The following is a 72,089-nucleotide window of genomic DNA, read 5'->3' on the forward strand; positions in this document are numbered from 1 at the left end:
AAATCCTTTAAGCTAAGCTTCAACAGTATGTTAACCGAGAACTTCCAGATATACAAGCTGAATTTAGAAAAGGCAGGAGAACCACAAATCAAACTGCCAACATCCACTGGATCACAGAAGAAGAAAGGGAATTCCAGAAAAAATATCTACTTCTGTTTCATTGAATACACTAAAGTCTTTGACTGTGTGGATCACAGCAAACTGTGGAAAATTCTTAAAGAGATGGGAATACCAGACCTCCTTACCTGCCTCCTAAGAAACCTGTGTGCAAGTCAAAAAGTAACAGCTAGAATTGGACATGGAACAACAAACTGGTTCAAAACTGGGAAAGGAGTACATCAAAGTTACATATTGTCACCTTGCTTATTTAACTTATATGCAGAGTACTAATGCAAAATGCCAGGCTGGATAAAGCACAAGCTGGAATCAGGACTATGGAGAAAAATATCAATAACTTCAGATATGTGGATGACACCACCCTAAGGGCAGAAAGCAAAATGAACTGAAGAGACTCTTGATGAAGGTGAAAAGGGAGAGTAAAAAAGCTGGCTTAAAACTCAACATTCAACAAACTAAGATCATGGCATCTGGTCCCATCACTTCATGGCAAATAGAAGGGGAAACAATGGAAACAGTAATAGACTTTATTTTCTTGGGCTCCAAAATCACTGCAGATGGTGACTACAGCCATGAAATTAAAAGACACGTGTCCCTTGGAAGAAAAGCTATGACAAACCTAAACAGTGTATTACTTTAGCAACAGATGTCCATATAGTCAAAGCCATGGTTTTTCCAGGAGTCACGTGCAGATGTGACAGTTGGACCATAAAGAAGGCAGAGTACTGAAGAACTGATGCTTTTGAACTGTGGTGCTGGAGAAGACTCTTGAGAGTCCCTTGGAAAGCAAGGAGATCAAACGAGTCAATCCTAAAGGAAATCAACTCTGAATATTCATTGAAGGACTGATACTGAAGCTCTAATCCCGTGGTCACCTGAGGTGAAGAGCTGACTCATTAGAAAAGACCCTGATTCTGGGAAAGATTGAGGGCAGGAGGCGAAGGGGGCAATAAAGGAAATAGTTGGATAGCATCACTGACTCAATGGACATGAGTTTGAACAAACTCCGGGAGACAGTGAAGGACAGGGAAGACTGGTGTACTACAGTCCATGGGGTTGCAAAGAGTCTGACACTAATGAGCAACTGAACAACAATACACACACACATACACACACCTGATCCTTGAACAATGTGGGGCCTGGGGGTGCCAGTACACCCCTCCTTCCACACAATCAAAAATCAACATGCAACTTGTTCTCCATATCCAAGGTTCCATATCAAAAGATTCAATTAACTGCCAATCATGCTGTACTGTAATACGCACTTATTGAAAACAATCTGAGTGTAAGTGTACTCTTGCAGTTCAAACCCATGTTGTTCAAATGTCAAGTATATATATCGTATTGGTACCATTTCTCTGGAAATCTTAATATAGCCCCCAATAAGATAAGCAACTAATCTATGAAAGATCTGATATTTAGTTCATTTTAACGGTGTTCAGGTGCTTGGAGAATGGTGGGTGTCCAAACCTTAAGAGTCCCTACATAATAAATGTATACCATTATACAAAGATAGTGAAGACTACTAGTGCCATCACAACACTAGATTTATATATAATAATATTTCAATATTAACATGAACAAGAAGACCCTGTTCTGTACCAAGGGAGGAAGGAGAATAAATATTTCATTTTTATCCAACAAAGAGGAAGATTCATTCATAAATCATATTTAAAACATAAAATTAATGTTATACTACCAAACTAGGACATCATCTTTGTTAAGTGGAGTTGGAGTGTACTTGAGAAACAAGCAAGACATGAAATTTACAGACTGAAGTAACAGTTGAAAAAGCCAACATGAAAAAACCACGTACTGTATGATTCCAACAATATTATACTTTGAAGAAGGCAAAACTATGGAGACAGTAAAAAGTTCACTGGATGCCAAGGGTTCAGGGAGAGGTAGAAAGGGATGAACGGATGGAACACAATGGACTATGAGGGCAGTAAAACTAGTCTGTAAAATATTATATTGGTAGACCCATATCATTATCCAGAATATAACCTCTTTCTACACTCTCCAGTATAACCAACCTTGGGAAGTATGTGTGTACTCACAACACTCAAAGTATGAGCATTCTCAAATGCTCAGTCATGTCTGACTCTTTGCAACGCTATGGACTGTAGCCCACCAGGCTCCTCTGTCCATTGGATTTTCCAGGCAAGAATATGGAAAAGGAGTGGGTTGCCATTTCCTCCTCTATGGGATTTCCCCCACTCAGGGATCAAACTCATATCTCCCGTATCATCTCCTGCTTTGGCAGGTGGATTCTTTATCACTGAGCCACCTTGGAAGCCAAAAATGAAATCAAGATTGCCAGGAGAAATAGCTACAACCTCAGATATGCAGATGATACCATTCAAACGGAGGAAAGTGAAGAGAAACTAAAGAACCTCTTGATGAAGGTGAAAGAGAGGGGTGCAAAAGCTGACTTCAAACTCAACATTAAAAAACCAAGATCAATAAGAGATTACTACCAGCAGCTCTATGCCAATAAAATGGACAACTTGGAAGAAATGGACAAATTCCTAGATAAGTATAACTTTCCAAAACTGAACCAGGAAGAAACAGAAGATCTTAACAGACCAATCACAAGCAGGGAAATCGAAACTCGAATCAGATCTTCCAGCAAACAAAAGCCCAGGACCAGATGGCTTCACAGCTGAATTCTACCAAAAATTCAGAGAAGAGCTAACACCTATCTTACTCAAACTCTTCCAGAATATTGCAAAAGAAGGTAAACTTCCAAACTCATTCTATGAGGCCTCCATCACCCTAATTCCAAAACCAGACAACGATGCCACAAAAAAAGAAAACTACTCCTTCAACAAAGGAGGCAAGAATATACAATGGAAAAAAGACAACCTCTTTAACAAGTAGTGCTAGGAAAACTGGTCAGCCACTTGTAAAAGAATGAAACTAGAACACTTTCTAACACCATACACAAAAATAAACTCAAAATGGATTGATGCACTGGGAAGACCCAGAGGAATCGGGTGGAGTGAGAGGTGGGAGGGGGGATCAGGATGGGGAATACATGTAACTCCATGGCTGATTCATGTCAATGTATGACAAAACCCACTGCAATGTTGTGAAGTAATTAGTCTCCAACTAATAAAAATAAATGAAAAAAAAAAAAAAAAAGATCTATATGTAAGACCAGAAACTATAAAACTCCTACAGGAAAACATAGGCAAAACACTCTCCAACATAAATCACAGCAGGATCCTCTATGACCCATCTCCCAGAATATTGGGAATAAAAGCAAAAATAAACAAATGGGACCTAATGAAACTTAAAAGCTTTTGCACAACAAAGGAAACTATAAGCAAGGTGAAAAGACAGCCTTCAGAATGGGAGAAAATAATAGCAAATGAAGAAACAAAGGATTAATCTCAAAAATATACAAGCAACTCCTGAAGCTCAATTCCAGAAAAATAAATGACCCAATCAAAAAGTGGGCCAAAAAACTAAACATACATTTCTCCAAAGACATACAGATGGCTATCAAACACATGAAAAGATGCTCAATATCACTCATTATCAGAGAAATGCAAATCAAAACCTCAATGAGGTACCATTACACGCCAGTCAGAATGGCTGCTATCCAAAAGTCTACAAGCAATAAATGCTGGAGAGGGTGTGGAGAAAAGGGAACCCTCTTACACTGTTGGTGGGAATGCAAACTAGTACAGCCACTATGGAGAACAGTGTGGAGATTTCTTAAAAAACTGGAACTAGAACTGCCATATGACCCAGCAATCCCACTCCTGGGCATACACACCGAGGAAACCAGATCTGAAAGAGACACGTGTACCCCAATGTTCAACGCGGCACTGTTTATAATAGCCAGGACATGGAAGCAACCTAGATGCCCATCAGCAGACGAATGGATAAGAAAGCTGTGGTACATATACACTATGGAATATTACTCAGCCATTAAAAAGAATTCATTTGAATCAGTTCTCATGAGATGGATGAAACTGGAGCCCATTATACAAAATGAAGTAAGCCAGAAAGATAAACACCAATACAGTATACTAACACATATATATGGAATTTAGAAAGATGGTAATGATAACCCTATATGCAAAACAGAAAGAGACACAGATGTACAGAACAGACTTTTAGACTCTGTGGGAGAAGGTGAGGGTGGGATGTTCAGAGAGAACAGCATTGAAACAAGTATACTATCAAGGGTGAAACAGATCACCAGCCCAGGTTGGATGCATGAGACGGGTGATCAGGGCTGGTGCACTGGGAAGACCCAGAGGGATGGGATGGAGAGGGAGGCAGGAGGGGGGATCGGGATGGGAAACACATGTAAATCCATGGCTGATTCATGTCAATGTATGGCAAAAATCACTACAATATTGTAAAGTAATTAGCCTCCAATAAATAAAAATAAATGGAAAAAAATAAATAAATAAAAAACCAAGATCATGTCATCCGGTCTCATCACTTCATGGCAAATAGAAGGGGGAAAAGTAGAGGCATTGACAAATTTTATTTTCTTGGTCTCCAAAATCACTGCAGACAGTGACTGCAGCCATGAAATTAAAATATGCATGCTCCTTGGACAAAAAGTTCTTACAAATATAGACAGCATACTAAAAAGCAGAGACATCACTTTGCCAACAAAGGTCTATAAAGTCAAAGCTATGGCTTTTATTTATGTTTGTTTAATTTAAATGCAGAGCACATCACATGAAATGCTGGGCTGGATGAAGCACAAGCTGGAATCAAGATGGCCGGGAGAAATATCAATAAGCTCAGATATACAGATGACACCACCCTTATGGCAGAAAGCAAAGAGGAACTAAAGAGCCTCTTGATGGAAGTGAAAGAGAGAGTGAAAAAGCTGGTTTAAAACTCAACATTCAAAAAACTAAGAAAATGGTATCCAGTCCCATCACTTCGAGGCAAACAGATGAGGAAACAATGGAAACAGTGACAGACTATTTTCTTGAGCTCGAAAATCACTTCAGATGGTGACTGCAGCCATGAAATTAAAAGACACTTGTTCTTTGGAAGAAAAGCTATGACAAACATAGTTCTTAAAAAGCAGAGACATTACTTTGCCAACAAAGGTCTGTATAGTCAAAGCTATAGTTTTTCCCAGACTTAGACCATAAAGAAGGCTGAGTGCCAAAGAATTGATGCTTTTGAACTGTGGTGCTGGAGGAGACTCTTGAGAGTCCCTTGGACTGCAAGGACATCAAACCAGTCAATCCTAAAGGAAATCAGTCCTGAATATTCATTGGAGAACTTATGCTAAAGCTGAAGCTCCAATATTTTGTCCACCTGATGTGAAGAGCCTCCTCATTAGAAAAGACCCTGATGCTGGGAAAGACTGAAAGCAAGAGGAAGGAGATGACAGAGAATGAGATGGTTGGATGGCATCACTGACTCAATGGACATGAGTGAGCAAATTCCTGGAGATACTGGAGGACAGAGGAGCCTGGTGTGCTGCATGCAGTCCATGGGGTTGTGAAGCATCAGACACAATTTAGCAACTGAACAACAACAAAGGTGTATATCATTATACATTTGTCAAAACCCATACAAGGCAAAAAGTGAACCCTAACACAAACTATAGGACTTTAGTTAAGAATAATTTATCAATACTGGTTCATCAATTGTAACAAATGAACCACACTACTGCAAGATGTTTACAACAGGGGAAACTGGATGAGGGACTAACATGTGAGGGTATATAGGAACTCTGTGTATTTTCTGCTCAGTTTTTCTGTAAATATAAAACTGCTCTTTAAAAAGTCTATTAATTAAAAGAAATAAAAATAACAATTAGATGGCTTTTGGTAAGAACAAGGCAGAGCATTTAAAACCTGGCAGCATATAGCAGCATACATTTCAGGCTACCAACTTGAGCGTCTTTGTTTCTATCAGTTACAGAGTTAGTTTTTAAGCACTGTGACTGCTGTTACAGAAGCAGATCAGCTGAGGCCTCAGGAGCTGCTACATGGATTCCCACTTCAGTACATGGAATCTTGTCCATACTTAGTGGCTAGCTGTTCATCAAACCAGCACCATGTGGTTAAGTGACTCTGAACAGACAGGTTACACACCAGTGGCAGGGACTCTGAGAATCTAAGCATCTCAGTTTGATCCCAAACTACACAGGCATAGTTTGAATATGCTGGAGTGGGATAAAAACTGAAAAATTAGGATATGAAACAGTATATGCTGCTTTTAACCACAAGAGTTCTATTATAGACCACTAGTGAAGGTCTAGCTGTTACTATAAAAGCAAATATCTAAACTAGGTATGTAACCAACACCAACATGAACCTGACCAGCAGACCACCCCTAACAGTCAGATTTCACAGCCCTAAACACAAGACTGGCACCAAACTGAAAATGCCTCCTTTAGGCACCATGGAAGCTCTGTCATTCAACAGAGCCTACAGAAGATGTCAGAACATGGAGCTCAAAGGGGACATGGAATTTCAGAGGTTCTGACAGTACATTATGGGGTTTTGATGAGTTGGGGGGAAAACTATCTCAGGCGAGACTTGGTGGTCAGGGCTGCCAGCACTGCAATTTTTAAAATGAGCAAGAAAACAAAGTCTCTACAGCCACTTTCTGAAGGTGAGAAAGTATGCATAGGTTTTTTTTTTTTCTCCAGATATAGTAAATCCATGTTGTCAAAATTATTCTGTTCTTAAGGGGTTTCTCCCAATCAAGTTTAAATTCACTGGTCACAGATACTGGATGTCTGGCTCCACTGGCATCCAGGTGAAAGTGAAACAAGATTTTCTTTTTCCCTTCATTTTGCAGTTACTATGCCAGATATCTTCAGTTTGTGCTTCCACTGAAGGGCTCCTGTACCCTCTGGCTTCTGACTGGTTCAGTCACGTGGATGCCAACAGCTGCAGACTGGAGGAAGAGAAGACAGTAAGGTTGGCAAATATACTCCCCAAGCTCACTCTCTGCCACTACTGGGATGTCCTCTCCCACAATCCTTTCACTTTCAGGGTCCCAATGACTCTCTCCCCTCCCTCTTCAGGCTTAGGAGTGCTAACAGCCTCCTAATAAGTAGCCACAGGATGTACAGTATTCCCTGTGGATTCTGACCACCCACAATCTTATTAAATTCCCCTCAGATTATCCCAACTAGAAGTGTGCTATCTATTCCCTACAGGGTCCTTGGCTGATAAAGATGCCACTGAGTTTCTAGGATGGACCTTCAGAAACCGCTAAATATAAGATTTTAAGGAACATAACTTCTCCTGGGACAGCTGTTCTCAGTACTTGGGACCTACCTGAGTGCTGTCATAATGTTAGATGGCCTATTGGTCCTTTAGAATATTCCTTAAAAATAAGGTTTATCAGAAATTTGACTCAATCAATAAAACTCCTGAGACTTTGAAGAAACTTCACCAATTCCAGTGAGAAACAGTATAAGCCACACCCACACACACAAAAAAAATTCTACATCAAGCACCTTCTGGTTGAGACTTAGCATGAGAATTTAACGTAAATACAAAACTTCAATTTATTTAACTATAATTCACAAGTGCAAAAATCTTTTTGATATTTTATCTTAATTCCTCTTATTCTTTACAGAGGGTGAATCTCTGAACATCCATTTTCTCCCCAAAATATTTATAATGGGAGGGTGCTTATCTTCAAATTTAAGCATAGTTTTTGACATTCTGTTCTAGGAACATCTTAACATAGTTCCACTTTATTTTACAACATGATTTCATTTTACAGTTTCTAAACTATGTTGGACAACACCGCAGATCATTTTTTATAGGAACTAGACTAGGGTGATATTTACACCTGTGTACAAGGAAGCTTTCAAATCTATTTAAACAATGTGTGGTTCTGACCCATTTCAGGGCCTGCTAGGAGAAAAATCTATATTGCCATCAGCTGCTCAAAGAGGATCCACAAAGAAGAAATGAGTTGCAATGAAGGGGCCGCTCAGGAAAATGTAGCAAGAATACTCTTGACAGAGTGCTGTTCTCACCCTCACCCCACAGAGGATCACTTCAGGGAGTCTCTAGGGAGCGTTATTGTGATGTTCTGCGCAATGCAGGGTTATCTTGCATCCTTGACCCCCTCCCCCACACCCACCTAGTATACACCCTTAGTATTTTGTGATCATTGTTACAACAAAAAAACTTCCCTAGGGGAAGATAACAATCCTGCTTTAGAACCTCTGGGTTAAAAACAAAAATCTCAAAAATCACTTCTCTCCTGCTCTTGATGTTTCCTTCCAATGTGAAGGGAACCCCATGAAAATAACATTCTTGGGCTTTTGCCAAAACTTTACTCCCTCTTCACCAAGGGAGGCACACAGACTTACTGATTGAAAATGTTAAGAAAAAGAAAATGGCATGTTCAACTCATTTCCTCTTCCCTTTCCCTTGGAAACAAGATGACTGCAGAAAAGAAAACACTGCTCCTTCCCCACACTGAAGGTTGCATGGGGCAGCTCTGACCCTGCCAGGCAGTGCCTGCCCAATCCTGTGCCGTTTGGGACTCGGTGGGGAAAGCTGCCTGGCTCTCTTTAGAGGAAGCCCACTGCCCCTACAGTTAAACTACAATTTTCAACATTAACTGTATGAAACATAAAGATGGTATTTTGATCTCCCATCACCTCTATTTCATTTCTCAGTTCACGCAAAACATTAAAACAGGAACAGTATTTACTGACCCTCCTCAAATCCAAACTTCTGCCTCTCTACGAACAAAGTTTCTATTAATCTAGATTTCTTTCCCCGTCTTTCTTTAACAATACTTTTCACCATCTAAATCAAGTCCACATTTTCGAAAACTTTTTCTCTTCGAAAGAAGTCTTCTCAACCTCTCCCATTCATAGGCAAAGTCTACGGTGGCTAAGAAAATACAGACACTTAGAAATAGCTTGGCTTTAAAAAGCTTTTGGAAACATAAACAGCAAGTGCCATCCAGGAAAACCCTAATTCACAACGATTTTCCCCAAATATTTTCTTTTCTCTCTATTCTTAAGTCAGATCAGCCTTTCTCTGAAGAATCTTCAATAAAATAATTTTATCACTAAGATGAATCTTTAGAAAACACAGAGATTCAAAATTCACTGTTAAAGAGTTTATTATCTCTCATTCTTTTATTAACAGTACTTTAATTGCCAGAAATATTTTCCACAAAGATATCCCAATTCAAATCTTTTGAGCTACTCTACTGTTCAACTATTTGGGGTTTTGAAGGAAAATAACAGACAGCATTTTTTCAGCCACTTTTTCCTCTTAATCACTAAACACATATACTTAAAGAGAAATTTAATCCAGCTTCTTCTGGTTTGCTTCCATTTAAATCATTAAAATGTTGTTTCTTAAAAGTTATTTGCTGTCCAAGAGATTTTTTTAAGCTAGCTTCTTTTCTTAAAAATCCAAATTGGCCATAAGAATATGAGCTCTGATGCCAAAAGGTTCAGGGTTGGAATAAAAGTGTGAGCCCCAAGTTGAAAATCAGTTTTAAATGCCGGCTATGACCTAAAGGGACCATGTGGACTCCTTCCCTAACTTGAGCCTTCTGGAAGCAAACATTACAGCTGAGGTTACCAGAAGGTCTTCAAAAGAAATCCTGCATTCATTAATCAGCCAGAGCTTCTGGAAATTCTAATTTATGCCCTTAACAGTCTTATGTTTGTCCTAATCATGTGTGATTTGTCCTCTATAATGTTTAAGAGGGAAAATGCTTCAACTAATGTTTAATTCATAAAATGATGAAATGAATTAACTTCTTTTTTTTAATGTTTACTCTTTTCATCCTTCAAATCTAAGAAAAATCCCTTCAATTTGAAGAGAATATGTCCCCTTTAAGTAGCACCATTATTTGAGGTCATCTTACCTCCTACCATCTACTAGCAAAAAAACAATCTCTTATTTCCTCAAAAGTACCATTACCAGTGGTAGGAGATTTTTGAATGCTTTTGTTGTTGCATCATAAACTAGAAGCAGCACCTACTTTCAAAGAAAAAAAAGCACCAAACTACCATGTAACATTGACGAAGGTGAAAGAAACTCTTGGAAAAAAAATTTTCTTCTTTGCTTCTTGGTTAGAAAAAATAAAAAAGAAGTTTAACTTCCTTTCAGCAGAAGTTTCTCAGTCTTCCTAGTTAGAAGAGTAAAACCAACTTATTTATTACTGACTTTATTGTTTAAAAATATATATAACTCACATTTGCCTACCTTCTTCAAAGCAGTCAATCTGGAAATATATATATTTCTATGAACTGTGAAGATCAGAGAAATGAAAGCAACAGTTTTCAAAGATACCAAAACTATTTCCTATACAGTTTGACTAAGGGACATTGTCAGTTTTCAGAAGGCTGGTTTTTGATGAATAAAAAAGAAGCATTCAAGAACACATCTGGTTTTCCACACTGATTAGCATTTAACAATCCTAGTTCTAGGTTCTCAATTTAAAACATGATGTCAAAACGTCCTTAAGTAATATTAAATGACTTTTAATGGATCCCTATCTATTTACTTCCTGAGGAATTAATAGTCCAAAAGTCTATTAGACTGCAATCTAAAATACTACAATTTTCTATCACACTGTAGTAACTTAACAGTACACTAAATTAACACATTACACTGCCAACCTGTAAAAAATTACTTACAAAATGATAATTTGTATGTCAATTATACACTGGAGGTTTATTTATAATGTATCTTAATGAATTATGGCCAGTAGTGGTTACAAAAATAAAAGATGTATCAGTTCAGTTGCTCAGTCGTGTCCTACTCTTTGTGACCCCATGAATCGCAGCATGCCAGGCCTCCCTGTCCATCACAAACTCCTGGAGTTTACTCAAACTCATGCCCATCAAGTCGGTGATGCCATCCAGCCAACTCATCCTCTGTCGTCCCCTTCTCCTCCTGCCCCCAATTCCTCCCAGCATCAGGGTCTTTTCCAGTGAGTCAACTCTTTGCATGAGGTGGCCAAAGTACTGGAGTTTCAGCTTCAGCATCAGTCCTTCCAATGAACACCAGGACTGATCTCCTTTAGGGTGGACTGGTTGGATCTCCTTGCAGTCCAAGGGACTCTCAAGAGTCTTCTCCAACACCACAGTTCAAAAGCATCAATTTTTCGGCCAATTTGCCTTGATTCATGGACATAACATTCCAGGTTCCTATGCAATATTGCTCTTTACAGCATCAGACCTTGCTATAAGATGTATACACATGCCTAATTGAAAATTCTACAGTAGCTTTACTTTGCAACTTTCATAACTCACTATTAATTAAATTTTTAATTAGTACAAAGTTACCCTTATTCATTGCTACAGCTGTGCTTTTAAATTGATCCTTTGTTGTTTTTCTCTTTATTTCTCTACCCAAGACTCCATGATCCTAACTATAAACAACACAAGATATAAGACAATTATTGACTAATAATAGCAAAAAGTAACCATTTTCAGGGTTCCTCAAGTATTTACTGGGCTTCCCTAGTGGCTCAGACAGTGAAGAATCCGTCTACAATGCAAGAGACCTGGATTCAATCCCTGGGTTGGGAAGATCCCCTGGAGGAGGGCATGGCAACCCACTCCAGTATTCTTGCCTGGAGAATCCCCATGGACAGAAGAGCCTGGTGGGCTATAGTCCATGGGGTCACACAAGAGTCAGACATGACCCAGCAACTAAGCACAGTACAAGTGCTTATGACGCGATCTGCACAGCTCAATGCTGACATCTGTAGAAAGGTAATACATTTTTCAGTTAAAAAAAAAACTAAGATTTTTCTTCTTTTACATGAGGCTTACATAAAGGTTGGCACACTATTTTAAAAAGTTTTCTTTGTGAATGTGCTACAAGGAACAAAATTTGACAATTCCAAACAAGGGTCAATATATATCATGAAAAAAATAAATCACAAAAAACTGAACTATTTTAGACATCACTCATACAATGAAAAATAAATCTTAAGGTTAATATTTTAACATCATGGCCCACATTTAAAAGGTATCATTTTAATCTTAGAAGGCAATGCTTTAAACACTGAAATTTTAGAGAAGATAAATATAATTGTACATTCATAACACATTCTCACAAGCCAAGTAAAAGGAAACAAAACCACTGGTAAACAGCCAGATAGATCATAAGTATCATGTCTCAGCTACTGTTTACTGTAAAGCATGAATAATATTACCTACCTGCCTCAGTTAGATTAACATTTCCCTGACAGTAAATTCTATTTCGTTTTTAGGAATTTTCCACTCCTTTTAGACTTTATCCGTTTGCTTCATGGATGGACGCAAGAAATGATTATTATTTTTCTATCTGTATTTTTGTTTTGTTTTCTCATAACCAAAATGCACAGAAATCTTGCACTGTTTGTATTCAATAAATCTCACTCAACATTTGGCATAGCTCACTCCAACCTATCTTTAATATGCAGCAATCCCTTTCCTCAGAGGTGCTGTATCATTCTGACAATCAAGGCACTGGTGTAATTTCCTTTGCCAACATGATAAGATAGGGAACATTCTACACCGTTTCACAAGCACCAGCCCAATGAGACCATGAGTTCAGCTCTCTCATGGTACAATACTACTGTGATAAAATTAAAAGGTCCATGTAATAATTTTTAGTTTTACATATTCTCTACAAATTTTAATACTAAGAATCTCATTTGTTGTTGAGACTTAGTCTCTAAGTCTTGTCCAACTCTTTTACAACCCCATGGACTGCAGCTCACCAGGCTCCTCTGTCCATGGGCTTTCCCCACAAGAACACTGGAGTGGGCTGCCATTCCCTTTTCAAAGGAATCTTCCCGATCAAGGGATTGAACTCACATCTCCTGCATTGGCAGGCAGATTCTTTACCACCAAGGCACCTGGGAAGCCCAAGAATTTCATTCAGAAGAAAATAAAAATTAATGCAAAGGAACAGTTACACTTTCCTATTAGACTCTTGATTTCATAATAGCCTGCTCTAGAAAGTCTTCCTGATTGATTCTCCAAATCAGGATAAAGTGACATCCACTAGCGAGTCAAAACAAAATTCCTGTTTCCAATAAGCCAGATAAGAAAAACACACGAGAGAGCTCACTTTTTCGTTGGCTGTAACTACAAGACAGACTGGCTGAGCAACATTAAACTTGGCTCAGTCATGTAATAGCCTCAGTCTGGGATATAACTGAATTTATAACAGCAGAAGCAAAGTTGTAATGTACAATTATATAATTTACTTGAACATTTGCTTTCCATACAGGAAGTAACAGATTGACCAGTTGCATTTTGGCTAAGATGAATTCTACCATTATCCAGGGTAAAACAAATTTGCTGACATCTGGAAATCCTTCAGAAATCATCTCTAAATCTCTCTGATGACTCTTGACATTGTTTCTTTTTCCCTTGGAATAGTATACAACTATGTCCTCCTTTGTAAAGGCTCTGGACCTACACTCAAGCATAGTAACTGTTTGGGAAGCCATAAATGTATCTCACATATTTTACAGAAGAGATAACCACTCAGGTGATTCAGTCAGATCTCAATGATTGAAACAAAAAATAAAATTCAGGGATGAAGAAGAGAGAGAAAAAAAAGCAAAAAATCCTTGTTGGCATATTCCTTTCTAAACATTTAATATTGTAAGGAAAACACACTGTGTAGGATATGGATTTTTCTTTCTCATTTTATATCTCAGTTGACAACCAAGTAGAACTCCTACATATTTAATAATATTCCCTCCCAGTTAAGTTATACTCCAGGAAAGGTATTTTATGGGCTGTGGAACATTCTTATTCATGACCTTAACATCTTAGAATAGGCTGATGGATAAGCAATGCATATTCTATATTGATGAATAAATGATCTGGATCCCAGGATATATATCTTCAAAGTTTGAAAACTTATATTGTCCAGTAAAAATCTCTCATTATCACCCTTTGAAAAGGTCTTGAAATTGCAACCATCTATGGCCAAATATTATTTTCTGAAATCTGTCCCCCATACATGGATTTATGAGTCCCATGGTTAGACAAAGGGAAATTATCCAAGGCAAAGTTGTCCAAACAGGCAGTTATCCAGCAGACTGGAGCCAAGACAGTTCTCTGGAGGTAACTACAGGTTCAACCGCAGCTGTGTGGGAACTACGAACACCAATCAGTTCTATGAAGAGTTTGGGTGACTCCAGGAAGAACAAACTGGTAAGACAGTTTTTGTGTCCTAGTCTATTGGCATGTATTTTTTAAGTGGGGAGGAGGCTTAAAACATTCATCTATCTGTAGTGTTTCTACCTCTAAATAGTTATATTACATCATGTTATGCAAATTACCATTATAATATCATAAACTTTTTTGCACCCCAAGTGTATTCAAGCAGGAAGCCAAGCAGAAACATAAGACTGAAAACACAATGAAAAATATCAGACACTACAAAGAATACCATGGTGCCTACAAAGAATAACAGTCTTCCACACGCAAACTAGCTGTACATATGTAAATCTCATTTGATCCCCTGGATAACCCAAGAGGTAAGTAGTAAAGTTATTATGATCCTTTCACAGATGAGGAAATTAAAACTCAGAAAGGTTGGGAAATAGTCAATGTTGCCCAGACAGTAAGCGAGAAGTAAGGATTCACACCAGGTAATTCTTTTTTGAGAACCAGCACTCAATCCACACATGCCTTTTAGGGCAAGCTCTACATAAGAAAATGGTAGTAGTGTCACTGCTCCTGCACTGGAGTTGACACATTACAACTACAAAATCTGTGTTCTGTTAGCAGAAAATGTGAGGAAGAAGAGGAGTGAGGAGAGTGAGGTGAATATTGGGTAGAACTGACAGTATTTGCAACATCTTATCTGAGCCTTCTGGTGTTCACAATTATTTTTCTTTTTCATTATGCAAAATTTCAAACACACACAAAGTAAAAAGAATAGTGTAATGAATTTCCATGTACCCACCATCCAGCTTCAACAGTTATAAACATTTTGCTATTTGTTTCATCTTTCCTAATTTTTTTATTTTAGTTTCTGACTGGGCCAGATTTCTAAGTAAACTAAAATATAAAAGAAAGCTTGACTAGATAACCAGGACAAATAGTGTCACTATATATCTAAATTAAATCTAACTGCTTTTACATGCTCTACTACTAGCAAAACAAATTTGATTAAAGGAATCACTTTAGTTAGAGGTATACAGAATTCAAGTGAAATATCTGATGAATCCAATTGTATATGAAAGGGAAAATGCCTTTATTATTCGCAATGCTCCTGATTTCTAAGAATAAGGGAGTCCTTTGTTGGCTGATTAGATTGTTGAGAGAAAAGGTAAAATACAGAAAATTTTTAAAAACTATCATTATAATCCTCTCAGAAAAGGTTGGAGAGAAAAATCTATGAGAAAGAAGCAGCTAAGACTCAGTATAGCTGAGAAGCTGTTGGGACGAAGTTGGAGAGTAGAGAAGAAATGTGATATGGGTTGCACCAGAAAAAGAATTCTGGAAAATTAACAAGGAGTTATATATTAAGTTTTGCATACAGTATGTAATGTACATTGTTCTCTCTCCATACAATGTTCAGAAAAATTTCTATTTTTTACTAATGCACTGAAAAATTGAATATATTTGGGGGAAGTCTTGAAGTGCTGAGTCCTGCTTTAAAATAGTCTTCTCAGAAGGATACTACCATGTTAAAATAATGTGTTACAGGATGTGTTAGAATATGTGTTAGAGGATCTTTTTTAAAGTATACCTGACTTTTCCCTTTATTATTTTTATCACACAAATAATAAATATATATATATATATATATATATATATATAACATATAATAGATCATATAGGAAATAAAGTGCACTGAAGCATACTGTGACCCTAAGGGGATCCCAAGGCCACCATTAACTATGCAAAAGTCTGGGAAGCTGAGGGCAGGAATGCCATGCTTAGCTCTGACCAGTAGCTTTCAGTGGTTTTCCTCCAACCCCTAGAGAACGTTTTATTATGCATCAGGGCATCTTGATTATCATGGTGATGACAAGGAGGCCTATTACTGATTGGCACCTAGTGCCTTAGAGGTAAGAGACACCAGTAATGAGCCACATGAGCATTTCATTTATTTTTTTCATGCAGATATACACTCTTTAAATGTTTACCAAAAATGGGAGCATGCTAATACATATAGTTCATAATCTGTGAAAAAGCATATCTTACTGGAGTGTTCCATTCATATAAAAGATAAGAATTGGTACCCATGTTTAAAATTTTTGAAATTTCTCCTAATTCTAGCTTGAAATTTCTCTACTGCCATGCAGAAAAGAGTGCCTTTGTATTATTAAATAACAGTTCATTGAAGAAAATCTACTAATTTATAATTAATGTGCATTCCTAAAATAATACCAAGAATGAAACTGGCCCCTTAAATAACTGTCATTAGAACTGATGGAATGTTCAGAGACACATCAAAACAAATCAATCTGTATCTGTTGGTGTTTTTGTTTTGCTTTATTTCAGCAGTTAGTATATGTTAGGTTGCTTCTTTAAAAATATATTCATTTTTGCATTTTTTAAGACCCACAATGTCACAGAATCCTGATATTCCCATCTATACATCTGAACTATAAAAAGAAAAAAAAAAGAGTGGAGGAAGTGGAGGAAAGTATTCTTATTGGGGAATCACAAATGAAATGATATGTATGAATGGAGGTAAAGAAGATGCATGGTTAGAGACAAGTGAGAACCAAGTATAAAAATGAAGTTTATATTTTCTGAAATGAGGGATGGGGATATGCTATTCAAATACCATTACCTAGTCAACAAAGACTAATTCTAGGCCAGTCGTGATCTTCTCACATCTCCTTAATGTTGAAATTATAAATAATAAAATAACCCATAGTTATTTGTGACCCTTAGTAAACTACTACAAATTCTGCAGTTTACCTCGGCTATACATAAGGGATTTTCAGCCATCATTTGTGGTATGCCAGATACTGTCCTAAATACAATTACCTGAAAATGGTTTTCTGCCTCAAGGAATTCAGACTCTAAAGGAGAGGACCAACATGTAAACAATTAAGTAAATAAACTTTTATACTTGAAATACTAGAAGTATACAAAGGATCAAGTATACCAAGAGACCAAGAAACAGTTTCATAAATGAAATGAGTCTTAAATGGAGGACATGGGCCAGGGAAAACTGGCATTCCAAATAAAGAGACTAAATAAAAAGCAAAGAAGTATGATACTTTACAAGATCTTCAAGTAATCCCATATGACTAAAGCATAGAATGCAAGGAACAGTATGGTAAGAGATGACATGAGAGAGCAAGATGCAAGCTCATTGAGGACCACACTGAAAAATTGTACCGTATCATATAGCTAGAGAAGCCACAGAAGTGCTTTTAACTGACAAGCAACATAATCAGATCTTAGAGATATTTATCTATCAGTATTGAAGATGAAATGAACAAATATGAACCAAGATAAAAGAAAACTAAAGTAGTCCAGGCCAAGTGATGATGCGTTGAACTACACTTTGAAGCAGTGAGAATGGAAAAGAACTAGCTTTACGTCAGTGATGTTAACAGCGGAGAATCAGATGAATTTTGTTACTATATATGACTTTAGTTCAGACCTAGTCCTGTCACCTACTAGCTGTACAACCTTAAATAATTTACATAATTTTCCAATCAAATTTCCCCTTGACGTGAAAATAAAAATAATAATCATTCCTAACTCACAGAGAATGGTTGTGAGAATTCAGTGAGTTACTGAAATATCTTAAATGCCTATCATAGTATTAAATTGGTTGTTTTTATCATCATCATCAAAGGAATGAATGGAAAATTAGTCCCCAGGTTTATATATTTGTTAAGTGGAGATGAGAATTTACTTATGGAGAGAAAATATAAATGACAAATTTTGGACATGTTAAGTGTCTAACATAAAGTAAGTAAGTAAGTGAAGTCACTCAGTTGTGTCCGACTCTTTGCGACCCCGTGGACTGTAGCCTACCAGGCTCCTCCGTCCATGGGCAAGAATACTGGAGTGGGTTGCCATTTCCTTCCCCAGGGGATCTTGCTGACCCAGAGATTGAACCCAGGTCTCCCGCATTGCGGGCAGATGCTTTAACCTCTGAGCCACCAGGGAAGCCCCTAACATAAAGTAGGACCTCAGTAAAAATGCACTGAGTTAGTGAATAAATGAATGCTTGAAATGTCTATGGGAGAACTGGAAGATTTCTATTGTATGTATCAGATATTTATAATGCAGCCCTATATTACAAATATAGATCTGGGAGCTGTTAGTGTACAAGTATTCTTTAAATCCATGCATGACTGATTTCAATCAAGCAACCCCTATACTACAAAAGACAGACGAAGGGCAAACACAGAACAAGAAATACCAACATTTTTCAGACCAAGCAGAGAAGTAGACAAAAAAGCATTCTGAGAAGATATTTACCACTTGCCACATGTGGCAAAGGAAATTTGTTTGTAATTTATGATACTATCTCAAATCACAAGACTTTTGTGAACATAATCATATCCTTCACATAACAGTATGTACTGAGATTATATAGGGGGAAAAGACAATATAACCTATAAAATATGAGGAAGTCTCTTTTCTCATCCCTTTATTAGAATTTTCATGAAAATAATTCCTACTGAAGAAGCTCTGACAGAATACACACAAGAAACTTAAATATAATTGACAGTTGAAGCAGGAAGGACAGTATTTTTCCTATAATTAAAAGGCAGAGTATACAGTATATATGTTGAACTATATATAACACTGCACCCAAAACTTATATGATTTTTTAAAAACTACAAATACTTGGTCTCTGCTTATAGTTCCTTAAACAGAACTCCTAAAACCCTTGTAATTTCCTGGATAACAGGAGTCATAGGAGCATTTATTCTAATAGTTGGTCTTTATCTTTGGTTCCTCACACAGAGCTACCATGTCTCAAATTTTCCTGGGTACTAGAAGCATCTTTTGTCCTAATGATGCCACTTCTGGTGAGTCCTTACATAGCTGGTCACCAGAAAGACCAAGGCATGATCAAAGGGTTGGAATTTTCAGCCCTCCCCTTCACCTCTGGGGAGGTGGCAGGCACTGGAGATTGCGATCACCAATTGCGATTGGTGATAACCAATGGTGAATGACTTACTCAATCAATGAAACCTCCATTAAAAACTCCAAATGATGGGGTTCAGAGAACTTTTGGGTGGGTGAATGCATCAAGGTGCTGGGAAGGTGATATGCCCACAGAGGGCATGGAAACCTCATGCACCCCTCTCCATATTTTGCCCTGTGCACATGTTCTACTTGGCTGTTCCTTGTTGTATCCTTTAATACTATACCAGTGATAGAAAGGGTTTCCTGATTTCTGCAAGAGAGTCTACCAAACTATCCCACTTTAGGAGGGAGTCTCAGGGAACCCTGCTATATAGATGGCTGTTCAGAAGTATAGATAGCCACCTAGGACTTGCTACTGGCATCTGAAGTGGGTGCAGTCATACAGAACTGAGACCTTAACCTATAGGGTCTGTGCTAACTCTGGGTAGTGTCAGAACTGAATTAAACTGTAGGAAACCTAGTTGATGTCAGAGAACTGGAGAACTGGTTGTTGGGTGGAGGAAAAAGTTACTCAGAAGTGTTAGTAAAAGCAAACTGAAAGAGAGGATAGCTAATGCAAATGCTGAGTACCAAACAGAAGTTTCAAGGACTTCAGGATATTTTCTACTTTCATGGCTAATCTCTAGTAGCTATATGATCTTAAATAATATATTTCACAAATACAACTCCTCTCACTTATTTTTTCAATCTTAACAGTATAAATAATAAGGAGAAAATGTGTATTGGCTAGCCCTTGGTCTGGCAAACAGACTTTCAGTCTGCTAATGAGGTAAACGACTTGAACAAAATTAAAGCTACCCTAAAGAATTTAAAAAATAATAAAAACTTGCAAATTTTTTCCTCAGGAAAAACTTATACAGGACTGAATAAACCTCATTATTATTTCCTTTTCTTCATAATTGCATCAAACTTATGTTTAATGGAGGTTCTGCCTACAGCATGGTCAGCCTGGAAAAACTGCACTAGTTGAAACCTGGTTCCAGATGGCAGAGTTTTTAAGAACAATTCTTTTTACTGAGAAGCTGACAGGAAATCTCCGAAGATGCACCACAACGTTCTTCTGGAGCAACAAACAATTCTGTAACTCAGATCCAAACACCTCTCTTAAAATGCATGGAGAGAAATGCAATGGTATAGAAGGAGAGGGACTGTGCTGGCCTCACAGTCAAAGTTACTATTAACCTTAACTTTCCCATTTAACTTTATATTCCCCTTCTCACATTATGAAAATTTTTGTGACATTTTCTTTACATATGGTTCTTTGTATTTACAACACATTGCAGAATTTTTTTCCCACTGAATCCTGTGTTCAATATCATTTATAGAACAGCCTCTTCTTTTTTCCAGCTTCTTCTCATAACCCAGCTAGCACCATAAAGTGAAGGTCATAGCTTTGTATGCAGGAGCCCCTAGACAAAACATACTTCTATTTCACATTTGACAGATGTGGCAGTATATCTACTTTGCAATCATGTTTAGCAGTGAGCACAGGTGAAATACATGTGCTTATTCCCTAACACATAAAACTTAAATTGGCATAGCCAGAGGCAGTTTATCCTAAGAGTCTTCTCAGCCTAAGCTGAATTAATTCTCTTACAGTTCTTTTTATCCAGTACTCTCAGCCTGTGTACCATGGCTCCAAATTCCTAATTACTATAAAGTAATTTTCTTCCCTTGAGCTAAGCCTGGTAATATGCCTCTAACAGATGACCTCCAGAATGAAATTTGTAACATGTAAGGCCAGGTCTGAGAATAATTTTATGTAGTTTAAATGAACATAATAAAAAAAATCACAATAGCATCTCTACCTTTGCCAGGAAGTTTAAAAAAAAAAAAGGCAATAATAATACACCTAAGCTTAAAATAATGTTCCTAAAATGAACTCTTTCCTTCTCGTTAAAGTTATCCTTCCATCTTCATATATCCCAAGCAAATAATCAGATTTCAAATTCAAAATTGTTTTCCTTTAATTTTAGTGAAGTGACCAAATTTGGATTCTGCTGTGTTTTTTATGGGAAGGGTACACTTTGATACTGGGTAAGGTGAAGGATATGTTTCCCTTTTCAAACATTGTTCCATTTTTCAAAAAGTAATTTCAAAATCTCCCCATAAAATCTTCAATTATTTAAATAATCATGCGTGAGTGCCTGCTAAGTCACTTCAGTCCTGTCCAACTCTTTGCAACTCTATGAGCTATAGAACCCAAGACTCCTCCGTCCATGACATTCTCCAGGCAAGAATACTGGAATGAGTTGCCATGCCCTCCTCCAGGGGATCTTCCTGACTCAGGGAGCAAACCTGCGTCCCTTATGTCTCCTGCATTGGCAGGTTGGTTCTTTACCACTAGCACCACCTGGAAAGCCTCTGACTAATCATATCAAACCTAAAACCTAATATTTTTAGGTTTTAAAATGTGAAATAAGTAACTGAAGCTCTTCCTGAATAATTACCACTAAAACTGACTAGTCATTCATTCATCTTAAACCCATTTACTTACACAGATTAAGGTCAAGGCAGAAAATAAAGCTACCTCTGTAAAAAATCACCCCAAGAGTAGACGATTCCAACCACAGCTATACATGCCAGTCACAGCTAAAAAGAGCAAAGCTGCAGGTGTCTTCAAGACAGGAAATAAAAACAAACCCAATCTTTCCAAAAATATAAAAATAAACAACTTTCCACTTGCAACGGGAACTTCCTCCTGCATATAGGTGAAGAAAAAGCAATTCTCAGGGGTGCACCTTTTCCTACAGCCATGAGTATTTTCCAGTCATGCTATTTTAATCCCAACTAAGCCACCCTCCCTCTCCTTTCTATCAAGAACAATTATTTATGATTGGTTGGAAGACTGGGGAATACAGTATATGAAGCTTCTGGACTTTTTTTTTCTAATAAGACTGCTCATGTTAATTAGCCTTCAAATATACTCTCAATATATAAAAATACAGACCAGTGTAGCCACTGCTTCCTAATTCCAATTCAATTTAATCATAAATGGAAAACATGTCCAAGAAAACAGAGTCTCTGAGTACTTAATGATGGCTACATTATTCAAAAAGCTTCACAAGCATGACTGAAAAAGAGAAAGCCTGACGCACCCAGGAGAGGTATAAAGGAGACAATTGTGGCAGTGAAGAGGCCAGAAGAAACATTTCAGACAAGGGAGGAGAAAGGTGAAGAGTGCAATCAAGTTAATGACATTGAATATTTGAAGAATTGGGAAAACTCTCAAAATAAAGCATAAAAATTGGGACAGGAAATTGTATATACAGCATGACGCCAATTTTGTGATACAACTGTGTATTTTCTTGAAGAAAATATTGAGGGGGTTTTCCCCTAAATTAGTTGGGTTTGGTTTTTTTTAACTTTTTCATTCCACTCTTTGTATTTCTTACCACAAATTGTGCTTGTGAGATTGAAAAAAGACACACTCACGCATTTCGTGGAAATTCAGCTCCTTTCTTGTCCTTTTAATTGACATAACGCGTCGCTAAAGTTCGGGCTCTCAGTAGAGTTGGGAAGTAAACCGGTCCATTAAGGTTAGTCCTTTTCTTCTGGCTGTAAGATACAATTTGAGGGTAGAAGAATAACTTCCGGCTAAGCAGAATAACTTCCGGCTAAGCAAGGCCTCTTTAGAGTAATGGCAGCTCGTGAAACGCTTCTCTCTGAGGGCAGCACCTCGCATGCCATTTCCAGGCCTAGTCTCTGTTCTATGAAACCTACTGAATACGCGCTGGGCTCGGCCAGCTTTTGGAAGCCCGGAGCTACACGAAGGCAGAAGAGTAAACTACCACAGCGTCTCCTTGCCGCTCAGGATTACCCAGAACTGACTCTGCAGCTCCCAGGCTGCCCTGCGCCACGCACCATCGCGCACACCACGCACGGCCACGCACCGCAGGCCAAAAAGCTCCGCCTCTGAGGCAGGCCCGTAGTACCGCGGCTCGACTGTAGTGTTGTCTCAGTCTCTCGTTTGAAGCTTCTGTGACTGCAACTTGCACAGCTCCGTCGTGATGTCTGAGGCTCTCGGACGCAGCCGTCATTCCCTTGAAGGCACAATGAGGTGCTTCTTTGCTTCCCATCCCGACCATACGTTTTCCTGGTAGTGCGGCCTTGGTGCTTTTAATCACCCCTTCCACACCACAAAGTAAATCGCGACACGCATGTCTGACCATTCGCTTCCTCAGGCTCTGCCTGACTTTGTGTGCACTTGACCTGACTTAGACTTCCTTTATATCCCTATTCCCTTGCCCACGGCAGCAGTTCTTCACTTCTTAGGAACCATAATGGTGGAATGGATGCGTGACTGCATGCCAAGTCACTTCAGTCCTGTCTGACTCTTTGCGACTCCATGGACTTAGCCCTTCAGGCTCCTCTGCCAGTGGGAGTACTCCAGGCGAAAGTACTGAGTGGGTTGGCATGCCCTCCGCCAGGGGATCTTCCCGACCCGGAGATCGAATGGAATGGATGCAGAGAAACTCTTAATTTCAGAGGGTTTAAAAAACGATAGTTTAATGCTACAAGATACTCCATCACATATATTTCCTACTTCTGTAATCCCCTCCCCAAAATATTAGTTTTAAAGTATAATGAAGCGAATCCTACGGTTATTCTGAAAGTCACAGACAACAGGGTAGTTCTCATTCTCTGCCCACAAGATAAATTTTCTGAAAATACATTCCATTTTGAATTCCCCAAGGGTATGTTGCTAATCCTGCCTGGGACAAGAGAGCAGGATGAGACATGGATGAACCCTATAATGTATATGAAGTGCTTAGCCATCCATATATATTGGTATTCTATAGTGTTAGCTATGATTACCATACTGCAGAAAAGGAGAACCAGAGAAATAGATTTGAGCAGAGTGCCACAGTAGGAAAAGAACATGTGTAAGTTAGTGAGTCCCACACCCACATGGACCCATAAAAAGCTAAACTGATCACTAATTTCACCCTCAATTTCAAATGCTACCCTAGTCCAGGAAACAAGTATTCTCATTTTTTATCTCACTTTCCATAAAAGAAACTATATTACTGATCCTGGGGGGAAGACTTGCCACCGTTATATAAAATGTTCTGAGTTGTGATGAAAGGAATGAACCATATACAGAAACATGATTTGAACCCAAGGTATATATAGTAAGATGCTGTATTACAAGCTTTCACTATTTTCAGAAAATGTCACTCTAGAAACATTAAGCATAAACAGTTGGAGATATAGAATCCTGCAGCCTGTTACATGGATTATGGAGAGGAGGAAAAGGGGAGAGAAATGGAGGAAAAGAAATAGTTTTGCCAACATAAACTCTGATTTGAGGAGGTGAGGGGCCTGTGGAGAGGATGGTGCAGGTAAATTGTTGAGGAAGATATTTGGTTAGGAAACCTAAGGAAATCAGTTTGAAATGATTGTGATAGATTACCTTCCAGATAGAAGCAGTATTAGGGCCTTTCTTTTCACTTTTAAGTATAATTTGAATATAATATTAATATTTTCCATTTTAAAAATAATATATTAAGAAATTTTCTCTTTTTTTTTTAAGGAAAAACCTAACATCTGGTTGTTGAAGACTTTACAAGACCATTCCTCATTTAAGCCAAGTCCACTTAATAAGGTCAGAACAAATTCAAACTTAATGATTTGTGGATTTTTTTTAATAAACAGCATACTACAAGATGACAAACATATAAAGGAAAAAAAAATGGTAAATTATTTGCAAGTTTATCAGATTAAAACCAGCAACTACCATTTCAAATGTTCTTGGATTTTTATGTTGTATGAATGGAAATCGTAGTTTATAAACTGTTAACAAAGTTTCTACTTGATGCACTTTTCAGCATCTGGTCCTTCAGGAAGGTTATTTTGAAGGACAAAAAGATGCTGCTAACCAATTGTGTTAACTTGATCCCAGACTTAACCGATGGTAAGAGAAATAACCATTGTGTGTGTGTGTGGAAAAAGAGCTTTTTCTGCAGCACACTAAAGAAATAAAAATAAGGATGTCATTGAAGCTATATCAGATAAGTTCTAAATATCTAGTAAATGCCCAGGTCACTTTGTGGGTGGGGGGAAAAAAACCGTGTAATGGCTAACAATTCTTTAAAATCACTACAAATGTAAATGTCTGTTTCACAAATATTGGTTTATGTCATGTGGTGACTCAGGTAACACTCACAACTACAACCATAACATAAAATATTCCAGAGGGAAAAAAACAATGAGAAGCCTAAAAACCAGAACACTGTCTTAAACTGAAAGGACAGTGGATACACATCATTTTTGTATTTTAAAATCTCCTAAAACTTGGATTTTCCTGTAAGCAAAAAAGGTAACCTCCTGATGAGCTCATACACAGTGTTATATCTGTTTCCATTGCAACTCTCAAACTCTTCATATTGATAATACTTTTCTGGATGCCCGCAAAATCTTCACTGAAACGGAAAATACCCTCCAGAGCAGAATTTCTTTTTCAAACAATACAACTTGAAGAGTCACAGTGCCCTCTAGTGGTCAACTGATAAAACCCACTTTTACTTCAATCTCAGAAAACAAAAAGTTTCAGTGAATCTTGTATATTTTCAAATAGTTTTTCCCATAAATATTAATAAATGCCAATTTCTGTTTCTGAGAGGCAAAAATATTTACGGTCAGTTAGCACATAGCACAGTGGATAATGACTCCTTTTTTTGTCCATTGCTCCTACAGTTAAGCTGTATCTAGATGGCAAAAAAGGCTTAACTCCAATCAAGCCTGCAAAACAAGGGCCATTAAAATGTACAAATGTAAATTTTTAATCTAGAATTGTGGCAAGGAAAATTTTATGGAGTTTTGGATCTGTAGTTAAGTCTCGAATCTGCCAATGTCTGACGGTGAGACCTGTGGAAAGAAACGTGATCACGCTGCACCTCACTTTTCTTCACGTGTAAATGAATAAAGGTTGGCTGCATTGGTGAGGATGCAGGAAAACGAACTCTAAACATTTTTAGTAAGAGCGTTAATGCTACAGCCTTTCTGGAGGGAAAATTGGCACTAACTCTCAAACTAACAGGCGTTTCTTAAGTTTATTGCCAAAAACTCTCCAAAACCAGGATTTTCCAAATGTACATTGCCTTAGTGCCAGAATAAGTGTCAATATTTAATTCTTACTCTGTCTCATCCACTAAGTGCTTTAAGTATATTTTTTCATTTAATTCTCAAAAAATCTTATGATCTAGAACCATAATTAACCCTATTTACATCTCAGGAAACTGAGACATGAAAAGGTGCCCAAGTGGTACAAACTTACCAATAATTGCTAAAGCCTGGATCCAAACCCAGACTGTATGGTTCAGGGTCCACACTGCTGACCATCTGCTCTTCTTCCAGAACTCCCTCTTCTGGGAATTTATCCTAAGGAAATAATCAAGAATATGCATGAATACTTTTTTTTTTAATTTATTTTTAACTGAAGGATAATTGTTCTACAATGTTGTGTTGGTTTCTGCTGTACAACCATGTGGATCAGCCATAAGGATACATACACAAACACTGTTCAATCAGTGTTAATTTCAGCATCATTTATAATAAAGGGGAAGAAAGGAAAATAACCTAAATTACCATTAAAATGATTGTGTTAAAACCAAACAATTGACTCTGTACCCTTAAAGAGCATCTAATGACATGGAAAATGTCCCCAAATATAGTAACTGAAATGTTAGAAGCATACATACATACATATATATGTTTATGTACAGTGTGCTCCTATTTTGTAAAGAAATATATGTTCAAGAAAAACAAAGGAAAATTATCCAAGTATAAATAATAATTATGTCTAATTGGTGAGTTTACGGGCTAATGATTTTGATTTTCTTTTTTATGCCCATTTTCCAAATTAATTCTAAAAATACATTATTTCAATGAAGGGTTCAGGCCAAATGTGCTCTCAGATACTTTCTGACTCTAAATTTTTATTATTTTGAATGTGACAAATAGAGGATAGTCATGGAATTTTAGAACTAGGAGAGAAAAAAGGTTACATTCTCTCCAGCAGTTTCCAAATCTGTTTCATCCTCAGAATCACCTGAGCTGATCAAAATACAGACTCCCTGTCACCCTCTTTCCCTGATCCAAATCACCTGTGCATGAAGCTCAGGGGTTCCTTCTGATCTGACACTTTGGGAAGTACGAATTTACCCCCATTGCATCATTTCCATCCTCTCACAAGTTGTAAAACAGGATTCTTCTAAACCAAACACAGACTAGAGTCATCATGTACTATTATAAGCTATCATATACTATTATAAGCTATCATATACTATTATCAATTGATATTGATATTGACAAACTTTAACTTTAGTTTCAATTCCTTAATTTTGTTAAGGAAAAAGTGCATCTTACTATAAAAATCAAATTTACTAATGAAAAAATTTTAGCCATAAGAATAGTGAAAGTTATACCTACCAACACTGAGCAGAGAGAATGCATTTTTTTTTTAAGATTTATTCCTTTTTTATACTTTTTGTTGCAATGGTGAATGGTATTGTTTCCTTAATTTCTCTTTCTGTTTTTTCATTGTTAGTATATAGGAATGCAAGGGATTTCTGTGTGTTAATTTTATATCCTGCAACTTAACTATATTCGTTGATTAGCTCTAGTAATTTTCTCGTAGAGTCTTTAGGGTTTTCTATATAGAGGATCATGTCATCTGCAAACAGTGAGAGTTTTACTTCTTCTTTTCCTATCTGGATTCCTTTTACTTCTTTTTCTGCTCTGATTGCTGTGGCCAGAACTTCCAACACTATGTTGAATAGTAGTGGTGAGAGTGGGCACCCTTGTCTTGTTCCTGATTTCAGGGGAAATGCCTTCAATTTTTCACCATTGAGGGTGATGCTTGCTGTGGGTTTGTCATATATAGCTTTTATTATGTTGAGGTATGTTCCTTCTATTCCTGCTTTTTGGAGAGTTTTAATCATAAATGAGTGTTGAATTTTGTCAAAGGCTTTCTCTGCATCTATTGAGATAATCATATGGTTTTTATCTTTCAATTTGTTAATGTGGTGTATTACATTGATTGATTTGCAGATATTAAAGAATCCTTGCATTCCTGGGATAAAGCCCACTTGGTCATGGTGTATGATTTTTTTAATATGTTGTTGGATTCTGTTTGCTAGAATTTTGTTAAGGATTTTTGCATCTATGTTCATCAGTGATATTGGCCTGTAGTTTTCTTTTTTTGTGGCATCTTTGTCTGGTTTTGGAATTAGGGTGATGGTGGCCTCATAGAATGAGTTTGGAAGCTTACCTTCATCTGCAATTTTCTGGAAGAGTTTGAGTAAGATAGGTGTTAGCTCCTCTCTAAATTTTTGGTAGAATTCAGCTGTGAAGCCATCTGGTCCTGGGCTTTTGTTTGCTGGAAGATTTTTGATGACAGTTTCGATTTCCTTGCTTGTGATGGCTCTGTTAAGATCTTCTATTTCTTCCTGGTTCAGTTTTGGAAAGTTATACTTTTCTAAGAATTTGTCCATTTCATCCAAGTTGTCCATTTTATTGGCATAGAGCTGCTGGTAGTAGTCTCTTATGATCCTTTGTATTTCAGTGTTGTCTGTTGTGATCTCTCCATTTTCATTTCTAATTTTGTTAATTTGGTTCTTCTCTCTTTGTTTCTTAATGAGTCTTGCTAATGGTTTGTCAATTTTGTTTATTTTTTCAAAAAACCAGCTTTTAGCTTTGTTGATTTTTGCTATGGTCTCTTTAGTTTCTTTTGCATTTATTTCTGCCCTGATTTTTAAGATTTCTTTCCTTCTGCTAACTCTGGGGTTCTTCATTTCTTCCTTCTCTAATTGCTTTAGGTGTAGAGTTAGGTTATTTATTTGGTTTTTTTCTTGTTTCTTGATGTAAGCCTGTAATGCTATGAACCTTCCCCTTAGCACTGCTTTTACAGTGTCCCATAGGTTTTGGGTTGTTGTGTTTTCATTTTCATTCATTTCTATACATATTTTGATTTCTTTTTTGATTTCTTCTATGATTTGTTGGTTATTCAGAAGCGTGTTATTTAGCCTCCATATGTTTGAAGTTTTAACAATTTTTTTCCTGTAATTGAGATCTAATCTTACTGCACTGTGGTCAGAAAAGATGACTGGAATGATTTCAATTTTTTTGAATTTTCCAAGACCAGATTTATGGCCCAGGATGTGATCTATTCTGGAGAAGGTTCCGTGTGCACTTGAGAAAAAGGTGAAGTTGATTGTTTTGGGGTGAAATGTCCTATAGATATCTACCTAAAGAAACAAAGGACCTATACATAGAAAACTATAAAACACTGATGAAAGAAATCAAAGAGGACACAAACAGATGGAGAAACATACCGTGTTCATGGATTGGAAGAATCAATATTGTCAAAATGGCTATTCTACCCAAAGCAGTCTATAGATTCAATGCAATCCCTATCAAGCTACCAACGGTATTTTTCACAGAACTAGACCAAAGAATTTCACAATTTGTATGGCAATACAAAAAACCTCGAATAGCCAAAATAATCTTGAGAAAGAAGAATGGAACTGGAGGAATCAACCTGCCTGACTTCAGACTCTACTACAAAGCCACAGTCATCAAGACAGTATGGTACTGGCACAAAGACAGAAATATAGATCAATGGAACAGAATAGAAAGCCCAGTGATAAATCCACGAACCTATGGACACCTTATCTTTGACAAAGGAGGCAAGGATATACAATGGAAAAAAGACAACCTCTTTAACAAGTGGTGCTGGGAAAACTGGTCAACCACTTGTAAAAGAATGAAACTAGAACACTTTCTAACACCATACACAAAAATAAACTCAAAATGGATTAAAGATCTAAATGTAAGACCAGAAACTATAAAACTCCTAGAGGAGAACATAGGCAAAACACTCTCCGACATAAATCACAGCAAGATCCTCTATGACCCACCTCCCAAAATATTGGAAATAAAAGCAAAACTAAACAAATGGGACCTAATGAAACTTAAAAGTTTTTGCACTACAAAGGAAACTATAAGCAAGGTGAAAAGACAGCCCTCAGATTGGGAGAAAATAATAGCAAATGAAGCAACAGACAAAGGATTAATCTCAAAAATATACAAGCAACTCCTACAGCTCAATTCCAGAAAAATAAATGACCCAATCAAAAAATGGGCCAAAGAACTAAACAGACATTTCTCCAAAGAAGACATACAGATGGCTAACAAACACATGAAAAGATGCTCAACATCACTCATTATTAGAAAAATGCAAATCAAAACCACAATGAGGTACCATTACACACCAGTCAGGATGGCTGCTATCCAAAAGTCTACAAGCAATAAATGCTGGAGAGGGTGTGGAGAAAAGGGAACCCTCTTACACTGTTGGTGGCAATGCAAACTAGTACAGCCGCTATGGAAAACAGTGTGGAGATTCCTTAAAAAACTGGAACTAGAACTGCCATATGACCCAGCAATCCCACTTCTGGGCATACACACTGAGGAAACCAGATCTGAAAGAGACACGTGCACCCCAATGTTCATCGCAGCACTGTTTATAATAGCCAGGACACGGAAGCAACCTAGATGCCCATCAGCAGATGAATGGATAAGGAAGCTGTGGTACATATACACCATGGAATATTACTCAGCCATTAAAAAGAATTCATTTGAACCAGTCCTAATGAGATGGATGAAGCTGGAGCCCATTATACAGAGTGAAGTAAGCCAGAAAGATAAAGAACATTACAGCATACTAACACATATATATGGAATTTAGAAAGGTGATAACGATAACCCTATATGCAAAACAGAAAAAGAGACACAGAAATACAGAACAGACTTTTGAACTTTGTGGGAGAATGTGAGGGTGGGATATTTCAAAAGAACAGCATGTATACTATCTATGGTGAAACAGATCACCAGCCCAGGTGGGATGCATGAGACAAGTGCTCCGGCCTGGTGCACTGGGAAGACCCAGAGGAATCGGGTGGAGAGGGAGGTGGGAGGGGGGATCGGGATTGGGAATACATGTAAATCCATGGCTGATTCATATCAATGTATGACAAAACCCACTGGAAAAAAAAATAAAAATAAAAAAAAAAAAAGAAACGCTAAAAAAAAAAAAAAAAAAAGATTTATTCCTTTTGGCTGCGCTGGGTCTTTGTTGAGGCATATCGACTTTCCTAGTTGCGGAGAGTAAGGGCTACTCTTTAGTTTCAGTGCATGGGCTTCTCGTGCTGGCTTCTCTTGCTGTGGAGCATGGACTCTCAAGTGCGCGGGCCTCAGTAGTTGTGGTGCTTTGGCTCAGTAGTTGCGGCTCACAGGCTTAGGTGCCTCACCACATGTGGGATCCTCCTGGACCAGGGATCAAACCTGTGTCCCTTGCATTGGCAGGTGGATTTTCAACCACTGGACTAGCAGGGAAGTCCCTGAATTCTTACCTATATTCATTGCAAATAGCTTGTCCTCATTTCTCAACTACATGCCTACTTAAAGGAACCAAGATTTATCCGTTAGTGCCCACAAGACCCAAAATCAGATTCCCTCCCCCGACCCTGAAAAGAAGCATATTTGCTACTGTGGGGGCATTTCAGTTAACACAGCAAAAAAAAAAAAATTTGTCTTAAGCAAAAGATTGTCCAAAGGTTCTCAGTAGTCCTAGTTGCACAGAGTAAGGAAAAGACACTCTGGACACAGTGAAAGCATTTATACAGAGAGAAGTTAAGATTTGCAAAATCTCTCTTAAAGTTCCAGAATTTAAGTATTTGTCACCTCTTTGAAGCTACTTGGCATATTCTTGGGGCAGCAATTTATTTGTGATATAGTAACCTGAGTCCCAAATTGGCTGTATGAAAGAAGATAAAGTTACACTAACTCTCAGGGAGATGCACATCACCTGAGTCTGTCTTATTCAAGCCACAAACCTAGTTGCATGATATACCCATGTCACTTTGTACATGAAGACATCTACCCGAGGTGTACCCCAGCAGAAAACAGGGAGCTGGCTACTGATCTTAAGAGTGAAAGTCAGTTAGTCATGTCCATGCTCTGTGACCCCATGGACTGTAGCCTGCCAGGCTCCTCTGTCCTTGGGATTATCCAGGCAAGAATAGTGGAGTGGGTAGCCACTTTCTTCTCCAGGGGCTTTTCCTGACCCAGGGATCAAACCCAGGTCTCTCGCCTTGCAGGCAGACTCTTTACTCTCTGAGCCACCAGGGAAGCCCGCTGATCCTAAAACGATAGGTAAATAAGACTGAAAGGTAAGATGATTCATCTCACCTTCCTAAAATTCAAAACTAAATATCTCCCGATAGAACAGTCTTGAAACAAAAATGTGCACACTCACAAAACATTTAAAAAAAAAAAAGGTTGAATTAAAAAACCTCATGAAAATTGTTGAGTAGTAGTGGGCATCGAGGCAGCATTAATTGTGGGTAGCATGTCCTGTTGGTTTGACTGCTTTAGTGACTCATCAGATAACACCTTCCTCCAAGTTGTAACTGCAAACTCTGTTTCAGTTCCCTTACCTGAGCCTTCTCTCTGCTTTCTTACAGTCCTGGAAAATGTTCTACTCAAGGCAGCAAGTACACACAGAGCCCAAATGAACTATAATTAAGGTGGCAAGAGACCAAGGAAAAGAGCAGTGTTAGTTCAATTGTTTCCTTTGCACGGGTAACAGATGGACTCCAAGGTCTAATAACCCTTTTGTACTTCAGCTAAGGCTGACAATACATCATTATACTCAGATGGAAGCAAGAAGAAGGTGCCTAGCAACTTGGACTTGGAATGCCTAGGCTTTTGTCAATTTACATCATAATCTTAATATTAAACAGGCTTGCTCTCATTTGCCAGTCATCACCTCATTTTATGTTTTTCAAACACAAGAAGATTAAATAGTCTTTCTTGAAAGTACTTTAGCCCCTTAGATATAGAACAGTAGTAGTATTTAAGAGTCTCCCCTTATAAATGTGTACATAAAACTGCCTTGAGCCTTGATGGAAATTATATCAGTAAGTTGGGGGGCCTACTATGGGTAATATTTTCATTAGCAAAAGTATGCACATAACCCAGGCTCTTTTTGGATTTCAGTAGGATACCAAGGACTATTTTTTGAGCCTCATTACTCTTGTATTCTTGTGCTTTATGTATATAAGAAGTCATTAGAACATCTATTTATATTTAATTTTATATTCTCCATTTTAAGTTCTATTTGTCTATATATACTTTATGATGCAAATAAAGTGTGTGCGTGTTGGGTTGTATGCTCAAGCATTTCAGATGACTAGATGATGGTTTGTGTTCAATGAACAGTTGATAAAAGAAGACAAGAAGGAAAGGAGACATGAGAATGAATAAAAATCACTGAACCATCAGTGAACTACCTGCCCTTGTCACAGCACAGCACAGGCAGAAATTTCATTAGTAACATACAACCAGGAGGATGAAAATCATCATTTATGTCCAATATCCTACTATGATATCTATTTATGTCAGTCTAGGAGAAAGACAGAGCTTGTTAATCTTTCATTCTATGGTAAAGAAAAGAAATATTGGGAAAAATTCATTTCTATAAGGAAACCCAGAAACATTGGTTGCAGATATGAATATCATATCCTATCCTTCAGTTCAGTTCAGTTCAGTCACTCAGTCGTGTCCGACTCTTTGCAACCCCACACCAGGCCTCCCTGTCCATCACCAACTCCCGGAGTCTACCCAAATCCATGTCCATCGAGTCAGTGATTCCATCCAGACATCTCATCCTCTGTCGTCCCCTTCTCCTCCTGCCTGCAATCCTTCCCAGCATTAGGGTCTTTTCCAATGAGTCAACTCTTCGCATGAGGTGGCCAAAGTATTGGAGTTTCAGCTTCAACATCAGTCCTTTCAGTGAGGTCCCAGGTAAACAGCTTAACTTAATAGCTGACATTCTCCTGGCTTTCTTACTGTAGATGCCAGTGAAAAAGAATGAGATCATTATGTAGATGACGAAGTTATCACTGAACTCCTGAAAATCTTTTTGACAACAACAAAAAAATGGAATAAGAAATGTTGCCAACAAAATTATCACCATGATGAACAGTATATGTTATTCATAACAGGACCCAACCTCCCCAGTAGCTATGGACATTTGGAGTCAGAAGACACTTCAAGGAGGAGAAAATTAGATTTTTATGGACCACGTAGTTCTCATCAACTCAGGAGAGAGAGAGGAAATGTCCCAGTCCAAACTTTACTTGAAAGAGAAAACTTTTCCCAACACTACTGATGTACTTTGGTCTAACATAATGTCTTCTCCATTGCCATACTCTCTTGCCATGTAACAACCTCTAGTGAGAAATGTTGTGTCTATCTCATCTTTATCTTATCCCTATCATCCTATGGTATATAGCCATATACTTGGAAGATCTTAAGTAAATGCTACAATGGGCCATAAAATAGTTTAGAAAAGAAAAAATGTGAGAAAAGCAATTAGTGAAACAACTAGTGGAAGCAAAGGCAAAACAGAAAGAAAGTCACTGTAGCCAGGACATTCAAGTCTTCTCCCTTAAGTGGATAAGGTAATTTTCCTGCTTCTGGCACAAAGAGGGATTTGATTTTTTTCTTCCTTATTTTTCACATCCATTCCAAATCTGTTGAAATATTAGTAGACCTTTTCAAGATGGGTGTTAAACTTCTACAAGTCTAGCATTCTTTATGTAAAGGGATAAAAGTAGCCAAAGATTCTTCACGGTCCTAATTTCAGCTGGACAACTAACTTCCTGTGGAGCCTTGAGAATGTATTTTAACCTTTCCAGATCAAGGCCATGGCTTTCTCATAGGTAAAAGGAAGCTAAATTATCTTCCTATACTTCATTCAAGAAGTGTTTTAGAACCCAAAGAAAACACTGGAAAATTATAAAACATTTTATTACTTTTTTTCCTCCAGAGATAAAAAGGGATAAAGATAAAAATCATCCTTCCAATGAAGGGAAGACATGACGTCTACAGGATTAAGTCATTTTAGATTCTTAAATGTACAGCATTCTTAAATAGGAACTGCAAACCTTTAGTTCTGGATAACCTCTCACAATTGCACCACTGTTTTAATACATTCTTATAATGGCAAGGTTTTAGAAAAGAGGGTAAAAATACCTTCTCTGGGCAATTTGTGTGCAAATGGAACAGCTTATTAAAGATTCCCCCAATGAGAATGTGTAAACACTGGTGTTGGCCACAAAGAAACAGTTTCCTAGGGCAAACTTCATGGTTTGATTTCCCAGAAATACCCTGGAAACTGAACAGAAGGAAACGCCTTATACTGCTTTGTCTGTAGCCACAAAATATACACATAGGGTCCCACCCAGCCTGAATTTAACCCTGTGCCCCCCAAAAAGAACAAAAATAAGTTTTAAAAATCCCATAATGAGGCCATTGTACACATAAAAATAGTATCTACACTACCTGTGCACAAAAGCCAATATAATTATGGCCAAAGAAACAGTTCCTTCAGAGTAGAAAGGTGAACAGGTGCCCTGTGATATGTTCTAGGCTAGAAACCATTCAAGGTTACCTCTGCTCCCCTCAGCTCTACTTAGTTTAAATCCACCCTGGGTGGAGAAGGAAGAGGGTAGTTGGCAATTTACTCAATTTAGAATATTTAATGGACTTCAGTGAATATTTATAAGTATATATCTAACTGTCAAATATTAATTTATTTTAAAAACTGTCATTATTGTAATTGTTGATCTAACAGAAGATTTAGAACAAATCACTCAGACTTATTCTACTCTTACATGGTTAACTATATCTCTACTACCATCTTATACCCCAAACGAGGCTTATCATTGTCTTTCTATCCTACTCCCATCCCATCACACTAATTTACTGCCAAGATTAGCCACTTTTGTTAGCAGATTGGAAACTATAGAGTCAACATCAACCTCTCTCCTTCTTTCCATAACTCAACTGATCAACATTCCTTTAGATATTTCTTAGAAATGCTTCTCATTTTCTCTGCCGCTGCCATGGTCCAGGTCTTTGGCATCCTGCCCTGATTGCTTCCAACCTTGCCTTTCCGCCGCTGGTTCTCAACATTAGTTGTACTACCTCAAAAATTTGAGAGGTACCCCCAAACTACATACAACTATCCCTAGAGGGTAAGTTGTTGCTTGCCTGCTTCACTCCAAATAATGACTTTTAGTGTAGAGACATGTGGAATTTTTTATTAATTTTAAATGGGAGTGCTTTATAGTAATGGGCTTCCCAGGTAGCACTTGTCGTAAAGAATCCACTTGCCGATGCAGGAGATACAAGAAACACAGGTTCGACCCCTGGATCGGGAAGATCCCCTGGAGAAGGAAATAGCAAACCCACTCCAGTAATCTTGCCTGGAGAATCCCATGGACAGAGGAGCCTGGCAGGCTACAGTTCCATAGGGCCTCAAAGAGTGATACACAACTGAAGCGACTGAGCGCAAATACATGCACTTTATAGTAATATTTATTTTCATACTGTCAACTGACACACAAATATTTCTGGTCAGCGAGTGTAAAATGCCTGTGCCATTTATTTTGTAGGAATTTTTTTTCTTTGCCCCAAATTACCCAGAGGTTACAAACTGCTATAACTGAGTTAGGAGTAATTATCACTGTCACGTGATGTGCTGGAAAGATCATAGGACTGGGGAATTTTGAGTTCTGATTCCTGGATAAGTTATTTATTCTGATGAGTTTCTGGTGTGTTTTTTTTTTTAATGAGAATAATATTTGACTTTCATACCTCACAGAATTATTGTCAGGGTTAAAAGAGATAATATATAAAAAAGTATGTACAACTACAAATTATAAATGGCCTCCTCTTCAGATATCTATTTTATTTCTAAATAGACTATAAATCTTTAGAATTGTCTAACTTTGTTGTAAGTAAATATTTCAAATCAAGCAATATTCTACAAAGAAGAAAAGGCATTTTTCAAGTTATTGTCTCTGTAATCACGTATGCTTACTGTACACCAGAGGCAGCCCTCTCTACTTAAAGAAACTTTAAGTCAGAGTATGTGGAAGCCCTCTCAGGTTGCCAGCACTTTCTCCCACATCTGTAATCACTCCCCACTGTCCTTGGCAAACCCTCCCTAAATCTGTAAATAATTCCTGCTCCCTAATTTCAAAAACAAGAAAAAGCAGCCAAAGCAACAGGTAAACTGCCAGCCATGTTTTGATTCCACATAGGTTCATCAGGCCTAGTTATTTCCCAAATTCCCCTGCAAAGAGGGCTGGAGAAAAGTCCAGAAGCTGCTGCCAAGAGTGAGGATGCTCACATCTGGTGAGGGCGCCTTCTCATGTGTTTGATGGTGAGAAAAGAAAGTGTATCTAAACATTAATTCACAGGATGGTATTGAGTGAGTGCAGGGGCAAAGTAGAGGGCCAAGACTAGTTTCAGCCCAAAGTCATGTAGCAGGCAGACAGATTTAAATTTGCTTAGGTCCCCACCTGAAGATTAATCTGGATTATCTCCCAATTCAGGGTCTAAAAAAATTTTCCCTGGAACTGAAAGGATTTCTAATCATATTCCAATAAACCTGATAAATCCTAGTTAACTTCAAATCCCATGGGATCTTAGTCAAAAACAAAAGCATCGCAAACAAAAAAAAAGATAAAAGGAAAACCTCATAAAACAGAAACTACCTATATCAAACTTCTTTACCCTAGATATTTAGGAACACCAACAAGTTTTAACAACAATCCAATACATAATTCTGAATACAAATTTAGAGGATTCTTCAATTAAACTGTATTTAAATGCAATATTCATGTATTATTCAATTGAGAAATTATTTCTAAATAATAATTGAGATTATTATTGAAGATATGTTGAAGATAAATTGGCAAAATGCATTTCTTCTATCTAAGAGTTTACAATATTATCTTCTGTTTCTCAATCATTTGGAGTTATTGAATCTTTTGAAAATCTGATGAAAGATCCAGATGCTCTTACCAGAAATACAAATATACCTATAAAATTTACATCCATTTGAAGGGTTGAAGACTACCTAATGCTTATTAAGAATCCTTAATGTTGAAGGAAAATAGATATGAAGATAATACAAAGTAGCATAATATTAAAGCAATAAATACTGCTTTAAGAGCTAAGACCAAGGAGCATTTATTTAGGTGTAAAATGCTCAGGAAAGGATTCATGATGGAAGTCACTTTGCAGCTTGTCCTTGAAGGATGAGTAGGACTTGGCCAGACAGAGATGGGGTTGGGGAGACAACATTTAATAGTACAGGAGTAACATAAACAAAAGTAGGGGATCACATTTGTGTATGAATATTGGGCATGTCCAAGCAAGAAGAAATTTCAAGTTCCACTAGAAAATCTAGATTCCATCCTACATATAATTCCAAAGCATTTATGTTTTTTAAACAAAGGAGGGAAATGGTCAGAATGGTGCATTAGAAAGATTATCCTGGTGACAATAAACAAATTGGTGTGGAGAACGACTAAGGATAGAGAGAAGGTTACTGTGGCAGTAAAAGGGACGAGTAATGAGTCAATGGCAGCAAGGTTAATATAACTAATGACACTTCAGAGGTGGAACCAAGGGCGGGGGGAAGTAAAATTGTTGATTAAAACGTGGAGGGTGCAGGAGAAGGAGGGATTAGAGATGATTACAAAGATACCTCTTTTAAAAATGTTAGGGAGCATAGGAAATGAAGCACATTTTAGTGGAAGATCAGCTTATTTAGAGCAAGTTGAGTTTGAGCAATTAGTTATTCCTGAAAAGAAAAGATTTTGTTTATTAGTCTATGAATTAGAATACTAATAGTATTAATAACTACACTGTTAAAAGGGACTAAAACAAAATCTTGAGACTTCCTCAGAAAATTGTTCAACTGCCCAATTTTCAAATAAGTAAAGAGTTTAGTGATTAGTTGGTAGCTCCTATCAGGTTTCCAGGTCCCTGCCTCTTTAATTTTAGATTCTGCAACATAAAGAGACTGATCTACTGTGCATAAAAACAGAAGGTGTTCCAATACGCAACAATAAGTAGAAATAAACAGTGTTGCCAAAGTCAGCAAAAATATTGATTTCTCCCAAAGAGAAGGAAGCTCATCAAAACAGTTTAAGCAAGAGTTACTTGACAACAGCAGGCACCAGAACCTTTATTAAAAACCTGCCTCAGACTCAGCCTTCTCAGAATAATGAGAGCTAAATGAGACCCAAGTAATCATCTAATGCAATCTTCCTCAAGTAAACAAAAAGCTAATGTCCAGGGATATTAAGGAAGTTGCTTTGGTAATAAACAACAGGACTAGAACTTTTGTCTCCTGACTCCCATTTCAGGTGTGCTCTCCTCAGCAGCATATTTTCAAATGCTTCCTTGAGTCATGAATTAACTCCATGGATTTGGAGTTAACCTGTGTCCCACAGAGCTGACCTCAGGAGAATACTGAGCCGCCACACTGATGGAGTATTGGGGTTGCTTCCAGCTGTTTGAGCAGAATCACTCACACAGCTGGCTGTGATGAGGGATGGGTGACTACATACATGTGCGCTTAGTGAGGAAATGGTTAGAAAGCAGAAAGTTTTTTCAGAGGTGCCCTCCACCTTCCCTGTGGCTGCTGAGAAATCATAAATAAATCAGAGGATTCCATGTTCTCCAGCCTGCCCTTCTCTCTCTATGAGCCTCATGGCCCCATGTTAGCTATCCCTATTCCTGGGACTTGAGAGAATGTGAATGCTTGAAAATTGCTACTCTATGGAACAAAGAAGCAATGTAATGAAATGGTCTTTAAACTTCAGAATGTGGGAAGCTGCATTGAAAGGGCCTCTTCACTACACTGTGGGCTTCCCAAGTGGCTCAGTGGTAAAGGCTCTGCCCGCCAATGCAGGAGATGCAGGTTCATTCCCTGGGTCAAGAAGATCCCCTAGAGAAGGAAATGACAACCCACTCCAGTTTTCTTGCCTGGAATAATCCCATGGACAGAGGAGCCTGGTGGGCTCTAGTCCATGCGGTCACAAAGAGTCGGACACACCTGAGCACGCCCGCACTGCCCTGTTACAGAAGTAGAAACCAAAAGCTTTAACAAAAATGGTTGAAAAGTCAGACTCTCTGGGAGCAGGACCCAGGAATCTGTTCAACAAACTGTCCAGGACTCTAATGTTAAACAAATTTTAAAATTCTCCAGTATAATGTGTACTCAAATTGTTTTCCCTGAGGTTACATTTGGGGTGTTCCATTTCAATAGCTAATCTAAAAGTCTTACTGGGGAAAAAAGCAACACAAAACTGCTGGAGATGAAATGTGACAATGCAAGTACTAGAGCTAGAAGGTTTTAGAGATTGCATCCAGCATCCTGTTTCTCATGGAGAGGAATGCAGCATGCATTACAGAAATTTCCAGGTGTTGCACATTCATGGGAAGGAAGATTGAGGGTAGTGTTTATCTTCCTACCTTTTTCTTTAGATTACTGATAGTAAAATTCAAAAAAGGGTATCAATTTCAACTTAATTCCTGAAGGAGAAACAAAGAAACTAAATGTAGGCAAAATTTGATAACCAATTTACCTTCCATATGCTAAATCATTAACTTGTTCTCAGCTTAGGTACCAAACAAAGATTTATGTGCCCCAAAATATTCAACTCACCTGACACTTAAGAAAAGACAGCAGGCCTCTCACTTAGTGAGACTCTGTTTCATGGCTATTTATAAACGGAGTAGAATAACAAATCATTAAGACATGTCTGAGAGGGGGAAAAGGCATGAATAACTGCAGTTATTATATTTCATGTGTGTCAGTCTACTATCTGAGCATTTATAGAGCCCACAGGAGGAATTTTTTGATATTTCTTTTCAGTTAAAACCAGCTGGTAAAACTTATAGCTTTTCTGGTTCACAGAAAACTATGGCCTTTGTACAGGAAGGGTGTTGGGCTTCTAGGAAATAGAGAATAAATGATATTACAGAGAAGTATTACTTTTCAACTTATTTTATACTGGCTCTATATCACAGTCTAACTTCAGTGTTTCTCCCAGACCTTCTAAAATCACAGAAAAAAAAAAATCACTTTGGAAAATTAGGTTAGTCTTACAGAAGAATATCTCAAGGGAGGAACAGTTTACTGTGTCAGATGAGGTTTCTTTTATACAAAATCAGATTTTACCTGAACACAGATATTCCTTAAAACATTGGAACTTATTAGCTAAGATAAAGCTTACTCAGCAAGATTTGTTATATCTTGCTTTACATCAGCACTAAATATTTATCTGTTACAAGGAACATTTTCTCAAAAAAATAGACAGCAGGAAGATATAGAAAATATGGATTTAGTTCAGATTATTTATCAAGTGACACACTCTGGAGACCATACAGTAAGTTTTAGAATATTTGAGGTGCATTGAAATTGTACTTATTGTGATGGAATAAAGATTCTTGCACCATGAATTTTTCAAGCATGGGAGAGGATTCTGATGGATTGGCAATGCTTACTTCATCACCTGACTGGTTACTTTGTGAAAATCAGTGAACCTATTTTTTTTGTATACTTTTCTCTACATTTGTTACATTTCACAGTTAAAAACAGAACAAGAGAGACCATATCTCAACCATTCCTTAACAACCATTCCTTAATCTCTGGTTGCCCCTAAGAATTTATTTAAATTACATTGAAAGGATATTTTTTAAGTTCCAAATCTTCAGAGCAAATAGAATGGAAGAGAATAAAATAGAAAAGAGAGACGTCAACTAAATGTTGGAAGATAGAAAGTACATGGAAAGTACATGGAACAGAATAGAGAGCCCAGAAATAAACCCTCACATTTAGGGTCAATTAATCTATAACAAAGGAGTTAAAAATATGCAATGGAGAAGAGGCAATCTCTTCAATAAATGCTGCTAGGAAGACTGAGTGGCTACCTATAAAAGAATTAAATTAAAACATTCTCTAATACCATATACAAAAATAAACTCAAAGTGAATTGAAGACCTGAATGTAAGACCAGAAACCATAAAACCCTTACAGGAAAACATATAATGCTCTTTGACACAAATCATAGCAATACTTTTTTGAATCTGTCTCCTAAAGCAAAGGAAATTAAAAATGGGGCCTAATTAAATTTTAAAGTGTTTGGACAGCAAAGCAAACCATCAACAAAATGAAAATATAACCTACTAAATAGGAAAAAAATATTTACAAATGATATGACCTCTAAGGGGTTAATATTCAACATATATAAACATCTCACACAACTCAACATAAAAAAATAATTTTAAAAAGAGCAGAAGACCTGAATAGACATTTTTCCAAACAAGAAATGCAGATGGCCAATAGGCACATGAAAAGATGCTCAACATTGTTTATCATCAGGGAAGTACAAAACCACAATGAGATATCACTTCACACCTGTCAGGCTATCATCAAAAAAACACAAATGACAGTGTTGGCTAGGATGTGGAGAAAAGAGAACACTTGTACATTGTTGGTGGGACTTGGTGTAGTCACTGTGAAAAACAGTATGGAAGTTTCTCCAAAAATCTAATAATAGAAGTACCATATGACTCAGCAATTCCACTCCATGAGTATTTATCAACAACAAAAAAATAACACTGATTTGAAAAGATATAATGCCTTTGACTGTATGGATCACAACAAACTGTGGAAGATTCTTAAAGAGATGGGAATACCAGACCACCTTACCGGCCTCCTGAGAAATCTGTAAGCAAGTCAAGAAGCAACAGTTAGAACCAGACATGGAACACCAGACTCGCCCAAAACTGGGAAAGGAGTACGTCAAGGCTGTATATTGGCACCCTGTTTATTTAACTTATATACAGAATACATCATGAAAAATGCCAGGCTGGATGAAACACAAGCTGGAATCAAGGTTGCCAGGAGAAATATCAACAACCTCAGATATGCAGATGACACCACCCTTATGGCAGAAAGTGAAGAGGAACTAAAGAGCTTCTTGATGAAAGTGAAAGAGGAGAGTGGAAAATGTGGCTTAAGACTCAGTATTCAAAAAACTAAGATCATGGCATATGGTCCCATCACTTCATAACAAATAGATGGGGAAACGATGGAAACAGTGACAGACTTTATTTTTTTAGACTCCAAAATCACTACAGATGGTGATTGCAGCCATGAAATTAAAAGACACTTGCTCCTTGGGAGAAAAGCTGTGACCAACCTAGACAGCATATTAAAAACCTGACACATTACTTTGGACACCTGATGTGTAGGACTGACTCATTAAAAAAGACCCGGATGCTGGTAAAGATTGAAGGCAGGAGGACAAGGGGATAACATGGTTGGATGGCATCACCAGCTCGATGGACACGAGTTTGAACAAGCTCCGGGAGTTGGTGATGGACAGGGAAACCTGGCATGCTGCAGTCCAGGAGGTTGTGAAGAGTTGGACAGAACTGAGTGACTGAACTGACTGAATGCATGAACCCTAATGTTCATAGCAGCATTATTTACATTTGTCAAGATATGGAAACAACCTGAGTGTCCATCAACAGATAAATGGATAAAGAAGATGTGATATATATATATATATATATATATATATATATGTGAAAGTCGCTCGGTCATGTCCAACTCTTTGCGACCCCATGGACTATAGTCATTGGAATTCTCCAGGCCTGAATACTGGAGTGGGATCTTCCCAACCCAGGGATCAAACCCAGGTCTCCCGCATTGCAGGCGGATTCTTTACCAGCTGAGTTACAAGGGAAGCCCAAGAATAGTGGAGTGGGTAGCCTTTCCCTTCTCCAGGGGATCTTCCCGACCCAGGAATCAAACCGGCTCATGCATTGCAGGCGGATTCTTTACCAACTGAGCGATCTATCAGGGAAGCCCATATTTGTGTGTGTGTGCGTGTGTGTGTGTGTGATGGAATACTACTCAGCTATAAAAATGAATGGAATTTTGCTATTTGCAACAGCATAGGTGGACTTGGAGGGTGTTATGCTAATGAAATAAGTTAGACAGTAAAATACAAACACAGTATGATATCACTTATATGTGGAATCTAAAAAAGACAACAAACTAGTAAATATAACAAAAGAGAAGCAGAATCTCAGTTATAGAGAATAAACCAGTGGTTACTGGGGATGAGAAAGGGAGAAGGGGCAATATAGGACTTGACGACTAAGAGGTACAAACTATTGTGTATAAAATAAGCTATAATGGGATATAGCCAACAACTTTAATAACTATAAATGGAGTATAACCTTTAAAAATTATGAATCACTCTATTTTATACCTATAACTTGTATAATATTGTATATCAACTGTACTTCAATTTTAAAAAAGAAGATATGCAGATGGCAATAAGAACATGAAGATATGCTTATGTCAGTAATTATTGTCATTGTCCTAATATCATCAGGGCAACACAAACTAAAACCATGGAGATACAACTACACAGCTAGTAGAATGGCTAAAATTAAAAAGACAAAAGATTGACAATACCAAGTATTGTCAATTGGAAAGATTGTGATAGAACTGGAACTCTCATTTCACCCCAAGCACTTATCCAAAAGAAATGAAAGCATATATCCATACAAAGATTTGTAAATGACTGTTCATAGTAGTTTTATTTATAATAATAAAAAACTGGAAACAATCCAGTCATCTATCAACAGGTGCACCAAAAAAAAAAAAAAATGGTAATACATCCATACAAGGGAATACAGTTCAGCAATGAAAGTAAACAAACTATTGTGGTTTGCAACTACATGAATGACTCTCACAATAATCATGATAAGTGGAAGAAGCCAGACCAAAAAAGACTAATGCTCTATGACTCAGTTATGTAAATTCTTGAAAATTCAAGCTAACCATTTTTTTTTTTTTTTTTTTGCCACACCATGTAGCTTGTGGGATCTTAGTTCCCTGACCAGGGATTGAACCCATACCCCTTGCAGTGGTAGAGTGGAGACATAACCACTGGACCAGCAGGGAATTCCCACAAGTAATCTTTATGGCAAAAAGTTTATCAGTAATTGCCTATCAGGTGATACTGGTATGGAGAGATTATAAAAGGAGACAAGGAAACTTTTGAGAGTGATGGTGCATGTGAGTGTGTGCTCAGTCATGTCCAGTCGTGTCGGCTGTTTGTGACCCTATGGATTGTAGCACACCATGCTCCTCTGTCCATTGGAATTTTTCCAGGCAAGAATAGTGGAGTGGTTTGCCAATTCCTCCTCCAGAGGATCTTCCCAACCCAGGAATCAAACCAGCGTTTCTATGTCTCCTGAATTGGTTGAAGGTGATGGATATGTTCATTATCTTGATTGTGGTGATAGTTTCATGGGAGTAAACACATGTCAAATCTTAACAGATTTTTCACTTTAAATGTGTACCTTTTTGTATTGTGTATTATACTTCTATAAAGCTGTTAAGAGCTATAAATCAAATTAAATATAATTATAGATCTGAGTGATATTTACATAATCATAATAATATAAACACTGAGTAAGACATGTTTTTTTTAAGAGGCTGAAGCCTGAGTTATTTAATTTGATTTTTTCTGATTTCTATTGGGTTTTGTACCTCTACACATACTGATTGATTACTTGGGGTTTTTCCTTCTTATTCAAAATGCTTATTCATGCATTTTGCCCTTTTTGGTGAGTTTTCCTACATTATCCTTGCTGAAGGGCAGGAGTTCCTTATTTACTCTAGATATTAATCCCTTTTTGGGTCTCCTTCACTGCAGATGTCTTCTATCAGTCTGTCCCTGCCAGTTAATTTTGGCTAACTCCATCCTCTTCCTTACAGGCCACCTAAATTTCCCTATCCAAAACACTGGGCAGCTCACAGCTTCAAGTGACTGTATGTGTCAGCTGTTTCACTTTGCTATCCTGCAATTTAATATGCTGAATAAACTGTAAAACATCTTAAAGGAATCTGCTGTATTATGAAAACAATGAGTTTGCCTGCAGAAGAAGTTTGCCCCAGCCAGAGAAATCTATACATAACTTTAGAAAATAGCAGGCTATATAAAGTGGTGATGAGAGAAATAAGGTGTTTTATTAAACTTTGTCCACCTTCACCCCTCAAATTTCCCACATCCACTTGTTTTGAGGCAGTAAAGTGCAGTAGTAAAACTTCCAGATGATGGACATGATTTCAAATCATGAGCCTCCACTTCCCTTGTAAAATGGACTTGGTAGTATCAACCTCACAGAACCGTTTCCAGGATGAATTATGATAGCATAAGTGCTTAACTGAGTCTTCCCAGGTGGCACTAGTGGTAAAGAACCTGCCTGCCAATGCAGGAGACGCAGAAGACATGGGTACAGACAGTCCCTGGGTTGGGAAGATTCCCTGGAGAAGGAGATGGCAACCCACTCCAGAATTCTCACCTAGGAAATCCCATGGACAGAGGAGCCTGACAGGCTACAGTCCATGGGGTTGCAAGAGTCGGACATGGTTTAGTGACTAAACTCTCCCCCAACAAGTGCTTAATTACCTCATCACCTGGGCCATAGTTAATACCCAGTAAATGGTAGCCATGATTCTTACCTAGACAGCCCTCTCCCAGCCCATTCTCCCTTACAACCTAGCAAAAATCCTTCTATTTTATCTTTTATACCTTTTTAAATTTTTAAAAATATTTTTGAGGTATAGTTGATTTACAATGCTGTATTAGTTTCAGGTATAAAAAAAAATTTCTGGATTTAGAAAAGGCAAAGGAACCAGAGATCAGATTGCCAACATCCGTTGGATCATAGAAAAAAGCAAGAGAATTTCAGAAAAACATCTACTTCATTGACTATGCTAAAGCCACTGACTGTGTGAATCACAACAAACTGTGGAAAATTCTTAAAGAGATGGGAATACCAGACCACCTTGCCTGCCTCCTGAGAAATATGTATGCAGGTCAGGAAGCAACAGTTAGAACCATACAAGGAACACCAGACTGGTTCCACAGTGGGAAAGGAGTGCGTCAAAGGCTGTATATTGTCACCCAGCTTATTTAACTTCTATGCAGAGTACATCATGCAAAATGCCAGGTTGAATGAAGCACAAGCTGGAATCAAGATTTCTGAGAGAAGTATCCATGACCCCAGATATGCAGATGACACCACCCTAATGGCAGTAAGTGAAGAGGGACTGAAGAGCCTCTTGATGAAGGTGAAAGAGGAGAGTGAAAAGGTGGCTTAAAACTCAACATTCAAAAAACTAAGATCATGACATCCAGTCCCATCACTTCATGGCAAATAGATGGGGAAACAATGGAAACAGTGACAGATTTTATTTTCTCGGACTTCAGAATCACTGCAGATGGTAACTGCAGTCATGAAATTAAAAGACACTTACTCCTTGGAAGAAAAGCTATGACCAACCTAGACAGCATATTAAAAAGCAGAGACATTACTTTGCCAACAAAGGTCCATCTAGTCAAAGCTATGGTTTTTCCAGTAGTCATGTTTGGTTGTGAGAGTTGGACCATAAAGAAGGCTGAGCACCGAAGAACTGATGCTTTTGAACTGTGGTGTTAGAGAAGACTCTGTCCCTTGGACTGCGTGGAGATCAGTCCTAAAGGAAATCAACCCTGAATATTCATTGGAAGGACTGATGCTGGAGCTGAAACTCCAGTACTTTGGCCATCTGATGCGAAGGACTGACTCATTGGAAAAGACCTTGATGCTGAGAAAGATTGAAAGCAGGAGGAGAAGAGGACTTCAGAGGACGAGATGGTTTGATGACATCACTGACTCGATGGACATGAGTTTGAGCAAGTTCCAGGAGTTGGTGATGGACAGGGAGGCCTCGCATGCTGCAGTCTGTGTGGTCGCAAAGAGTTGAATACGACTGAGTGACTGAACTGAACTGAATAAAGCAAAGTGAATCAGTTATTCATATATATATATCTACTTTTTTTTCCTTCTACTTTTAAGGCTAAATTCAAAAGACATCTCTTCCATAAGAGCATCCCCAGATCAGTGCAAGCTGACTTCAGGACATGACTTCTTAAACCCCATTTTCACCCCCAAAATACTCATCATGCCAAAATATTCATCACTTTCTTTTCTGTAATCTCAAGTGCATTATTCATTTTACTTACATGTATCTGACAATGCCACAATGAGATCAATATGTGACAATTTCCCACCATGAAATGTGAACTCCTGAAGTCAGGAATAATTACTTCTGTCATTTTTAACACGATAAATGGTTTTCTTCTTAAATATAGCTAGCAGCTAGGCTAAACATGTTATACAGACGCAAATGATAAAGAGATTGAAGTTAAGAGAAACAGTATTTTGACATATCATAAAACTATCTTTTAATATAATAGAAGAAGGAGGAAGGAGGAGAAATAAAGAGGAGGAGGAAATAAGAGGTAAGAGTAGGGGGAGGAGAAAAGGAGGGATTTGAGGAAAAAAGTGGTGAAGAAGAATCCTGTGGAAGATTCAGGATATAACAATATCCTGCAACATTACCTCTTTTCAAAGTAGTTCAACTATACGCACCATATGAATTTCACCAATAGCATTTATTTAAATTGCTAAATTTAAATCAGTATGTATCTATTATTAATTAAAGGCTCAATGTCAGCCACTTTTAATTGTTAATATTATGTAACAGGAAGTTCTATTGGTTTTCCCAACAAGTCATTGTGGGAAAGCTCACATGGTGAGAAACTTCATTTTCATATGGAAATTTTCAGTTCTGGGTGAAAACTAAATACTCAATTGAAATAACTCTTATAACACTCATCTTTCTGTCTATAACATTATAACCCCTGTCTATAACCCCTGTCTATAACACTCATCTTTCTGGAAAGGGGTGTCATATATTGCAACACAATATTAAACATTAACAACATAGTATTAAAGCCAAAGTCCCCAGCCTAAAAATATTTCCATTCTATTTTAATGATGATTTAACTTGTAAAAAGGTAACACATGTTTGAGTCAATATTTAAATACAGTTTAGTCTTTAAGTGGAAGTTTTTATTTTTGTTTTAATTTTTACTTCCGAAGTAAAGTAGGACATTGCATTTATTTAATATCCACATAACCTGAATAATGTTACCCTACTCCCTGTTGGTAAAATAATTTTTAAAATTAAAAGTGAGTATTTATGATTTTATACACTATTCTTATCTTTTGAATATGTTCTGGTTATTTATTTCATTAAAATAAACCACTATAAATTGGATTGACTTAAAACAACAGCAGTCATTTTATTGTTTCCACTGGTTTTTGTGGGCCAAGAATTAAGGGAAGGCTCATCTAAGCAGTTCTGACTTGGAGCCTCTCATGAACTTCTTGTATTCTGCCTTAGGACTTTCTGGGGTATCATAAAGACTATTCTAGCCCCAGCTATTACCCTTAGGTCTTTGTCCTAAAGTCCTTTTAAAATTTGAGAACAATTTGCTATCTGAAAAGACTGGTCTGAATCCTTTGCATTTCCTATGAATTTCATTCAAAACTGAATAATTTGTTCATTAGCCCATCTCCTCTTTTATTTTTTTATCGGCCACAGGAAAAGCGAGATCATCGTGTTCATCAGGAACACAACCTATGCTCCACATTCACACAGGCAAGAATTTTGCAGAAGTTTCTGCCACTACATAACAAGGATCCCTCTTTATCCAGCTTCCAATTAATGATTTTCTCACTTCACTTTAAGCCCTTCCAGACTGCCTTCTTAGGCTACTGTGTAGGCTACTGCTAACACTCTTCCTATGTTTCTCCCAGCTTTCACTAACAACCTCCCTAGTGCTCCAGATTTTAACTGAAAGTCTCTTCCTAAAGGACTCTGTCCACATGAAGTTTTTGTTATGTCAGCACTCTATTTCTGCATCAAATTCTGCTCCAGTTATCTATTGCTACGTGATAAATCACCCCAAAATGTAGTTGCTTAAAACAACAATTATTGTATTATCTTTTGTGATTTCTGTAGCTCAGAAGTTCAGAAAGGGATCAGTTTTACAGTGCTGGCTACCAGTCGCTCCTATGTAGTCACACAGTAGATGGATGGATTGGAACAATAAGAAGCTGGAGCAGCTGGGATGGCTAGACATCTCTCTCCTAACTTGTCGATTCAGTGTTCCTCTAAGTACTCTCTCCATGTAGGCTAAATTCAGCTCCCTCACAGCACAGCAGTAGCGGGGGAGTCAGCTTCCATGGTCTGACTTCCTCCAGAGCAGTCATCCCAAGAGAATTAAATAGAAAAGTACAGCCTATTCTCTGCTAGTATTATAAGAAATGCAAAGTCACCTCAATTGGACTCCATTTGTGAAGCAATTACAGTCCTACCCAAATTCAATTTGAGGGAGGAAATTCACTCCATCTTTTTATGGGTGGGTGGCAAGCTTCTAAAAGTGTATATGGCATGGCAATTATTTTGCAACCATTTTTCAATAATACAATCTGCTACATAATAGTACGTTTAGCCTTTGTTCCATATGGTTTCTTTCTCTAACTGTTTTTTGTTGAAGATAAAGTCGCTCAGTCGTGTCCAACTCTTTGCAACCCTATGGACTATACAGTCCATGGAATTCTTCAGGCCAGAATACTGGAGTGGGTAGCCTTTCCCTTCTCCAGGGGATCTCCCCAATCCAGGGATCAAACCCAGGTCTCCCTTATTGCAGGCAGATTCTTTACCAGCTGAGCCACAAGGGAAGCCCAAAAATGCTGGAGTGGGTAACCTATCCCTTCTCCAGCTGATTTTCCTGACCCAGGAATTGAACTGGGGTCTCCTGCATTGCAGGTGGATTCTTTACCAACTGAGCTATCAGGGAAGCCTAGCTGTTTTTAAGTGAGAAGTAAAACAAACCATCAGCCCTTGAAACAGGATCTCAGTTGAGACTGGAGGAAGGGACCATCATTTAACACTAGGTAATGCAGAGACATTACTTTGCCAACAAAGGTCCGTCTAGTCAAGGCTATGGTTTTTCCAGTGGTCATGTATGGATGTGAGAGTTGAACTATGAAGAAAGCTGAGTGGCGAAAAATTGATGCTTTTGAACTGTGGTGCTGGAGAAGACTCTTGAGAGTCCCTTGGACTGCAAGGAGATCCAACCAGTCCATCCTAAAGGAGATCAGTCCAGGGTGTTCACTGGAAGGACTGATGCTGAAATTGAAACTCCAGTACTTTGGCCACCTCATGCAAAGAGTTGACTTATTGGAAAAGACCCTGATGCTGGGAGGGATTGGGGGCAGGAGGAGAAGGGGACGACAGAGGATGAGATGGCTGGATGGCATCACCAACTCGATGGACATGAGTTTGAGTAAACTCCGGGAGTTGGTGATGGACAGGGAGGCCTGGCATGCTGCAGTTCATGGGGTCGCAAAGAGTCAGACATGACTGAGCAACTGAACTGAACCAAACTGAATTATGGAATTTTTTTTTAATCATGATTTCAAAATTATGGATCCATAATCCTGATTACTACATGAAATTAGATTTTCACTGTATACTTTAAAAGGAATCCATGCTTCTTTTTTTCTTGAAAATATCTATAAATACATTTGTGTTGTTATTCTTCTACTGTGAAATACTAGAGTACATTGCTATTGTGCAAACTTCATTCCTCTACAATGAATGATACAAAATATTAAACATTTCTTTCTTCACTCACTTTCCATACATGTAGCAACATATATAACTGTTTCTTTTAAATAACTTTATCAATTAACCAAATAACAACAAGAATCATATCTGATCAACAGAGGAATTAAAATTATTTTTATTTTTTTCTAAATGTTTTTTTACATTGACCAAATCATCCAGTGCAAATTTTTTACTTTTACTACTGGAAAAGAGTCAAAACTCTTGCAATTTAACTTCATCCCCTTGCATGGTATATTACATGCTGTAAACTTAAGAATGATTATGTTTTCAGTGATTCCAGCACCTCCATATGTCAGTGTATAATACCATAGACACATAATTAAGAGAAAGATAAATATATGAAAATAAAATTTAATAAGCATTTTAAAACATCTAATACCATATATGCACATGTACATAACTCACTCCTGCTTTAAAGAGGTATTAATAAAATGATATTGTATCCCCTAGAAAGAGGGACCCATCCATCACACAAAGTGTAGTTTGTGATTCTGTAGCAGTTTGGGGAAGCAGCTATCCACCTCAGCTATCCACACAACATCCCATTTGCTTCTACAACTGAAGAACAGATATAATCAGACAGTGTGAATACCTCTGTCTTTCTTTCTGACTTAAGTGAACTTCTCTGGAATTGAATACACTCCAGATTTTTTTGACAGTCCAATACCAACACACCAACATTAATCCAAGTGAAAATAAAATGTGGAAGGTTTGATTTGGGAAGAGCATTGATTTTGGAATCAGAAAGACAGTGTTCAAATCCCTGCAATTAATAGTTCATGTATTACCTCTGGAATCTTCAGCAGATTCCTTCTCTCTGAGCCTTTACTACTTTGATTGTATTAACAGTTTCACAGATGTTTGGGTATGTCCAAATCCATCAAATTGTATGCATTAAGTTTGTACAGTTCTTTGTATTTAATTATACCTCAATGATGCTGTTCTTAAAAACAGTTGATAGTATAACATACCTGCCTCAGAAAGTAGATTTGAGGAATCTATACAAGGCTATACAGTGCATGATCCACGAGCCGTCTGGAAGTTATTTTTTGGTAGTAAAGGTTTAGCTTTATTTACTCAGATAATTGCAGGGTTCTAAGAAATGCCAACAGAAAAGAGGAAGTGGAAGTGTAACTGGACTAGAGAGAGGATCTTTCCTTAAAATAACTTTGCTTTCCCTCCAAATAGAATTTATTTCCTAAGAAACAGAGAGTGCTAAGACAAGCTAACTAAGGGAGTGTTTTAGCTTTAGCTCTTTGAGAACAAGGCCTGGATTCCAACTTCAACCTCTATACAGCTGACTTGTTAGGGTTCATACCCATTCTAATGCAAACACATGAAAATGATTAAATAGCTGAATTCCAGCCTGGCTTCTCAATACTATGGCTTGTTTAGCTCTTAGCAGGGGATACTGCTGTGGCCAAAAAACCTGGTTTACCACAAAGTGATTTCTGCAGAGAATGTAAAATCATATCAGCAGGTTTGTTACAAATCACATCTTGGCAAGAGAATAAAGCTTGAATATTCAATTGGCAGTGTGTATGTATACCTCCTATACTACCATGTCCGCCCTAGAAGATTAAAGTGGAAGATTAAAAATAGCCTAGATAATTTGGATAAGAGGAACAATAATAAAACCTGCTGTTTACTCATGGAGAAAAACAGTGATGTTTACAATATCCAAATTACATGGACTTAAATAATTTGAATACCCAGTTCCATTTATACTTACAGGTAATTTTATCAACATATTTAAAGGAAATTGCCTAACTTTCTGCTTCCTTTTATCTGTTTGACACAGCTCAGTGTTAGAGAACTGACAGAATCAAAATCTTCCAAAGACACCATCCACCGATCTGAAACCCTCACATTTAAATCCAGCTGAAAATAAGGTAGAATTCTTTATTTTATAAGCCAAGATACAATCCTTTTTTCTCTTAATTTTTATTTATTTATTTTTGACTCTTGCTACATGGGCTTTTCTCCAGTTGCAGGGCAGTGGGGGTGGGGGGCAGCACGGTACTTTGTAGTTGCAGTGCGCAGGCTTCTTATTGTGGTGGCTTTTTATGCAGAACACAGGCTCTAGCTTCAGTAGTTGTGGTGCAGGAGCTCTAGAGCACAGACTCAATAGCTGTGGTGCACGGGCTTACTGTTGCATGGCATGTGGGATCTTTCCAGACCAGGAATTAAACCTGTGTCTCCTGCATTGGCAAGCAGATTCTTTACCACTGAGCCACCAGGGAAGCCAAAGATACAGTCCTTTTTAGAAGGTGCAATAGTTGCAGAAGGTAAGGTGGGTCTGGTATTCCCATCTCTTTAAGAGTTTTCCACACTTTGTTGTGATCCACCCAGTCAAAGGCGTTGGTGTAGTCAATAAAGCAGAAGTAGATGCTTCTCTGGAACTCTCTTGCTTTTTCGATGATCCAATGGATGTTGACAATTTGACTTCTGGTTCCTCTGCTTTTTCTAAATCCAACTTGAACTCAGCAATGGCCACAGGACTGGAATAATAAGTCTTCATTCCAATCCCCAAGAAAGGCAATGCCAAAGAATGTTCAAACTACCACACAGTTGCACTCATCTCACACACTAGCAAAGTAATGCTCAAAATTCTCCAAGCCAGGCTTCAACAGTACGTGAACCATGATCTTCCACATGTTCAAGCTGATCTTAATGTTTTTTTAATACTTACATGTTTTTTAAATATTTGATATTTAGTATGATTTTTAATATTTAGTTCTATGCCAGCTCTTTCACTCTCCTTCTTCACCCTCATCAAGAGGCTCTTTAGTTCCTCTTTGCTTTCTGTCATTAGAGTGGTACCATCTGCATATCTGAGGCTGTTGATGTTTCTCCTGCCTGTCTTGATTCCAGCTTATAACTCATCCAGCCCAGCATTTCTCATGAAGTGCTCAGTGTATAGGTTAAAAAAACAGAGTGACAGCAGACAGCCCTGTTTTACTTTCTCAATCTTGAACCAATCAGTTTTTCCATACAGGATTTTAACTGTTGCTTCTTGACCAGCCTTGGCATAGGCACTGAGACAGAGGTAGATATTTTCTGGAATTCCCTAGCTTTATCTATGATCCAGTGATGTTGGCAATTTGATCTCTGGTTCCTCTTCCATTCCTAAACCCAGCTTGAATGTCTGGAAGATCTTGGCTCACATAATGCTGAAGCCTAGATTGCAAGATTTTAAGCATGACCTTAAGCAGATGAGTGCAACTGCCTGATGCTTAGCAAACTCTTTAGTACTACCATTCTTGGGAATTGGGATGAAGATTGACCTTTTCCAGTCCTGTGGCCACTGCTGTTTAGTTGCTCAGTTATGTCCAACTCTTTGTGACCCCATGGACTGTAACCCACCAGGCTCCTCTGTCCATGGGGATTCTCCAGGCAAGAATAATGGAGTAGGTTGCCATGCCCTCCTCCAGGGGATCTTCCCAACCCAGGGACTGAACCCAGGTCTCTTGAATTACAGGCAGATTCTTTACCGTCTGAGTCACCAGGGAAGCCCAGGGAAAGGAATACATCAAGGCCATATATTGTCACCCTACTTATTTAACTTATATGCAGAATACATCTTGCAAAATGCCAAGCTGGATGAAGCACAAGCTGGAAAAAGATTTCCAGGAGAAATATCAATAACCTCAGATATGCAGATGATACCACCCTAATGGCAGAAAGTGAAGAGGAACTGAAGAACCTCTTGATAAAGGTGAAAGAGGAGAGTGAAAAAGTTGGCTTAAAACTCTACATTCAAAAAACTAAGATCATGGCATCCAGTCCCATCACTTCATTGCAAATAGATGGGGAAACCATGGAAACAGTGAAAGACTTTATTTTCTTGGGCTCCAAAATCACTGCAGATGGCGAGTGCAGCCATGAAATTAAAAGATGCTTGCCCCTTGGAAGAAAAGCTATAACTAACCTAGACAGCATATTGAAAAGCAGAGACATTACTTTGCCAACAAAGGTCCATCTAGTCAAAGCTATGGTTTTTCCAGTAGTCATGTATGTCTGCGAGAGTTGAACCATAAAGAAACCTGAGCACCGAAGAACTGATGCTTTTGAACTGTGGTGTTGGAGAAGACTCTTGAGAGTCCCTTGGACTGCAAGAAGATCAAACCAGTCAATCCCAAAGGAAATCAACCCTGAATATTCATTGGAAGGACTGATGCCGAAGCTGAAACTCCAATACTTTGGCCACCTGATGCGAAGGACTGACTCATTGGAAAAGACCCTGATGCTGAGAAAGATTGAAGGCAGAAGGAGAAGAGGACTTCAGAGGATGAGATGGTTTGATGGCATCACCAACTCGCTGGACATGAGTTTGAGCAAGCTCCAGGAGTTGGTGATGGACAGGGAGGCCTGGAGTGCTACAGTCCATGGGGTCGCAAAGACTGGGCACACCTGAGTGACTGAACTGACTGAAAGTTTAACTCTGCAGAAATAATATAATAATATAGCCTAAAGTTTTATATCATATGTGTAATTTTTCATTCACTATAAAAATACTTGTGTGATATAAGTAAAAACAGTCTGCCTCCAGGTTATAAAAATAATTACTTTATAACAATAGAAATGGAAGAACTCAAACATTATAAATATTTAGAAAATCAGTAGGGGCATATCCCTAAACCTTCATATTAAAAAAAGAAGAAGAATTTTTGCTTTGGAAATCTCAGTCTATGATCATTCAGCATATTCATATCCATGAAGATCATTTTATTGTTGATTCCATATTTTTCATGTCATGCTCTTTTCAGGTGAGTTAGTTTTCAAGTGATTGTATCCTTTTCTAAAATAAAATAATTTCCTATACTCTTAAAGCTAGCACTTGCTAAGGATAAAAGAATGAATAAGTAAGTGAATGAATTCCACAATATGCGTAAACATCAGGGTCTTGAAAATGGAAATGAAGAAAAAGAAATTCAATCTTTCTCTCCAAGTAACCTAAAAATCAGTGTCTGTTCATAACATAGTACCACAGAATCCTTTTCCAGGAACTTTATAAATTTTTTTTTTCCTGTGAGTAGAGTCTTACTTGTCTTCTATCATCATGTAAGTCACCAATCCACTGACCTTCTTAAGCTTATCCAAGGTTCCTGTATGAAAAGATGAGCCATCTTTTTATTGAACCTTTTGTCAAACAATATATATAACAAAATTTGCCATTTTAACCATTATTAAGTATAGAATTTTGTGGCATTAATTAGATATATAATGTTGTGCAACACATACTACTATTTGTTTGATATGCATAAAGGAATATAAGAAGAGCCAAAATTTTTCTTAGAAAAACAGTTCTGCAGAAATCAGAACTGAATGTTCATGTTTTTCCTTCATTTTCCAAGGCTGTTGAAACTCTGCTGTCTTGGTTAATGGCTTACTTAATTACATGTTCATAGAGTATGGAACATCATGCTTTCCAAATGTACCAAATTTCACTCCCACTTTAGTTTAAAAGGGTTTCAAGAGTCTGAGGTATTGGGAGGTCTAAAGCTGGTATGAGTCAGAGGTGAAAACAGCTATCACCAGCAATCCTTTCTTTATACAAAGAAATAAGAAAATGATGACTAAAGATACAGAAAGTAGGATATTCTTTTTTCTTAAAAAACTAGCATTTTTGTTAGAAGATAAAGATTATGGTGATCATCTATTCAGGCAAGAAAACTTTTAAGATTTTCTCATTTTGCAAAAGAATTTCAAACTTACCTTTTGCTCTTTTTTGTTTCTAAGTATATAGATCTGCTCTTAATCCGGAACACAGGACACATGAACTTAAATTCCTTGCAGAAAATGAAGCCTTAAATTGACTCCTGTTCAATTTTTACCAAAAGTCTACTTGCAAAAAAAAAAAAAATAGCATTACTGAAAGGACTTACCATCCATTCATTCCATGAGAAGTTTTAAGGTTTATTCCTGTGTATCAAGATACTATTTTGAGATATTAAACCAAGGTTTTTAATTGTCCCACAACCAGTTTTCAAGCACTCTGCCTTTAATACTGAGGCAGCAGCAATAACTTCCTGTATGAAATGCCCCTGGGCTAGAGCAGATACAGAAAGAAAACAGTGAAATTCCTGGCTTTTGAGTTCACAAATAGACTTGTAAATCTATAGTAAATTATTGACTCTCAGTTGCACTTGTAAGCTACATGAGATGGAAGGGTGTTTTGAATTTTTAAAAATATATATATTACCTTCCCTTTTGAATTGAAAATCTACATATCAAAATCCAGAACCTAGTATATACACCATGAAAATAGAGTAAGGAATCCCCAAAAGTGATAAAAGGAGCTTAAGTTCATGTGTTCAGTGAGAGTGAGGAAGAAAAAGATCAGAGAGTATGTGGTCAAGTGTTGATCCTAGTGGGTGCATGGGGAAGGACTTCAGTACTCTGCTCCCCAATCGTAGTTGAATGTCGAAGCTGAATGTGTCCACTATACTGTGAAGGGGGCTGCTGTAGAACTCTGTTGAAGACCGTTGACTCTTTGAAGCTACTTCCCCCAGGAGCTTACAGCAGAGCATCTGGTGGTGGCCCAGCCTGGGGCTGCTGTCGGTCAGTAGGGCAGGCAGTTGGGAAGAAGAGCTGGAAGCAGGATGAGGGAGCAGGACAATACACTATAAACTGCTAGCATCTTGGCATCTATCTTTACTTCCTCTCACCAGGGACAGCTTCCAACTATGATGGCTGCTGTTTTCACCTCCACCTCCCAAATCTCCTGCAGCATCCCATATAACCAACTGGAACCTGACAGTGAAACATAGTTCACAGCATAAACAAGTTCACAAGAAACGGATCTGGTAGGAGACTCCTGAGGGACAAAGTGAGAGTTAAAGGATATGTTGAGCAAGAATACAGATACAAATGAAGAAAGAAAGCATTCCAGATGAAGCAGCAGAATGACCAAAGGCACAAAGGTAGAGAAAACACGGTGTGGGTAGGAGCCCAGAACATACAGGCAAGCAGGAAGACATGGGTTGCTAGGTTAGTTAGGGAAGTCATATGATGGAAAATCCCATGGACAGAGGAGCCTGGCAGGCTTCAGTCCATGTGGTCCCAAAAAGTTAACTGGACATGACTGATGCCAATAAAGCTGACAGATTAAGTTCTTGAGGAAATTAGTAACGTGATAGAAGTTAGGAGATTAGCATAAGCTAAACATGTATAGTTATTGCAAGTGGAAAGAGACTCAAAGGAGTCATTTAAATGATTGCTGCCTATGAGATCATGAAAACATGGACAAGGGTAGAGACAGTGTGATAGAAGAAAGAAAAAAAATCTGAGCGACATTAACTGACAAGGCAACAGAATCTAACCTGAAACTGAAAAGCAGCGCTTCCAGGGGATGGAGCATTACATAGCAGGTTAATAAAAGCAATGCTTTCAATGATTTATTCAACTATAAAAATGATTTGGAACCATGTCAACTGAGTGAAAATTTATGCACTAGAGTACTTCACCACCAACTCTTCTGAAGTATATGAATCAACTGAGATAAAACAGCTTCCCAAGGTTTCCAGACTGGCCTCATTGTTCAGAATGTTTGTGGTATTCAACCTCATGTATCCTAGTTCAACCTCTCATGGACTGCTCTATTTACTGACGTGGAGGTAAATGAAGATCACTGGAAAGAGAATAAACAGAGGCTATTTATTCAGAGCTTGCTATGTCATCTCATCATCTCTTGTGTTTGGCAAAAACTCAAGGCAGGCAGAGGGGTGGGAAAGCTTTATAGTGAAAGAAAAAGTAAAGGCTTCGGGTGTGCTCTGATTGGAGGCTGTTGGAAAGCTGGAGGTGAGCTACCTAGACGCAGGGCATATTATGTGATTGGTTTGGAGGGCATATTTGACTTTCTCTGTTCAGTCCTGATTTGAAAGTAATGGCAAAAATAGGAAAATTGGCAGTCATTGACCAAGTCCTGATACTTCTGGGCCAGAAGTATTTGCAGAGATGTGGTTTGGCTTCCAGGGCTTCCAGATCAGAGTTCTGTTGTCATGTATGGTCTGATCATCATCAGCTTGCATGTTTAGCACACTTACTGGGGAGATGTGAATGATAGTTCACTGATTTTCATTAATTCAGTACCTTCACAAATTTACTTGTCTGTGGATTTACTGCCCAAAATATATTGTTGTGCTGAAGTACATGAAAAACACCAATTGTTATGGAAGTCTTTCAAGAGGAAGGAAAAAAAAGAAGTAGTTGTCACTCATGTAGAGGAGTGTATTTAAAAGTATATCCATAATAATGGTAAAATCTTCCTAAAACGCAGCTCTTCTTGTGACATAATTTAGCTTAAAAATTTATAATGATTTCCTATGATCAACCTCCTTTGCGTAATATCAAATTTCACCATCCATTCATTTCCCAAACAGTTACTGAGTGCCTATGACATGCTAAGCATTGTGGTGAACTTTGGCGGTATAGTCTCTGCCTGAGAAAGTCAGTGATTAACATGTAGTGTTATGAATACCAGTACGGGACATTGTAAGAACATAGAAGAGGAACATTAAAAATCAGATAGAATACCTCCCAATCCTCCTCCCAGTGGCAGAAGGCAACCCAAGCCCAGGCTCTCCAAGCTCTCCACACAGTAGCAGGAGACTGCTGGAGTCTTCAGACCCTCCACCCACTGGCAAAGAGCAACTCCGATGTGATGTATCCTGACCATTACCAGTGCAAGAGGCACTTTCTTCATGAAAAAGCGAAGACTGAGCAGGAAGCACACTAGAATGTTTGACAAAACAATAGGCCAGGTGAAATGCTCTCCATCCTATGGGTCCAGCATCCTCCATTCACCACCTACCTTGGTCCAATCAATCTGTAGTCCTGTGAGAAATAATAAACAAATGCTGGGTTTAAATTTTTTTTTAATTCTTATAGAAGTTTTAGATTTAAAACAAAGTCAAGAGGATGATACAGAGATTTCCCAAATACCCACTTCCCACACAATTACCTAACCTCCCCCATTATCAACATCACTCACCAGAGTGGTACATTTGCTATAACTGATGAACCTGCATTGACCATTGTAATCACTCTAAATCTATCATTTATATTAAGTTTCATTCTTGGGCTGAACTTTCTATGGGTTTCATGTACATAGGTTAATGTATAATGACAGATAGCCTTCATTACAATATCATACAGAGTATTTTTCACCACCCTAAAAATCCCCTGTGCTCTGCTTATCCATCCCCACCCCCCACCCCCCACCACAAACATACACCCTTGGCAACAATTGACTTTTTATTATCTCCCTAGTTTTACCTTTTCCAGAATGTCATGCAGTTGGAATCATACAGAATATAGCCTCTCCTTGGCTTCTTTCACTTAGTAATACACATTTAAGTTTCTTCCATGACTTTTTTTTTTCAGTTGTGGGATCTTTTTAATTGCAGTTCACAGGGTCTTTAGTTGTGGCATGCAAACTCTTAGCTGCTGTGTGTGGGGTCTAGTTCCCCAATCAGGGGTCAAACCCAGGCCCTCTGCATTAGGAACCCAGAGTCTTAGCCATTAGACCACCAGGGAAGTCCCTCCTCCACGTCTCCATGTCTTTTCATGGCTTGATAGCTTGTTACTTTTTAGAGTTGAATAATATTCCCTTATCTAGATATAACATGGTTTATTTATCAGTTTACCCACTGGAGGACATCTTGATTACTTCCAAGTTTTGGCAATTATGAGTAAAGCTGCTATGAATATCCTGGTGTAGGTTTTTGTGTGGACATAAGTTTTAAACTCCTTTGATTAAACAAATACCAAGGTGTATGACTGCTGGATCATATGGTAATAGCATTTTAGTTTGTAAGAAACTGCCAAAATGCCATCCAAAGTGGCTGCAGCATTTTGTATTCCCACCAGCAGTGAATGAGAGTTCCTGTTGTTTGGTGTTGTCAGTGTTCTGCATCTGACATTCTAAAAGGTGTGTAGAGATATCACATGTTGTTAATCTGCATTTCCCTATTAACACAGGATGTAGAACATTCTTTCATATGCTATTTGCCATCTCTATACCCTCTTTGGTGACATGTCTGCTCAAGTCTTTGGCCCAATTTTGAAACAGGTTGTTTGTTTTCTTATTGTTGAGTTTTAAAAGTTCTTTTGTATTTTGGATGGCAGTCCTTTCTCAGATATATCTTTTGCAAATATTTTCTTCTGCTCTGTGGCTTATCTTCTAATTCTCTTGTTATTATCTTTCACAGAGCAGAAGTTTCCAATTTTAATGAAGTCCAGCTTATCAATTCTTTCTTTCACAGATCACATCTTTGGTGTTGTATAACAAATGCTGTTTTAAGCCCCTACAGATTTTGTGTTTGTTTGTTTGTTTTTCAGTAGTGTGTTATGCACAGTAGTTAACTGGTACTTACCTCAAAAGTCATGGTGGAAAAAAAAAATTCATTAACTTCATTGCTGTAAAAATATGCTTCTCTTTTCTTATTTTCTATTTTCTTTATCCAATTAGCTAAGCTTAAACTCTCAGAGTTATCTTAATGTCTTCCCACTGCAGCATTTACTTTATTCTGTAGGCAAAAGAAAGCTATTGAAAGATTTTAAGCAAGGGAGAGACATAAACAAATTTCTACTTTATAAAGATCTGTACTAACAGTTCTCAAAGTGTGGCCCAAGAAATCCTGGGGTCCCCAAGACGGTTTTAGAAGGTTTTCAAGGTCAAAAATATTTCCATAATAATATATTGTTCACTCTCATTTTTTATGAGTGTACAGTGGAGGCTTACAAAGACTATAAATTGAATATAGAAATAGATTGACCTCACAATAGATTGAATGTAGAAATAGATGTGTGAATTCATCTGTCTTCCATTAAGAAGAGTCTCTACCAACATTACAGAGACTTGTAAAAAAATAAAAAGCAATGCCACTCTGCTCACTAAATTTTATTTTGTTTTATAAAATTTATTTTTCATAAAAATGTATACTTAACATGAAACGAGATTACTTTTATTTATAAATTTTTAATTTAAAGTTTCTCAGTGTTAATTTTCAGTATATTAAATATTTCTACCACCCACATAAAGAAAACTTTCTAGGGTCCTCAATAGTTTTTTGAGAGTATAAAGTAGACTTGAGACCAAAAAAAAAATGAAAACTGCTTATCTAGACTGCAGGTGATATGATAGATATTTTCAAAAAGTGCTTCTTTTCAAAAGAGTATAAATAAAAAGCCAGTTGGAGGCTTTCAAAGTGAAAACCATGCTAATATAAACAAAGCAATGTGGATCGGCAGGAAGAGATGGATAAAAGAGATGTTGAAGTGATAGATTCAATAGACCATAAGAACTAAAAGATTTGTAGTATGGAGTTTCCTTTTAAAACTAAAAATACAGCTACCATATGATCCAGCAATCCTATTCCTGGGCATATATCCAGAGAAAAGCATAATTCGAAAAGATATATGTACCCCAATGTTCATTGCAGCACTATTCACAATAGCCACGATATGGAAGCAACCTAAATGTCCATCATTTAAGAGGAATGGAGAAGCTGTAGTACATATATATGATAGAATGTTACTCAGCTATTAAAAAAAATGAAATAATGCCATTTGCAGCAACATGGACGGACTTAGAGATTGTCATTCTAAGTGAAGTGAGTCAGAAAGAGAAAGACAAATATCATATGATATCGCTTATATGTGAGTGATAGTTGCTCAGTCGTGTCCGACTCTTTGTGACCCCATGGATGGTAGTCTTGCAGGCTCCTTTGTCCATGGAATTCTCCAGGCAAGAATACTGGAGTGGGCTGCCATTTCCTTCCCCAGAGGATCTTCCTGACCCAGGGATTGAACACAGGTCTCCTACATTGCAAGCAGATTCTTTACCATCTGAGCCACCAGGGAAGCCTTTGCTTATATGTGGAATCTAAAAAAGGGGTACAGATATAGAAAACAAACTTACAATTACCATAGGGTAAAGGGAGGTGGGATGAGACAGATAAATTGGGATATTGGGAATGACATATACATACTACTATATATAAAATAGATAACTAATGTATTATATAGCATAAGGAACTCCACTCATCAGTAATGGCCTAGATGGGAAAAAAAAAAATCAAGAAAAGAAAGGATATATGTATATGTATAGTTGATTCACTTTGCTGCACATTAAAACTAAATCAATATTATAAATCAACTATAGTTCAACAAGAACTTTTAAGAGAAGTATTTGTAGAGGCTAAAGGAATGGGAAGACTCTAGGATTACTGCTGGATTTCTTCCTTAGGAAATCACTCACTTGAAAAACTACAACTTATCTTTAAAGAACAAGGCCTTTTTCTCTGTGAAGCTTTTATTGACCTACCTATGTTTGGTGACATACATAGCTTAACGTTTAACTCCATTCTTAAAGCTGCCCCACTGATTATGATCATTTGTCTAGTATGCCTCTGCCTTCTACTGGACTTGAGTTTCCTGACGTTGGAGATAATATCCTATCCGTTTATGTCCTCAGTGCCTCTGCAATGCCTGCCATGTGTATACTCAACAAATGTCAGAAGAATGTGTAATAGATACAAAAATTATTGACTCATCCCTACCTTTTCTACTCACTAAAAATTGTCTTGGTCTGCTAGCTTCCCTGCAACTTGACCCATTGTGTTCAGTTTCGCCAAAAAGTCTCAGATTTCAAGAGAGAACTAAACTGGAAAGATGAAAAGACAGAGTAAGAGACATAGAGGCATGTTTGGGGAGAAATATTGGGAACTTAGCACAAAGAGAGGCACCAGCAGTACAAAGGGACATTAGAGAATAAGAAAGAACAAAGAAAGCCTCTAGGAAGATTCATAACGAAGGGTTATGAACTTGTTGTTCATTTAATATTCTTAAGGAGGCTAAATAAATGTGGGAATTACTTTTTAACCACCTTTGGTTGCTAAACTTTAATGTTTCTTTAATGCAGTACTATGCCAAAACTGGACCATATGGGGCCTAGGAATTTATTTAGATTATAAATGAAGCATGCATGCATGAACCAAATTAATATGAGACATTTTCCACTGAAAGACTTTATGTTTTGTAGTATTTTGTGTGAATTTTTGTTAAGGGTGTACAGATACTTTGGTTTTAGCCTAAGCTGTTTCCTCTGCTGGGATTCAGACATGTCTGGGCATGTCTGACGAGGTATTGGAAGCCCCCAGGTGCCTGTTTATGCAGATTGATCTGTCAAGGGGTGTAGAGTGACTGCAGAGAGTAGGGCTTTTCAAGGCACACCATGGAAGACATCTGGGATTTTAAGGGAACGGTATGGTGGCTGTCCCACTCAGGACTCATAGTCTTGTGTTTGAGCTGTAAGGAGAGAGAGATGCTATAGGCAAAAGTGGAAAAAACAAACAAACAAACAACAACAACAAAACTGTTTTCCCAAAGGGACTTAGGAGACACTTTCTAACACCCTCTCTGTGTGCCTGCTGACAAGGTATATTCTGTGCAGAACACAACTTGTTCCTGGGCCAGGGTCAATTGCAGGGCATGCCACTCTACACGGTCCCTCAATTTGCAGCTTTGGGAGTTCCAGAAGTATAGCGAAAGCAATCAGCAGCCACTCTCAGTTATTTTCTTAGAAAGAGGACATCATTGAGGAGAAGGGCTATCTCAGAATGCATAAGAGATACCCCCAAGAGATACCCAAAAAATATACTTGGCAGGGAGTTTTCAGAAGGCTAAAGCTCTCACCAGTATGTAAAATTCGAGTTGTTGGAATTAAGTTGACCTCATTTGTGCCCACTGGTTTCTGCCTTGTAATTATACAAGTCTAGCAACATGCTCTGTTGAAGCTGTGTTGAGGAATGAATATTTGTTGCCTTGATGAGTGGATCTCTTATTTTATTTAGTGAGTAAGTCTCACTTCATTTCAGAAAGAATTTGAGGCAACTGTCTAGTTTATTTAGCAATGAGTTGCAGCCTGAAACAGTTTCAATTCCACTGAAACAGTTTATTGCTAAAATCTAAGAGACATCATGATCAAAAACCTATTTGTCAAGTGTCTATTCACAGGTGGTCTTGCACTTAAGGCTCTTCACCAAGAAATCTTCCAAGCATGACCCATGTTCCTTGGAATTCTATGGTCTGAAGTGGGTTGAGAACTCATTTCCAGAAAAGAATAAGATTAGAAGTTTCTATTTAGAAATAATGAGGAAAATAGGGAAATAAGAATGAAGAAAAAGAAAAGTTAGCAGTCTAGGCAGAAGCACATGCTCTATCATGAATGTTATGTAGAATTCTTGCATCTGTTTTCTTTTATAAAGGGGCCCTATGGAAACCTTTTCCCTTTACATCATCTATTTACTACCATTTTGCCTTTTCATAGCATATGCACCCAAAAGACTCACAAATCTCTTCTCAGAAGATGTTATGAGGTAGAGGATAAGGTTATTTTGTTTTGTTGATAGTGAATCTGTGTTAATCTTTCAAGAAATACTTTACCCCCACATGTAACTTTGGGTTTCATTGGTAACTGTGTGAGAATTTTCCAGAGATGAACTGACCTGCAAAGAACTATATTATAATCTTTTTTTAAAAAAATATAGAATGTGAAATGGATCAAAATTAGCCTTAAGTCTAAAAGTATGAACTATCATGATTCCTTTTTCTGTTTTTCCTTCTGTACAAGTAGTTTTTAACTTTATCCCAAGAAACAATTCTTTTCCATTTCTAGGAAACCCAGTATAAAGCTAGGAAAATCTAAAAAGCTATTGGTTTCACTTTTTCTTTAGAATTCCTGTACACTCTTCTAAAAGATTTATCTTGACACTAATACCAGCAAAGGGAATCTGAAATTTGATCTGCTTCTGGGTAGTAAATTAAATAAAGATTTTTAGACACCAATCAAATCTCATACTACTTCACAGATGTTGCAGTGAAAAAGTCAAAGCCTGTTAGAGTTTCCAATTAGTAAGCTGCTCCTTCCCATTGCTGGGCTTGCAGATAAACACAGGTACCGTGATGGATGTGGAGATAGAGAGACTTAGGCCATGGTCAGACATTACACAGATGTCCTTCATAAACATCAGAGACAAAATCAACAATTCCTTGGAGATTGGAGTTTTCAGGGCTAAAACTCTAGACGCATTCATCACAGAAGCCGGCAGGTTGCCATTGCCCCAAAGCAGAGCCAAGCTAAGCGTGCTTAGTTACATTAAGATCTTGCAGCACATCTAGTAATCAGGGGCTCTAAAATGGAAACCCAAGCATTAGTGTATAACAGTCATCTTGGGAAGTAAAATCACAGACGTTCAGCTTCAACTTGTGGAAGCTTATGGTAGAATTGCAGTCATTTTCTCTGGACTTTCTACAGTGAAAGGAAATCAAATTATTCCAGGAGGAAAGTATGCTGTGGTTTCTTTTCCGAGGAAAACACAATTTGCTCTCTCCTATTATGTTTGACTGAGGTCAGAATTGACACTGTTGCCAGTGTGTCTGCTATTAAAAGTCTTGAATAAGCCTTTAAATAATGACAAGTTAAAATGCAGAGCAGACAGAGAAAACCCCAAAGGCTTTCTTTTTGAGGCTAATATGAATCATTCATTTATTTCAGTAGCTTGAGACATTTATGTATAAACACACTAAGAAAAATTAGTGATACTATGTATAACATGAGTCATTTAAAACCTCATCTTCTTTCATGAGAAAGTCCAGTCTTTAACCTGACTCAGTCTGAGCAAATATTTCATTATTTGAGTGTTCATCTATATTTTAATGTTAAGTCTACAGCTTAGTTTCATTCTAAATGTTATTTCACCTAAATTTTTAGCTTCCTCTAAAGCTTTTAGGAATTTATTGTTTAAAACATTTATTAAGAAAAGCCAGTAGAATTCAGGAAGTTTATACTAACTCAAGCATAAAATTCTTAGAGAATTCTAGGACAGTGATTAGTGACAGTTTAGATTAAGCAGCTATAACAAAGATACCCAAATAAAGTGGTTCAAACAAATGGAATTTTATTTATCTTCCTTGAAACAATTCAGATATAGATAGCTAGTCCACAAAACCATCTGGGACCCAAATTCCTTGTATCTTTTCATTTGGCATCCCCTGAAGGGGTGTCTTGGCCAGATAGTCAGAACTGAGTCACCAACAATTGAGTGTTCCAGCCAGCAAGAATGGGGAAAGACAGAAAGTAGAGGGCAAGCAACTTCCTTTTAAAGGAGCAACACACAAGTAGCCTACATCACTTTTGCTCACATTCTACTGGCAAAAAAGTCATTCACACAGCTGCAACTGGTTATAAAGAAGCTAGAAAATGTAGTGCTTAACTGGAAAGCTGTGTGCCCAGCTAAAATTCAGAGAATCTCTTACTAAAACGAAAAGAGAATGCATACAGGGAACAAACAGCCTCTGCCAGAGACAGTGTATCCTCAAGTGTGTTAAGGAAATACTAGTTCCTTGAATTGATAACAAGCTTACAAAAAAAAGAAAAAGAAACAAGTTCTTTACAACTCGACCTAGAGCCTTTAATACACTAACGGTTAAACTCTATGAGAGAGGAATAGATTTCCTACATTTCCTAGATTTATTTGACCATGGGACCCATTTTTCAAAGGTCAACTCTTAGAGCTAATATGTGGTAGAATACATATTAGGGAACACTATTCTGGAATACTGCACTTAAATTCACTAACTCTAGCTACAAATCAAAATTTGACCAAGAGAAAAAAGAAAACATTGGCATATTCACACACTATACTCTTTGAAAGAGCTGAATATACCTAAAGAATGTGTATTTAAATTCTTACAGTGAGCTCATTAAGATTAGTTTGTGAGACTATCTTGCTTTTTCCTTTAAGGGTTGGGGGGGAGGTATATCTTTATGAAAGACAAAATAAATGCATATGATAGGCATCCGGCATAATGGAGTGTCTAAGGGGTTAATGGTCTAACCCAGGCTAAATCAGTAAGGCCACAAGTCAGTTTAACAAATGGAATATAAGTTAAGCATTGTTTGTGGTGCCAGTTCAATGTCCTTTAATACACAAAGCCACAGGGCTGGCAGTGGAGGCTAAAGGACATTATCTTTGCTACCCAGGTCAAGAAAACACCCTGAGACTATTTCCCAGTACATATCAGCAGAGTCATCACTGGTACTTTTTTTATCTTTAAGCATAGTCTAGAGTCTAATACACTCTTCAGTCAGTCAGTCAGTTCAGTCGCTCAGTCGTGTCCGACTCTGCGACACCATGAATCACAGCATGCCTGGCCTCCTTGTCCGTCACCAACTCCTGGAGTTTACTCAAATTCATGTCCATTGACTCAGTGATGCCATCCAGCCATTTCATCCTCTGTCATCCCCTTCTCCTTCTGCCCACAATCCCTCCCAGCATCAGAGTCTTTTCCAATGAGTCAACTCTTCGCATGAGGTGGCCAAAGTACTGGAGTTTCAGCTTCAGCATCAGTCCTTCCAATGAACACCCTGGACTGATCTCCTTTAGGATGGACTGGTTGGATCTCCTTGCAGTCCAAGGGACTCTCGAGAGTCTTCTCCAACACCACAGTTCAAAAGCATCAATTTTTCGGTGCTCAGCTTTCTTCACAGCCCAACTCTCACATCCATACATGACCACTGGAAAAACCATAGCCTTAGATACTACTTAATTTGCCATCAGAGAACTGGATTTTTATATTTGTTTGGCTCATATTGCCTATATCAGTGTTCAGTGTCTCTTAGACTGAAAGGGCACTGCTAAAATTCTGGTGAAAATGACTATAGAATCCACCAGCCCTGAGTTCAAATCCTGACTAGAGCACTCCCCAGTTACATGACTCCTCTGTCCATGGGCTTCTCCAGGCAAGAATACTGGAGTCGGTTGCCATGCCCTTCTCCAGGGCATCTTCCGGACCCAGGGATCAAACCAATGTCTCTTACATCTGCTGCAATGGCAGGCAAATTCTTACCATCTGAGCCACTAGACATGACTTCAAACAACCTAACTAATTTGAGCCTCAGTTTCCTTGTCTATAGTATAAAGACTATAATGTCAGCCTCAAAGTTTTTGTGAGGCCAAGATAAGAAGTAGTACACAGAGATGTACTAGAACAATGGCTGCCACATGATAGAAAGTCCTCAAAATGTCAGTTTTCTTCCATTCTTCCCACTTTTCCCCAGCAGAATGATTAAGATCATGGGTAATGAAGACATACACACCGCAGTTTCAGTCTTTGCTCTGCCTCTTAGTAGCTATGTACCTTGAACCAGTTTTTTTAATCCCTTCAAGTCTCCGTTTCCTCATTCATAAACCAAACATTAATAGTATTTACCTTAATTAGATTATTAAAGAAATATAATATTAAGAAATCAAAAAAAAAAAAAAAGAAATCAGTACAGTGCCTGACATAGTTTGTATTTCATCAAAAAATGAAAGTGAAAGTGTTAATCAGTCAGTCGTATCCAATCCTTTGTGACCCCATGGACTGTAACCCACCAGGCTCCTCTGTCCATGGGATTCTCCAGCCAAGGGAGTGGGTAGCCATTCCCTTCTCCAACAGATCTTCCCAACCAGAGATCTAACCTAGATCTCCTGCATTTCAGGCAGATTCTTTACCATCTGAGCCAATTTGGAAGAAAAATATGTGCACCTTGTTGATAAAATATTGTAGTAAGCACTTAATAAGTATAAGTTGTTGTTATCATGTGTAACATTATTAAGGAAACTTATATGGAGACCCAAGGTAAAGCTTATAGAGGTTGGAAAGATCAACAACTTTAGTCCTAGAAAGCCAAGTATAATCAGAAGAGCTATCATTATGGCCAAAATATAACACAATTAACATAATAAGAAAGCTGTATCTGTGGTGTGAAGATACTCGAGAAGAAGCTGTGATAAACTCTAGACTAGGATTATGGGGTAGGGGGTGAGAGAGGTGAAGATAGATAGAAAAAGCTTCAGTCATAATTGATTCATAAAGATGGTTTTAAAGAATGAACAAAAGTGTTTAACAGCTTAAAAAGAACATCCCAGACAGATGAAAAGCCACTGAAAAATTACCAATTTGGGGGGAAACACAAGATAGCTCAGTATTACTGGAATGCAAATTGCTTTCATCTTGGATGAGAGAGTTCACAGGAATCCACATGGCCAACAAAGATAAGCCCTCTTCATTCCCTGAAGGGATGCCTTCTAAGTAAAGGAATTTAAATCCATTCAGAAAGAAACATAAAATAAATGTACCTAATCACCTAACCCTGTAGGATAATACAAAAAAGATGAGTGAAATCTCTAGGGCAAAAAGAAAAATACACTTGCAGATCCTATTTCCTAAAGAAAAGTATGTACTAATCAAAGAACAAAGATAACAAATTCGAGTGCCCTTCATGTTTTCAAGAGGCTAGTCTCAAACAACTCCATGTGCAAAATAGATCATTCTTTAAAAAAGCAAGAACACTGATTTAAGCACATTTTATTTCCACTCTAAATTTTAAAATTTATTATCAGTACAATTATTTCATCAAAAAATCATGATTAAAAGAACATACTATTCTTATATTAAGAAAACTAATAATCTTCATTCACTGAGTCATTTAATATATAGAACATGGAATGAACCTCCTATAGTTTCTACTGTAGTCTAAATTTTACATCATCAGTCTTTCACATATACCTATTTCTAACCACTGTGCATACATAGTGAAAATTCTAAAGGACAAAGCAGAAAATTTAAGCCTGAATTTTGCAATAAGGAGCTCATGATCTGAGCCACAGTCAGCTCCAGGCCTTGGTTTTGCTGACTATATAGAACCTCTCCATCTTTAGCTGCAAAGAATATAATCAGTCTGATTTCTGTATTGACCATCTGGTAATGTACATGTGTAGAGTCATCTTTTGTGTTACTGGAAGAGGGTGTTTGCTATGACCAGTGAGTTCTCTTGGCAAAACTCTGTTAACCTTTGCCCTGCTTCATTTTGTACTCCAAGGCCAAATTTGCCTGTTGACCAGATATCTCTTTACTTCCTACTTTTACATTTCAATTCCTATTATGAAAGGACATCTGTTTTGGGGTGTTGGTTCTAGAAAGTCTTGTAGGTCTTTATAGAACTGTTCAGCTTCTTCAGCATTAGTGGTTGGGACACAAACTTGGATTACTGTGATGTTGAATAGTTTCCCTTGCAAACAAACTGAGGTCATTTTGGCATTTTTGAGATTGCACCCAAGTACTGTATTTTGGACTCTTTTGTTGATTATAAGGGCTACCCCCTTTCTTCTAAAGGATTATTTCCCACAGTAGTAGATATAATGGTCATGTGAATTAAATTCACCCATCCCATCCATCTTAGTTCACAACAAAGCAGAA

At 37.8% G+C, this 72,089-nt stretch overlaps 2 long non-coding RNA genes across 2 annotated transcripts; one reads left to right on the forward strand and one right to left on the reverse strand.

The window, feature by feature from the left end:
- Window positions 1-6,293: 6,293 nt before the first annotated feature.
- On the reverse strand, window positions 6,294-26,607 carry LOC122694092. Its single transcript, XR_006341109.1, has 3 exons — window positions 26,502-26,607; window positions 22,658-22,780; window positions 6,294-7,020 (listed from the first exon to the last, which is right to left on the reverse strand). It is a non-coding gene; the product is annotated as an uncharacterized LOC122694092 (long non-coding RNA).
- On the forward strand, window positions 23,158-33,044 carry LOC122694090. The gene is made up of 3 exons (XR_006341108.1): window positions 23,158-23,282; window positions 24,759-24,830; window positions 32,752-33,044. It is a non-coding gene; the product is annotated as an uncharacterized LOC122694090 (long non-coding RNA).
- Window positions 33,045-72,089: the final 39,045 nt, after the last annotated feature.

The sequence above is a fragment of the Cervus elaphus genome, chromosome 5 (assembly GCF_910594005.1).
Source record: "Cervus elaphus chromosome 5, mCerEla1.1, whole genome shotgun sequence".
Lineage (NCBI taxonomy): Eukaryota > Metazoa > Chordata > Mammalia > Artiodactyla > Cervidae > Cervus > Cervus elaphus.